Genomic DNA, 69530 nt, shown 5'->3' with positions numbered 1-69530 from the left:
TCCTACGCAAGCATACCTGCGGAGGCTAGAAGCAGGGCAACTTCAGGGTTTGGCAGGCAGGCCCTGGGACACTAGAATCCAACCTTCCAAAGGGAATAGGCTGCTTTTGTCAGCAGAGCCACCTACACTTGTCAGCACCCAGCATAAGTACCTGCAGTATGGGAGCTACAAAGGGAAAGAAATGGGACACACTGGGTACCTGAGAAGCTCCCCTCGACACCTGCAAGCATCCTGATTCTCTGGGGGAACATACTCGTTTCCTCCCCGGGCGTGCCTGCAGTGAGTAGAAGCTGGGCCTTCCTAGGTTTTCACAAACAGCTTCAAGGCTACAAGAATGCAGATATCCAAAGGGGAAAAGACTGCTTTTCGAAGCAGGGCCACCTATCCTAGTTCACAGCAAACATGAGTCCCTGCAGTAGTGGAACTGCCGAGGGAGAGCATGGCGAAATCCTAGGAACTTCGCTTAGTATCTTTGACTGTGCAGGCGTCGAAGTGTGGCAAGATTCCTGACGGAGGGCTTGCCTGAGCGAGGCCTAGTTGTCAGTGCCTCTTCCGGGCGCCTAGCAGTGTAAAGTGAGCAATTGTGCTCTTTGCTCAGCTTGGATCTCACATCGACGTTCTGCTTAACATAGCGAGACGGCACGTGTGAGCTCCCGGAAGGAACGCTGAGCAGAGTGTTTGTCTCACTGCATGTAGGGCCCTTGTCCTCACTGAGTCCAAGTTGCCCAGCACATGAGACCAGCTCGGACTGTCTCCGTGATCTGGGGCAAGCTGCGGCAACCTAGGTTTCCAAGAAGAGAGAGAGCATTGTGCCGCCTGAGCTCTGCATGCCAAGACGTGTGTTGAAGGCCTACACGGCTGCTTGTTGCTCAGCAGGCAGAGAGGAGAAGGGGAGGGGCTCCGTTTCCTTTCAAGGGAAACGGTGCGGAGGCCAGAGTGCTTGGAGTCCTAAAAGCTATCCTCTCGTTCCACTGAAGCACAACAACGATGGAGACTTCATGGAAAGCGAGGCACGCAGAGCTTGCCCGGTGGAAACTTAGACACTACCCTGAGGCCCAGGGTGGCCTTGCGCTTTCCCAGGCTGAAAGGGGTCTGCGGGATTATCTCTCCTCCAGCGTGGCAGGAACCCGGTTTCTCGGGGAAAAGTGCTCGTTTCGTACGCAAGCGTACCTGCGGAGGCTAGAAACAGGGCAACTTCAGGGTTTGGCAGGCAGGCCCTGGGACACTAGAATCCAACCTTCCAAAGGGAAAAGGCTGCTTTTGTCAGCAGAGCCACCTACATTTGTCAGCACCCAGCATAAGTTACTCCAGTATGGGAGCTGCGAAGGGAGAGAAATGGGACACACTGGGCACCTGAGAAGCTCACCTCGACACTTCCAAGCAGCCTGTTTCTCTGGGGGAACATACTCGTTTCCTCCCCTGGTGTGCCTGCAGTGAGTAGAAGCTGGGCCTTCCTAGGGTTTCACAAACAGCTCCGAGTCTACAAGAATCTAGATATCCAAAGGGGAAAAGACTGCTTTTCGAAGCAGATCCACCTATCCTAGTTCACAGCAAACATGAGTCCCTGCGCTAGTGGAGCTGCTGAGGGAGAGCATGGCGAAACTCTGGGAACTTCCTTAAGTACCTTTACTGTGCAGGCCTCGTTGTGTGGCAAGATCCTGACGGAGGGCTGAACTGAGCAAGGCCTGGTTGGCAGTGCCTCTTCCGGGGGCCTAGCAGTGTAAAGTGCGGAATTGTGCTTTTTGCTCAGTTTGAATCTCCCATCGACGTCCTGCTTAATCTAGCGAGCCGGCAGGTGTGAGCTCCCGGAAGGAACGCTGAGCAGAGTGTTTGTCTCACTGCAGGTAGGGCCCTTGTCCTCACTGAGTCCAAGTTGCCCAGCACATGAGACCAGCTCGGACTGTCTCCGTGATCTGGGGCAAGCTGCGGCAACCTAAGTTTCCAAGAAGAGAGAGAGCAGTGTGTTGCCTGGGCTCTGCATGCCAAGACATGTTTTGAGGGCCTACATGGCTGCTTGTTGCTCAGGATGCAGAGAGGAGACTTGGAGGGCCTCGTTTTCTTTCAAGGGAAACGGTTCGGTGGCCAGAGTGCTTGGAGTCCTGAAAGCTATCCTCTCGTTCCACTGAAACACAACAACGGTGGAGACCTGATGAAAAGCGAGGCACGCAGAGCTTGCCCCGTGGAAACTTAGACACTACCCTGAGGCTCAGGGTGGCCTTGCGCTTTCCCAGGCTGAACGAGGTCTGCGGGATGATCTCTCCTCCAGCGTGGCAGGAACACGGTTTCTCGGGGGAAAGTGCTCGTTTCCTACGCAAGCATACCTGCGGAGGCTAGAAGCAGGGCAACTTCAGGGTTTGGCAGGCAGGCCCTGGGACACTAGAATCCAACCTTCCAAAGGGAATAGGCTGCTTTTGTCAGCAGAGCCACCTACACTTGTCAGCACCCAGCATAAGTACCTGCAGTATGGGAGCTACAAAGGGAAAGAAATGGGACACACTGGGTACCTGAGAAGCTCCCCTCGACACCTGCAAGCATCCTGATTCTCTGGGGGAACATACTCGTTTCCTCCCCGGGCGTGCCTGCAGTGAGTAGAAGCTGGGCCTTCCTAGGTTTTCACAAACAGCTTCAAGGCTACAAGAATGCAGATATCCAAAGGGGAAAAGACTGCTTTTCGAAGCAGGGCCACCTATCCTAGTTCACAGCAAACATGAGTCCCTGCAGTAGTGGAACTGCCGAGGGAGAGCATGGCGAAATCCTAGGAACTTCGCTTAGTATCTTTGACTGTGCAGGCGTCGAAGTGTGGCAAGATTCCTGACGGAGGGCTTGCCTGAGCGAGGCCTAGTTGTCAGTGCCTCTTCCGGGCGCCTAGCAGTGTAAAGTGAGCAATTGTGCTCTTTGCTCAGCTTGGATCTCACATCGACGTTCTGCTTAACATAGCGAGACGGCACGTGTGAGCTCCCGGAAGGAACGCTGAGCAGAGTGTTTGTCTCACTGCAGGTAGGGCCCTTGTCCTCACTGAGTCCAAGTTGCCCAGCACATGAGACCAGCTCGGACTGTCTCCGTGATCTGGGGCAAGCTGCGGCAACCTAGGTTTCCAAGAAGAGAGAGAGCATTGTGCCGCCTGAGCTCTGCATGCCAAGACGTGTGTTGAAGGCCTACACGGCTGCTTGTTGCTCAGCAGGCAGAGAGGAGAAGGGGAGGGGCTCCGTTTCCTTTCAAGGGAAACGGTGCGGAGGCCAGAGTGCTTGGAGTCCTAAAAGCTATCCTCTCGTTCCACTGAAGCACAACAACGATGGAGACTTCATGGAAAGCGAGGCACGCAGAGCTTGCCCGGTGGAAACTTAGACACTACCCTGAGGCCCAGGGTGGCCTTGCGCTTTCCCAGGCTGAAAGGGGTCTGCGGGATTATCTCTCCTCCAGCGTGGCAGGAACCCGGTTTCTCGGGGAAAAGTGCTCGTTTCGTACGCAAGCGTACCTGCGGAGGCTAGAAACAGGGCAACTTCAGGGTTTGGCAGGCAGGCCCTGGGACACTAGAATCCAACCTTCCAAAGGGAAAAGGCTGCTTTTGTCAGCAGAGCCACCTACATTTGTCAGCACCCAGCATAAGTTACTCCAGTATGGGAGCTGCGAAGGGAGAGAAATGGGACACACTGGGCACCTGAGAAGCTCACCTCGACACTTCCAAGCAGCCTGTTTCTCTGGGGGAACATACTCGTTTCCTCCCCTGGTGTGCCTGCAGTGAGTAGAAGCTGGGCCTTCCTAGGGTTTCACAAACAGCTCCGAGTCTACAAGAATCTAGATATCCAAAGGGGAAAAGACTGCTTTTCGAAGCAGATCCACCTATCCTAGTTCACAGCAAACATGAGTCCCTGCGGTAGTGGAGCTGCTGAGGGAGAGCATGGCGAAACCCTGGGAACTTCCTTAAGTACCTTTACTGTGCAGGCCTCGAAGTGTGGCAAGATCCTGACGGAGGGCTGACCTGAGCAAGGCCTGGTTGGCAGTGCCTCTTCCGGGGGCCTAGAGTGTAAAGTGCGGAATTGTGCTTTTTGCTCAGTTTGGATCTCCCATCGACGTCCTGCTTAACCTAGCGAGCCGGCAGGTGTGAGCTCCCAGAAGGAACGCTGAGCAGAGTGTTTGTCTCACTGCAGGTAGGGCCCTTGTCCTCACTGAGTCCAAGTTGCCCTGGATATGAGACCAGCTCGGACTGTCTTCGTGAGCTGGGGCAAGCTGCGGCAACCTAGGTTTCCAAGAAGAGAGAGAGCAGTGTGCCGCCTGGGCTCTGCATGCCAAGACGTGTTTTGAAGGGCCTACACGGCTGCTTGTTGCTCAGGAGGCACAGAGGAGACGTGGAAGCGTTCCGTTTTCTTTCAAGGCAAACGGTGCGGTGGCCAGAGTGCTTGGAGTCCTGAAAACTATCCTCTCGTTCCACAGGAGCACAACAACGGTGGAGACCTCATGGAAAGTGAGGCACGCAGAGCTTGCCCGGTGGAAACTTAGACACTACCCTGAGGCTCAGGTTGGCCTTGTGCTTTCCCAGGCTGAACGAGGTCTGCGGGATGATCTCTCCTCCAGCGTGGCAGGAACCCGGTTGCTCGGGGGAAAGTGCTCGTTTCCTACGCAAGCGTACCTGCGGAGGCTAGCAGCAGGGCAACTTCAGGGTTTGGCAGGCAGGCCCTGGGACACTAGAATCCAACCTTCCAAAGGGAAATGGCTGCTTTTGTCAGAAGAGCCACCTACATTGGTCAGCACGCAGCATAAGTTATTGCAGTATGGGAGCTGCGAAGGGAGAGAAATGGGACACACTGGGCACCTGAGAAGCTCTCCTCGACACTTGCAAGCAGCCTGTTTCTCTGGGAGAACATACTCGTTTCCTCCCCGGTTGTGCCTGCAGTGAGTAGAAGCTGGGCTTTCCTAGGGTTTCACAAACAGCTCCGAGTCTACAAGAATCTAGATATCCAAAGGGGAAAAGACTGCTTTTCGAAGCAGATCCACCTATCCTAGTTCACAGCAAACATGAGTCCCTACGCTAGTGGAGCTGCTGAGGGAGAGCATGGCTAAAACCTGGGAACTTCCTTAAGTACCTTTACTGTGCAGGCCTCGAAGTGTGGCAAGATCCCTGACGGAGGGCTGACCTGAGCAAGGCCTGGTTGGCAGTGCCTCTTCAGGGGCCTAGCAGTGTACAGTGAGGAATTGTGCTTTTTGCTCAGTTTGGATCTCCCATCGACGTCCTGCTTAACCTAGCGAGCCGGCAGGTGTGAGCTCCCGGAAGGAACACTGAGCAGAGTGTTTGTCTCACTGCAGGTAGGGCCCTTGTCCTCACAGAGTCCAAGTTGCCCAGCATATGAGACCAGCTCGGACTGTCTTCGTGAGCTGGGGCAAGCTGCGGCAACCTAGGTTTCCAAGAAGAGAGAGAGCAGTGTGTTGCCTGGGCTCTGCATGCCAAGACATGTTTTGAGGGCCTACACGGCTGCTTGTTGCTCAGGAGGCAGAGAGGAGACGTGGAGGGCCTCGTTTTCTTTCAAGGGAAACGGTGCGGTGGCCAGAGTGCTTGGAGTCCTGAAAGCTATCCTCTCGTTCCACTGAAACACAACAACGGTGGAGACCTGATGAAAAGCGAGGCACGCAGAGCTTGCCCGGTGGAAACTTAGACACTACCCTGAGGCTCAGGGTGGCCTTGCGCTTTCCCAGGCTGAACGAGGTCTGCGGGATGATCTCTCCTCCAGCGTGGCAGGAACCCGGTTGCTCGGGGGAAAGTGCTCGTTTCCTACGCAAGCATACCTGCGGAGGCTAGAAGCAGGGCAACTTCAGGGTTTGGCAGGCAGGCCCTGGGACACTAGAATCCAACCTTCCAAAGGGAATAGGCTGCTTTTGTCAGCAGAGCCACCTACACTTGTCAGCACCCAGCATAAGTACCTGCAGTATGGGAGCTACGAAGGGCGAGAAATGGGACACACTGGGTCCCTGAGAAGCTCCCCTCGACACCTGCAAGCAGCCTGTTTCTCTGGGGGAACATACTCGTTTCCTCCCCGGGCGTGCCTGCAGTGAGTAGAAGCTGGGCCTTCCTAGGTTTTCACAAACAGCTTCGAGGCTACAAGAATGCAGATATCCAAAGGGGAAAAGACTGCTTTTCGAAGCAGGGCCACCTATCCTAGTTCACAGCAAACATGAGTCCCTGCAGTATTGGAACTGCCGAGGGAGAGCATGGCGAAATCCTAGGAACTTCGCTAAGTATCTTTGACTGTGCAGCCGTCGAAGTGTGGCAAGATTCCTGACGGAGGGCTTGCCTGAGCGATGCCTAGTTGTCAGTGCCTCTTCAGGGCACCTAGCAGTGTAAAGTGAGCAATTGTGCTCTTTGCTCAGCTTGGATCTCACATCGACGTTCTGCTTAACATAGCGAGACGGCAGGTGTGAGCTCCCGGAAGGAACGCTGAGCAGAGTGTTTGTCTCACTGCAGGTAGGGCCCTTGTCCTCACTGAGTCCAAGTTGCCCTGGATATGAGACCAGCTCGGACTGTCTTCTTGAGCTGGGGCAAGCTGCGGCAACCTAGGTTTCCAAGAAGAGAGAGAGCAGTGTGCCGCCTGGGCTCTGCATGCCAAGACCTGTGTTGAAGGCCTACACGGCTGCTTGTTGCTCAGCAGGCAGAGAGGAGAAGTGGAGGGGCTCCGTTTCCTTTCAAGGGAATCGGTGCGGAGGCCAGAGTGCTTGGAGTCCTAAAAGCTATCCTCTCGTTCCACTGAAGCACAACAACGATGGAGACCTCATGGAAAGCGAGGCACGCAGAGCTTGCCCGGCGGAAACTTAGACCCTACCCTGAGGCTCAGGGTGGCCTTGCGCTTTCCGAGGCGGATCGAGGTCTGCCGGATTATCTCTCCTCCAGCGTGGCAGGAACCCGGTTGCTCGGGGGAAAGTGCTCGTTTCCTACGCAAGCGTACCTGCGGAGGCTAGAAGCAGGGCAACTTCAGGGTTTGGCAGGCAGGCCCTGGGACACTAGAATCCAACCTTCCAAAGGGAAAAGGCTGCTTTCGTCAGCAGAGCCACCTATCCTTGTCAGCAGCCAGCATAAGTTACTCCAGTATGGGAGCTGCGAAGGGAGAGAAATGGGACACATTGGCCCCTGAGAAGCTCTCCTCGACACTTGCAAGCAGCCTGTTTCTCTGGGGGAACATACTCGTTTCCTCCCGGGGTGTGCCTGCAGTGAGTAGAAGCTGGGCCTTCCTAGGGTTTCACAAACAGCTCCGAGTCTACAAGAATCTAGATATCCAAAGGGGAAAAGACTGCTTTTCGAAGCAGATCCACCTATCCTAGTTCACAGCAAACATGAGTCCCTGCGCTAGTGGAGCTGCTGAGGGAGAGCATGGCGAAACTCTGGGAACTTCCTTAAGTACCTTTACTGTGCAGGCCTCGAAGTGTGGCAAGATCCTGACGGAGGGCTGAACTGAGCAAGGCCTGGTTGGCAGTGCCTCTTCCGGGAGCCTAGCAGTGTAAAGTGAGCAATTGTGCTCTTTGCTCAGCTTGGATCTCACATCGACGTTCTGCTTAACCTAGCGAGACGGCAGGTGTGAGCTCCCGGAAGGAACGCTGAGCAGAGTGTTTGTCTCAGTGCAGGTAGGGCCCTTGTCCTCACTGAGTCCAAGTTGCCCAGCACATGAGACCAGCTCGGACTGTCTCCGTGATCTGGGGCAAGCTGCGGCAACCTAGGTTTCCAAGAAGAGAGAGAGCATTGTGCCGCCTGAGCTCTGCATGCCAAGACGTGTGTTGAAGGCCTACACGGCTGCTTGTTGCTCAGCAGGCAGAGAGGAGAAGGGGAGGGGCTCCGTTTCCTTTCAAGGGAAACGGTGCGGAGGCCAGAGTGCTTGGAGTCCTAAAAGCTATCCTCTCGTTCCACTGAAGCACAACAACGATGGAGACTTCATGGAAAGCGAGGCACGCAGAGCTTGCCCGGTGGAAACTTAGACACTACCCTGAGGCTCAGGGTGGCCTTGCGCTTTCCCAGGCTGAACGAGGTCTGCGGGATGATCTCTCCTCCAGCGTGGCAGGAACACGGTTTCTCGGGGGAAAGAGCTCGTTTCCTACGCAAGCATACCTGCGGAGGCTAGAAGCAGGGCAACTTCAGGGTTTGGCAGGCAGGCCCTGGGACACTAGAATCCAACCTTCCAAAGGGAATAGGCTGCTTTTGTCAGCAGAGCCACCTACACTTGTCAGCACCCAGCATAAGTTACTCCAGTATGGGAGCTGCGAAGGGAGAGAAATGGGACACACTGGGCACCTGAGAAGCTCACCTCGACATTTCCAAGCAGCCTGTTTCTATGGGGGAACATACTCGTTTCCTCCCCTGGTGTGCCTGCAGTGAGTAGAAGCTGGGCCTTCCTAGGGTTTCACAAACAGCTCCGAGTCTACAAGAATCTAGATATCCAAAGGGAAAAAGACTGCTTTTCGAAGCAGATCCACCTATCCTAGTTCACAGCAAACATGAGTCCCTGAGCTAGTGGAGCTGCTGAGGGAGAGCATGGCGAAACCCTGGGAACTTCCTTAAGTACCTTTACTGTGCAGGCCTCGAAGTGTGGCAAGATCCTGACGGAGGGCTGACCTGAGCAAGGCCTGGTTGGCAGTGCCTCTTCCGGGGGCCTAGAGTGTAAAGTGCGGAATTGTGCTTTTTGCTCAGTTTGGATCTCCCATCGACGTCCTGCTTAACCTAGCGAGCCGGCAGGTGTGAGCTCCCAGAAGGAACGCTGAGCAGAGTGTTTGTCTCACTGCAGGTAGGGCCCTTGTCCTCACTGAGTCCAAGTTGCCCTGGATATGAGACCAGCTCGGACTGCCTTCGTGAGCTGGGGCAAGCTGCGGCAACCTAGGTTTCCAAGAAGAGAGAGAGCAGTGTGCCGCCTGGGCTCTGCATGCCAAGACGTGTTTTGAAGGGCCTACACGGCTGCTTGTTGCTCAGGAGGCACAGAGGAGACGTGGAAGGGTTCCGTTTTCTTTCAAGGCAAACGGTGCGGTGGCCAGAGTGCTTGGAGTCCTGAAAGCTATCCTCTCGTTCCACTGGAGCACAACAACGGTGGAGACCTCATGGAAAGTGAGGCACGCAGAGCTTGCCCGGTGGAAACTTAGACACTACCCTGAGGCTCAGGTTGGCCTTGCGCTTTCCCAGGCTGAACGAGGTCTGCGGGATGATCTCTCCTCCAGCGTGGCAGGAACCCGGTTGCTCGGGGGAAAGTGCTCGTTTCCTACGCAAGCGTACCTGCGGAGGCTAGAAGCAGGGCAACTTCAGGATTTGGCAGGCAGGCCCTGGGACACTAGAATCCAACCTTCCAAAGGGAATAGGCTGCTTTTGTCAGCAGAGCCACCTACCCTTGTCAGCACGCAGCATAAGTTATTGCAGTATGGGAGCTACGAAGGGCGAGAAATGGGACACACTGGGTACCTGAGAAGCTCCCCTCGACACCTGCAAGCAGCCTGTTTCTCTGGGGGAACATACTCGTTTCCTCCCCGGGCGTGCCTGCAGTGAGTAGAAGCTGGGCCTTCCTAGGTTTTCACAAACAGCTTCGAGGCTACAAGAATGCAGATATCCAAAGGGGAAAAGACTGCTTTTCGAAGCAGGGCCACCTATCCTAGTTCACAGCAAACATGAGTCCCTGCAGTAGTGGAACTGCCCAGGGAGAGCATGGCGAAATCCTAGGAACTTCGCTAAGTATCTTTGACTGTGCAGCCGTCGAAGTGTGGCAAGATTCCTGACGGAAGGCTGAACTGAGCAAGGCCTGGTTGGCAGTGCCTCTTCAGGTGCCTAGCAGTGTAAAGTGCGGAATTGTGCTTTTTGCTCAGTTTGGATCTCCCATCGACGTCCTGCTTAGCCTAGCGAGCCGGCAGGTGTGAGCTCCCGGAAGGAACGCTGAGCAGAGTGTTTGTCTCACTGCAGGTAGGGCCCTTGTCCTCACTGAGTCCAAGTTGCCCTGGATATGAGACCAGCTCGGACTGTCTTCTTGAGCTGGGGCAAGCTGCGGCAACCTAGGTTTCCAAGAAGAGAGAGAGCAGTGTGCCGCCTGGGCTCTGCATGCCAAGACGTGTGTTGAAGGCCTACACGGCTGCTTGTTGCTCAGCAGGCAGAGAGGAGAAGTGGAGGGGCTCCGTTTCCTTTCAAGGGAAACGGTGCGGAGGCCAGAGTGCTTGGAGTCCTAAAAGCTATCCTCTCGTTCCACTGAAGCACAACAACGATGGAGACCTCATGGAAAGCGAGGCACGCAGAGGTTGCCCGGCGGAAACTTAGACACTACCCTGAGGCTCAGGGTGGCCTTGCGCTTTCCCAGGCTGAAAGGGGTCTGCGGGATGATCTCTCCTCCAGCGTGGCAGGAACCCGGTTGCTCGGGGGAAAGTGCTCGTTTCCTACGCAAGCGTACCTGCGGAGGCTAGAAGCAGGGCAACTTCAGGGTTTGGCAGGCAGGCCCTGGGACACTAGAATCCAACCTTCCAAAGGGAAAAGGCTGCTTTTGTCAGCAGAGCCACCTACCCTTGTCAGCAGCCAGCATAAGTTACTCCAGTATGGGAGCTGCGAAGGGAGAGAAATGGGACACACTGGGCACCTGAGAAGCTCTCCTCGACACTTGCAAGCAGCCTGTTTCTCTGGGGGAACATACTCGTTTCCTCCTCGGGTGTGCTTGCAGTGAGTAGAAGCTGGGCCTTCCTAGGGTTTCACAAACAGCTCCGAGTCTACAAGAATCTAGATATCCAAAGGGAAAAGACTGCTTCTCGAAGCAGATCCACCTATCCTAGTTCACAGCAAACATGAGTCCCTGCGGTAGTGGAGCTGCTGAGGGAGAGCATGGCGAAACCCTGGGAACTTCCTTAAGTACCTTTACTGTGCAGGCCTCGAAGTGTGGCAAGATCCTGACGGAAGGCTGAACTGAGCAAGGCCTGGTTGGCAGTGCCTCTTCAGGGGCCTAGCAGTGTAAAGTGCGGAATTGTGCTTTTTGCTCAGTTTGGATCTCCCATCGACGTCCTGCTTAACCTAGCGAGCCGGCAGGTGTGAGCTCCCGGAAGGAACGCTGAGCAGAGTGTTTGTCTCACTGCAGGTAGGGCCCTTGTCCTCACTGAGTCCAAGTTGCCCTGGATATGAGACCAGCTCGGACTATCTTCTTGAGCTGGGGCAAGCTGCGGCAACCTAGGTTTCCAAGAAGAGAGAGAGCAGTGTGCCGCCTGGGCTCTGCATGCCAAGACGTGTGTTGAAGGCCTACACGGCTGCTTGTTGCTCAGCAGGCAGAGAGGAGAAGTGGAGGGGCTCCGTTTCCTTTCAAGGGAAACGGTGCGGAGGCCAGAGTGCTTGGAGTCCTAAAAGCTATCCTCTCGTTCCACTGAAGCACAACAACGATGGAGACCTCATGGAAAGCGAGGCACGCAGAGCTTGCCCGGCGGAAACTTAGACACTACCCTGAGGCTCAGGGTGGCCTTGCGCTTTCCGAGGCGGATCGAGGTCTGCCGGATGATCTCTCCTCCAGCGTGGCAGGAACCCGGTTGCTCGGGGGAAAGTGCTCGTTTCCTACGCAAGCGTACCTGCGGAGGCTAGAAGCAGGGCAACTTCAGGGTTTGGCAGGCAGGCCCTGGGACACTAGAATCCAACCTTCCAAAGGAAAAAGGCTGCTTTTGTCAGCAGAGCCACCTACCCTTGTCAGCAGCCAGCATAAGTTACTCCAGTATGGGGGCTGCGAAGGGAGAGAAATGGGACACACTGGGCACCTGAGAAGATCTCCTCGACACTTGCAAGCAGCCTGTTCCTCTGGGGGAACATACTCGTTTCCTCCCCGGGTGTGCCTGCAGTGAGTAGAAGCTGGGCCTTCCTTGGGTTTCACAAACAGCTCCGAGTCTACAAGAATCTAGATATCCAAAGGGGAAAAGACTGCTTTTCGAAGCAGATCCACCTATCCTAGTTCACAGCAAACATGAGTCCCTGCGCTAGTGGAGCTGCTGAGGGAGAGCATGGCGAAACTCTGGGAACTTCCTTAAGTACCTTTACTGTGCAGGCCTCGTTGTGTGGCAAGATCCTGACGGAGGGCTGACCTGAGCAAGGCCTGGTTGGCAGTGCCTCTTCCGGGGGCCTAGCAGTGTAAAGTGCGGAATTGTGCTTTTTGCTCAGTTTGGATCTCCCATCGACGTCCTGCTTAACCTAGCGAGCCGGCAGGTGTGAGCTCCCGGAAGGAACGCTGAGCAGAGTGTTTGTCTCACTGCAGGTAGGGCCCTTGTCCTCACTGAGTCCAAGTTGCCCAGCACATGAGACCAGCTCGGACTGTCTTCGTGAGCTGGGGCAAGCTGCGGCAACCTAGGTTTCCAAGAAGAGAGAGATCAGTGTGTTGCCTGGGCTCTGCATGCCAAGACGTGTTTTGAAGGGCCTACACGGCTGCTTGTTGCTCGGGAGGCACAGAGGAGACGTGGAGGGGTTCCGTTTTCTTTCAAGGCAAACGGTGCGGTGGCCAGAGTGCTTGGAGTCCTGAAAGCTATCCTCTCGTTCCACTGAAGCACAACAGCCGTGGAGACCTCATGGAAAGTGAGGCACGCAGAGCTTACCCGGTGGAAACTTAGACACTACCCTGAGGCTCAGGGTGGCCTTGCGCTTTCCCAGGCTGAAAGGGGTCTGCGGGATTATCTCTCCTCTAGCGTGTCAGGAACCCGGTTTCTCGGGGGAAAGTGCTCGTTTCCTACGCAAGCGTACCTGCGGAGGCTAGAAACAGGGCAACTTCAGGGTTTGGCAGGCAGGCCCTGGGACACTAGAATCCAACCTTCCAAAGGGAATAGGCTGCTTTTGTCAGCAGAGCCACCTACCCTTGTCAGCACCCAGCATAAGTACCTGCAGTATGGGAGCTACGAAGGGAGAAAAATGGGACACACTGGGTACCTGAGAAGCTCCCCTCGACACCTGCAAGCAGCCTGTTTCTCTGGGGGAACATACTCGTTTCCTCCCCGGGTGTGCCTGCAGTGAGTAGAAGCTGGGCCTTCCTAGGGTTTCAGAAACAGCTCGGAGGCTACAAGAATGCAGATATCCAAAGGGGAAAAGACTGCTTTTCGAAGCAGGGCCACCTATCCTAGTTCACAGCAAACATGAGTCCCTGCAGTAGTGGAACTGCCGAGGGAGAGCATGGCGAAATCCTAGGAACTTCGCTAAGTATCTTTGACTGTGCAGGCGTCGAAGTGTGGCAAGATTCCTGACGGAGGGCTTGCCTGAGCGATGCCTAGTTGTCAGTGCCTCTTCAGGGCACCTAGCAGTGTAAAGTGAGCAATTGTGCTCTTTGCTCAGCTTGGATCTCACATCGACGTTCTGCTTAACATACCGAGATGGCAGGTGTGAGCTCCCGGAAGGAACGCTGAGCAGAGTGTTTGTCTCAGTGCAGGTAGGGCCCTTGTCCTCACTGAGTCCAAGTTGCCCAGCACATGAGACCAGCTCGGACTGTCTCCGTGATCTGGGGCAAGCTGCGGCAACCTAGGTTTCCAAGAAGAGAGAGAGCAGTGTGCCGCCTGGGCTCTGCATGCCAAGACGTGTTTTGAAGGGCCTACACGGCTGCTTGTTGCTCAGGAGGCAGAGAGGAGACGTGGAGGTCCTCGTTTTCTTTCAAGGGAAACGGTGCGGTGGCCAGAGTGCTTGGAGTCCTGAAAGCTATCCTCTCGTTCCACTGAAACACAACAACGGTGGAGACCTGATGAAAAGCGAGGAACGCAGAGCTTGCCCGGTGGAACTTAGACACTACCCTGAGGCTCAGGGTGGCCTTGCGCTTTCCCAGGCTGAACGAGGTCTGCGGGATGATCTCTCCTCCAGCGTGGCAGGAACCCGGTTACTCGGGGGAAAGTGCTCGTTTCCTACGCAAGCGTACCTGCGGAGGCTAGAAGCAGGGCAACTTCAGGATTTGGCAGGCAGGCCCTGGGACACTAGAATCCAACCTTCCAAAGGGAATAAGCTGCTTTTGTCTGCAGAGCCACCTACCCTTGTCAGCACCCAGCATAAGTACCTGCAGTATGGGAGCTACGAAGGGAGAGAAATGGGACACACTGGGTACCTGAGAAGCTCCCCTCGACACCTGCAAGCAGCCTGTTTCTCTGGGGGAACATACTCGTTTCCTCCCCGGGCGTGCCTGCAGTGAGTAGAAGCTGGGCCTTCCTAGATTTTCACAAACAGCTTCGAGGCTACAAGAATGCAGATATCCAAAGGGGAAAAGACTGCTTTTCGAAGCAGGGCCACCTATCCTAGTTCACAGCAAACATGAGTCCCTGCAGTAGTGGAACTGCCGAGGGAGAGCATGGCAAAATCCTAGGAACTTCGCTAAGTATCTTTGACTGTGCAGGCGTCGAAGTTTGGCAAGATTCCTGACGGAGGGCTTGCCTGAGCGAGGCCTAGTTGTCAGTGCCTCTTCCGGGCGCCTAGCAGTGTAAAGTGAGCAATTGTGCTCTTTGCTCAGCTTGGATCTCACATCGACGTTCTGCTTAACATAGCGAGACGGCAGGTGTGAGCTCCCGGAAGGAACGCTGAGCAGAGTGTTTGTCTCAGTGCAGGTAGGGCCCTTGTCCTCACTGAGTCCAAGTTGCCCAGCACATGAGACCAGCTCGGACTGTCTCCGTGATCTGAGGCAAGCTGCGGCAACCTACGTTTCCAAGAAGATAGAGAGCAGTGTGCCGCCTGGGCTCTGCATGCCAAGACGTGTTTTGAAGGGCCTACAAGGGTGCTTGTTGCTCAGGAGGCACAGAGGAGACGTGGAGGGGTTCCGTTTTCCTTCAAGGCAAACGGTGAGGTGGCCAGAGTGCTTGGAGTCCTGAAAGCTATCCTCTCGTTCCACTGGAACACAACAACGGTGGAGACCTCATGGAAAGTGAGGCACGCAGAGCTTACCCGGTGGAAACTTAGACACTACCCTGAGGCTCAGGGTGGCCTTGCGCTTTCCGAGGCGGATGGAGGTCTACCGGATTATCTCTCCTCCAGCGTGGCAGGGACCCGTTTCTCGGGGGAAAGTGCTCGTTTCCTACGCAAGCGTACCTGCGGAGGCTAGAAGCAGGGCAACTTCAGGGTTTGGCAGGCAGGCCCTGGGACACTAGAATCCAACCTTCCAAAGGGAAAAGGCTGCTTTTGTCAGCAGAGCCACCTACATTTGCCAGCACCCAGCATAAGTTATTGCAGTATGGGAGCTGCGAAGGTAGAGAAATGGGACACACTGGGCACCTGAGAAGCTCTCCTCGACACTTGCAAACAGCCTGTTTCTCTGGGGGAACATACTCGTTTCCTCCCCGGGTGTGCCTGCAGTGAGTAGAAGCTGGGCCTTCCTTGGGTTTCACAAACAGCTCCGAGTCTACAAGAATCTAGATATCCAAAGGGGAAAAGACTGCTTTTCGAAGCAGATCCACCTATCCTAGTTCACAGCAAACATGAGTCCCTGCGCTAGTGGAGCTGCCGAGGGAGAGCATGGCGAAATGCTAGGAATTTCGCTAAGTATCTTTGACTGTGCAGGCGTCGAAGTGTGGCAAGATCCCTAACGGAGGGCTGACCTTAGCAAGGCCTGGTTGGCAGTGCCGCTTCCGGGGCCTAGCTGTGTAAAGTGAGGAAGTGTGCTTTTTGCTCAGTTTGGATCTCCCATCGACGTTCTGCTTGACCTAGCGAGCCGGCAGGTGTGAGATTCCGGAAGGAACGCTGAGCAGAGTGTTTGTCTCAGTGCAGGTAGGGCCCTTGTCCTCACTGAGTACAAGTTGCCCAGCATATGAGACGAGCTCTGACTGTCTTCGTGAGCTGGGGCAAGCTGCGGCAACCTTGGTTTCCAAGAAGAGAGAGAGCAGTGTGCCGCCTGGGCTCTGCATGCCAAGACGTGTTTTGAAGGGCCTACACGGCTGCTTGTGGCTCAGGAAGCAGAGAGGAGACGTGGAGGACCTCGTTTACTTTCAAGGGAAACGGTGCGGTGGCCACAGTGCTTGGAGTCCTGAAAGCTATCCTCTCGTTCCACTGAAGCACAACAACGGTGGAGACCTCATGGAAAGTGAGGCACGCAGAGCTTACCCGGTGGAAACTTAGACACTACCCTGAGGCTCAGGGTGGCCTTGCGCTTTCCCAGGCTGAACGGGGTCTGCGGGATGATCTCTCCTCCAGCGTGGCAGGAACCCGGTTTCTCGGGGGAAAGTGCTCGTTTCCTACGCAAGCGTACCTGCGGAGGCTAGAAGCAGGGCAACTTCAGGGTTTGGCAGGCAGGCCCTGGGACACTAGAATTCAACCTTCCAAAAGGAAAAGGCTGCTTTTGTCAGCCGAGCCACCTACCCTTGTCAGCAGCCAGCATAAGTACCTGCAGTATGGGAGCTACGAAAGGAGAGAAATGGGACACACTGGGTACCTGAGAAGCTCCCCTCGACACCTGCAAGCAGCCTTTTTCTCTGGGGGAACATACTCGTTTCTCCCCGGGCGTGCCTGCAGTGAGTAGAAGCTGGGCCTTCCTAGGTTTTCACAAACAGCTCCGAGGCTACAAGAATCCAGATATCCAAAGGGGAAAAGACTGCATCTCGAAGCAGATCCACCTATCCTAGTTCACAGCAAACATGAGTGCCTGCGCTAGTGGAGCTGTCGAGGGAGAGCATGGCGAAATCCTAGGAACTTCCTTAAGTACCTTTGACTGTGCAGGCGTCGAAGTGTGGCAAGATCCCTGACGGAGGGCTGAGCTGAGCAAGGCCTGGTTGGCAGTGCCGCTTCCGGGGGCCTAGCAGTGTAAAGTGAGGAATTGTGCTTTTTGCTCAGTTTGGATCTCCCATCGACGTCCTGCTTAACCTAGCGAGCCGGCAGGTGTGAGCTCCCGGAAGGAACGCTGAGCAGAGTGTTTGTCTCACTGCAGGTAGGGCCCTTGTCCTCACTGAGTCCAAGTTGCCCAGCATATGAGACCAGCTCCGACTGTCTTCGTGAGCTGGGGCAAGCTGCGGCAACCTAGGTTTCCAAGAAGAGAGAGAGCAGTGTGCCGCCTGGGCTCTGCATGCCAAGACGTGTTTTGAAGGGCCTACACGGCTGGTTGTGCTCAGGAGGCAGAGAGGAGACGTGGAGGGCCTCGTTCACTTTTAAGGGAAACGGTGCGGTGGCCAGAGTGCTTGGAGTCCTGAAAGCTATCCTCTCGTTCCACTGAAGGACAACAACGGTGGAGATCTCATGGAAAGTGAGGCACGCAGAGCTTACCCGGTGGAAATTTAGACACTACCCTGAGGCTCAGGGTGGCCTTGCGCTTTCCCAGGCTGAACGGGGTCTGCGGGATTATCTCTCCTCCAGCGTGGCACGAACCCGGTTTCTCGGGGGAAAGTGCTCGTTTCCTACGCAAGCGTACCTGCGGAGGCTAGAAGCAGGGCAACTTCAGGATTTGGCAGGCATGCCCTGGGACACTAGAATCCAACCTTCCAAAGGGAAAAGGCTGCTTTTGTCAGCCGAGCCACCTACCCTTGTCAGCAGCCAGCATATGTTACTGCAGTTTGGGAGCTGCCAAGGGAGAGAAATGGGACACACTGGGCACCTGAGAAGCTCTCCTCGACACTTTCAAGCAGCCTGTTTCTCTCGGAGAACATACTCGTTTCCTCCCCGGGCGTGCCTGCAGTGAGTAGAAGCTGGGCCTTCCTAGGGTTTCACAAACAGCTCCGAGTCTAAAAGAATCTAGATATCCAAAGGGGATAAGACTGCTTTTCGAAGCAGATCCACCTATCCTAGTTCACAGCAAACATGAGTCCCTGCGCTAGTGGAGCTGCTGAGGGAGACCATGGCGAAACCCTGGGAACTTCCTTAAGTACCTTTACTGTGCAGGCCTCGAAGTGTGGCAAGATCCCTGACGGAGGGCTGACCTGAGCAAGGCCTGGTTGGCAGTGCCTCTTCCGGGGGCCTAGCAGTGTAAAGTGCGGAATTGTGCTATTTGCTCAGTTGGGATCTCCCAACGACGTCCTGCTTAACCTAGCGAGCCGGCAGGTGTGAGCTCCCGGAAGGAACGCTGAGCAGAGTGTTTGTCTCACTGCAGGTAGGGCCCTTGTCCTCACTGAGTCCAAGTTGCCCAGCATATGAGACCAGCTCGGACTATCTTCGTTAGCTGGGGCAAGCTGCGGCAACCTAGGTGTCCAAGAAGAGAGAGAGCAGTGTGCCGCCTGGGCTCTGCATGCCAAGACGTGTTTTGAAGGGCCTACACGGCTGCTTGTTGCTCAGGAGGCAGAGAGGAGACGTGGAGGACCTCGTTTACTTTCAAGGGAAACGGTGCGGTGGCCAGAGTGCTTGGAGTCCTGAAAGCTATCCTCTCGTTCCACTGAAACACAACAACGGTGGAGACCTGATGAAAAGCGAGGCACGCAGAGCTTACCCGGTGGAAACTTAGACACTACCCTGAGGCTCAGGGTGGCCTTGCACTTTCCCAGGCTGAACGGGGACTGCGGGATTATCTCTCCTCCAGCGTGGCAGGAACCCGGTTGCTCGGGGGAAAGTGCTCGTTTCCTACGCAAGCGTACCTGCGGAGGCTAGAAGCAGGGCAACGTCAGGGTTTGGCAGCTAGGCCCTGGGACACTAGAATCCAACCTTCCAAAGGGAATAGGCTGCTTTTGTCAGCAGAGCCACCTACCCTTGTCAGCACCCAGCATAAGTACCTGCAGTATGGGAGCTACGAAGGGAGAGAAATGGGACACACTGGGTACCTGAGAAGCTCCCCTCGACACCTGCAAGCAGCCTTTTTCTCTGGGGGAACATACTCGTTTCTCCCCGGGCGTGCCTGCAGTGAGTAGAAGCTGGGCCTTCCTAGGTTTTCACAAACAGCTCCGAGGCTACAAGAATCCAGATATCCAAAGGGGAAAAGACTGCATCTCGAAGCAGATCCACCTATCCTAGTTCACAGCAAACATGAGTGCCTGCGCTAGTGGAGCTGTCGAGGGAGAGCATGGCGAAATCCTAGGAACTTCCTTAAGTACCTTTGACTGTGCAGGCGTCGAAGTGTGGCAAGATCCCTGACGGAGGGCTGAGCTGAGCAAGGCCTGGTTGGCAGTGCCGCTTCCGGGGGCCTAGCAGTGTAAAGTGAGGAATTGTGCTTTTTGCTCAGTTTGGATCTCACATCGACGTTCTGCTAAACCTAGCGAGCCGGCATTTGTGAGCTCCCGGAAGGAACGCTGAGCAGAGTGTTTGTCTCAGTGCAGGTAGGGCCCTTGTCCTCACGGAGCCCAAAATGCCCGGCATATGAGACCGGCTCGGACTGTCTTCGTGAGCTGGGGCAAGCTGCGGCAACCTAGGTTTCCAAGAAGAGAGAGAGCAGTGTGCCGCCTGGGCTCTGTATGCCAAGACGTGTTTTGAAGGTCCTACACGGCTGCTTGTTGCTCAGGAGGCAGAGAGGAGACGTGGAGGGGCTCCGTTTTCTTTCAAGGGAAACGGTGCGGTGGCCAGAGTGCTTGGAGTCCTGAAAGCTATCCTCGCGTTCCAGTGAAGCACAACAACGGTGGAGACCTCATGGAAACCAAGGCCCGGAGAGCTTGCCCCTTGGAAACTTAGACACTACCCTGAGGCTCAGGGTGGCCTTGCGCTTTCCTTGGCAGATGGAGGTCTACCGGATTATCTCTCCTCCAGCGTGGCAGGGACCCGTTTCTCGGGGGAAAGTGCTCGTTTCCTACGCAAGCGTACCTGCGGTGGCTAGAAGCAGGGCAACTTCAGGGTTTGGCAGGCAGGCCCTGGGACACTAGAATCCAACCTTCCAAAGGGAAAAGGCTGCTTTTGTCATCCGAGCCACCTACCCTTGTCAGCAGCCAGCATAAGTTACTGCAGTATGGGAGCTGCCAAGGGAGAGAAATGGTACACACTGGGCACCTGAGAAGCTCTCCTCGACACTTGCAAGCAGCCTGTTTCTCTGGGAGAACATACTCGTTTCCTCCCCGGGTGTACCTGCAGTGAGTAGAGGCTGGGCCTTCCTAGGGTTTCACAAACAGCTCCGAGTCTACAAGAATCTAGATATCCAAAGGGGAAAAGACTGCTTTTCGAAGCAGATCCACCTATCCTAGTTCACAGCAAACATGAGTGCCTGCGCTAGTGGAGCTGCTGAGGGAGAGCATGGCGAAACCCTGGGAACTTCCTTAAGTACCTTTACTGTGCAGGCGTCGAAGTGTGGCAAGATCCCTGACGGAGGGCTGACCTGAGCAAGGCCTGGTTGGCAGTGCCTCTTCCGGGGGCCTTGCAGTGTAAAGTGAGGAATTGTGCTTTTTGCCCAGTTTGGATCTCCCATCGACGTCCTGCTTAACCTAGCGAGCCGGCAGGTGTGAGCTCCCGGAAGGAACGCTGAGCAGAGTGTTTGTCTCACTGCAGGTAGGGCCCTTGTCCTCACTGAGTACAAGTTGCCCAGCATATGAGACGAGCTCTGACTGTCTTCGTGAGCTGGGGCAAGCTGCGGCAACCTAGGTTTCCAAGAAGAGAGAGAGCAGTGTGCCGCCTGGGCTCTGCATGCCAAGACGTGTTTTGAAGGGCCTACACGGCTGCTTGTTGCTCAGGAGGCAGAGAGGAGACGTGGAGGGGCTCCGTTTTCTTTCAAGGCAAACGGTGCGGTGGCCAGAGTGGTTGGAGTCCTGAAAGCTATCCTCTCGTTCCACTGAAGGACAACAACGGTGGAGAACTCATGGAAAGTGAGGCACGCAGAGCTTACCCGGTGGAAACTTAGACACTACCCTGAGGCTCAGGGTGGCCTTGCGCTTTCCCAGGCTGAACGGGGTCTGCGGGATTATCTCTCCTCCAGCGTGGCAGGAACCCGTTTTCTCGGGGGAAAGTGCTCGTTTCCTACGCAAGCGTACCTGCGGAGGCTAGAAGCAGGGCAACTTCAGGGTTTGGCAGGCAGGCCCTGGGACACTAGAATCCAACCTTCCAAAAGGAAAAGGCTGCTTTTGTTAGCCGAGCCACCTACCCTTGTCAGCAGCCAGCATAAGTTACTGCAGTATGGGAGCTGCCAAGGGAGAGAAATGGGACACACTGGTCACCTGAGAAGCTCTCCTCGACACTTGCAAGCAGCCTGTTTCTCTGGGGGAACATACTCGTTTCCTCCCCGGTTGTGCCTGCAGTGAGTAGAAGCTGGGCCTTCCTAGGGTTTCACAAACAGCTCCGAGTCTACAAGAATCTAGATATCCAAAGGGGAAAAGACTGCTTTTCGAAGCAGATCCACCTATCCTAGTTCACAGCAAACATGAGTCCGTGCGCTAGTGGAGCTGCTGAGGGAGAGCATGGCGAAACCCTGGGAACTTCCTTAAGTACCTTTACTGTGCAGGCCTCGAAGTGTGGCAAGATCCCTGACGGAGGGCTGACCTGAGCAAGGCCTGGTTGGCAGTGCCTCTTCCGGGGCCTAGGAGTGTAAAGTGAGGAATTGTGCTTTTTGCTCAGTTTGGATCTCCCATCGACGTCCTGCTTAACCTAGCGAGCCGGCAGGTGTGAGCTCCCGGAAGGAACGCTGAGCAGAGTGTTTGTCTCACTGCAGGTAGGGCCCTTGTCCTCACTGAGTCCAAGTTGCCCAGCATATGAGACCAGCTCGGACTGTCTTCGTGAGATGGGGCAAGCTGCGGCAACCTAGGTTTCCAAGAAGAGAGAGAGCAGTGTGCCGCCTGGGCTCTGCATGCCAAGACGTGTTTTGAAGGGCCTACACGGCTGCTTGTTGCTCAGGAGGCAGAGAGGAGACGTGGAGGGCCTCGTTTTCTTTCAAGGGAAACGGTGCGGTGTCCAGAGTGCTTGGAGTCCTGAAAGCTATCCTCTCGTTCCACTGAAGCACAACAACGGTGGAGACCTCATGGAAAGTGAGGCACGCAGAGCTTACCCGGTGGAAACTTAGACACTACCCTGAGGCTCAGGGTGGCCTTGCGCTTTCCCAGGCTGAACTGGGTCTGCGGGATTATCTCTCCTCCAGCGTGTCAGGAACCCGGTTTCTCGGGGGAAAGTGCTCGTTTCCTACGCAAGCGTACCTGCGGAGGCTAGAAGCAGGGCAACTTCAGGGTTTGGCAGGCAGGCCCTGGGACACTAGAATCCAACCTTCCAAAGGGAATAGGCTGCTTTTGTCAGCAGAGCCACCTACCCTTGTCAGCACCCAGCATAAGTACCTGCAGTATGGGAGCTACGAAGGGAGAGAAATGGGACACACTTGGTACCTGAGAAGCTCCCCTCGACACCTGCAAGCAGCCTTTTTCTCTGGGGGAACATACTCGTTTCCTCCCCGGTTGTGCCTGCAGTGAGTAGAAGCTGGGCCTTCCTAGGGTTTCACAAACAGCTCCGAGTCTACAAGAATCTAGATATCCAAAGGGGAAAAGACTGCTTTTCGAAGCAGATCCACCTATCCTAGTTCACAGCAAACATGAGTCCCTGCGCTAGTGGAGCTGCTGAGGGAGAGCATGGCGAAACCCTGGGAACTTCCTTAAGTACCTTTACTGTGCAGGCCTCGAAGTGTGGCAAGATCCCTGACGGAGGGCTGATCTGAGCAAGGCCTGGTTGGCAGTGCCTCTTCCGGGGCCTAGGAGTGTAAAGTAAGGAATTGTGCTTTTTGCTCAGTTTGGATCTCCCATCGACGTCCTGCTTAACCTAGCGGGCCGCCAGGTGTGAGCTCCCGGAAGGAACGCTGAGCAGAGTGTTTGTCTCACTGCAGGTAGGGCCCTTGTCCTCACTGAGTCCAAGTTGCCCAGCATATGAAACCAGCTCGGACTGTCTTCGTGAGCTGGGGCAAGCTGCGGCAACCTAGGTTTCCAAGAAGAGAGAGAGCAGAGTGCCGCCTGGGCTCTGCATGCCAAGACGTGTTTTGAAAGGCCTACACGGCTTCTTGTTGCTAAGGAGGCAGAGAGGAGACGTGGAGGGCCTCGTTTTCTTTCAAGGGAAACGGTGCGGTGGCCAGAGTGCTTGGAGTCCTGAAAGCTATCCTCCCGTTCCACTGAAGCACAACAACGGTGGAGACCTCATGGAAAGTGAGGCACGCAGAGCTTACCCGGTGGAAACTTAGACACTACCCTGAGGCTCAGGGTGGCCTTGCGCTTTCCCAGTCTGAACGGGGTCTGCGGGATTATCTCTCCTCCAGCGTGGCAGGAACCCGGTAACTCGGGGGAAGAAGCAGGGCAACGTCAGGGTTTGGCAGGCAGGCCCTGGGACACTAGAATCCAACCTTCCAAAGGGAATAGGCTGCTTTTGTCAGCAGAGCCACCTACCCTTGTCAGCACCCAGCATAAGTACCTGCAGTATGGGAGCTACGAAGGGAGAGATATGGGACACACTGGGTACCTGAGAAGCTCCCCTCGACACCTGCAAGCGGCCTTTTTCTCTGGGGGAACATACTCGTTTCCTCCCCGGGCGTGCCTGCAGTGAATAGAAGCTGGGCCTTCCTAGGGTTTCACAAACAGCTCCAAGTCTAAAAGAATCTAGATATCCAAAGGGGATAAGACTGCTTTTCGCAGCAGATCCACCTATCCTAGTTCACAGCAAACATGAGTCCCTGCGCTAGTGGAGCTGCTGAGGGAGAGCATGGCGAAACCCTGGGAAATTCCTTAAGTACCTTTACTGTGCAGGCCTCGAAGTGTGGCAAGATCCCTGACGGAGGGCTGACCTGAGCAAGGCCTGGTTGGCAGTGCCTCTTCCGGGGGCCTAGCAGTGTAAAGTGCGGAATTGTGCTATTTGCTCAGTTGGGATCTCCCATCGACGTCCTGCTTAACCTAGCGAGCCGGCAGGTGTGAGCTCCCGGAAGGAACGCTGAGCAGAGTGTTTGTCTCATTGCAGGTAGGGCCCTTGTCCTCACTGAGTCCAAGTTGCCCAGCATATGAGACCAGCTCGGACTATCTTCGTTAGCTGGGGCAAGCTGCGGCAACCTAGGTTTCCAAGAAGAGAGAGAGCAGTGTGCCGCCTGGGCTCTGCATGCCAAGACGTGTTTTGAAGGGCCTACACGGCTGCTTGTTGCTCAGGAGGCAGAGAGGAGACGTGGAGGGCCTCGTTTTCTTTCAAGGGAAACGGTGCGGTGGCCAGAGTGCTTGGAGTCCTGAAAGCTATCCTCCCGTTCCACTGAAGCACAACAACGGTGGAGACCTCATGGAAAGTGAGGCACGCAGAGCTTACCCGGTGGAAACTTAGACACTACCCTGAGGCTCAGGGTGGCCTTGCGCTTTCCCAGTCTGAACGGGGTCTGCGGGATTATCTCTCCTCCAGCGTGGCAGGAACCCGGTTACTCGGGGGAAGAAGCAGGGCAACGTCAGGGTTTGGCAGGCAGGCCCTGGGACACTAGAATCCAACCTTCCAAAGGGAATAGGCTGCTTTTGTCAGCAGAGCCACCTACCCTTGTCAGCACCCAGCATAAGTACCTGCAGTATGGGAGCTGCCAAGGGAGAGAAATGGGACACACTGGGTACCTGAGAAGCTCCCCTCGACACCTGCAAGCAGCCTTTTTCTCTGGGGGAACATACTCGTTTCCTCCCCGGTTGTGCCTGCAGTGAGTAGAAGCTGGGCCTTCCTAGGGTTTCACAAACAGCTCCGAGTCTACAAGAATCTAGATATCCAAAGGGGAAAAGACTGCTTTTTGAAGCAGATCCACCTATCCTAGTTCACAGCAAACATGAGTCCCTGCGCTAGTGGAGCTGCTGAGGGAGAGCATGGCGAAACACTGGGAACTTCCTTAAGTACCTTTACTGTGCAGGCCTCGAAGTGTGGCAAGATCCCTGACGGAGGGCTGATCTGAGCAAGGCCTGGTTGGCAGTGACTCTTCCGGGGCCTAGGAGTGTAAAGTAAGGAATTGTGCTTTTTGCTCAGTTTGGATCTCCCATCGACGTCCTGCTTAACCTAGCGGGCCGCCAGGTGTGAGCTCCCGGAAGGAACGCTGAGCAGAGTGTTTGTCTCACTGCAGGTAGGGCCCTTGTCCTCACTGAGTCCAAGTTGCCCAGCATATGAAACCAGCTCGGACTGTCTTCGTGAGCTGGGGCAAGCTGCGGCAACCTAGGTTTCCAAGAAGAGAGAGAGCAGAGTGCCGCCTGGGCTCTGCATGCCAAGACGTGTTTTGAAAGGCCTACACGGCTTCTTGTTGCGAAGGAGGCAGAGAGGAGACGTGGAGGGCCTCGTTTTCTTTCAAGGGAAACGGTGCGGTGGCCAGAGTGCTTGGAGTCCTGAAAGCTATCCTCCCGTTCCACTGAAGCACAACAACGGTGGAGACCTCATGGAAAGTGAGGCACGCAGAGCTTACCCGGTGGAAACTTAGACACTACCCTGAGGCTCAGGGTGGCCTTGCGCTTTCCCAGTCTGAACGGGGTCTGCGGGATTATCTCTCCTCCAGCGTGGCAGGAACCCGGTTACTCGGGGGAAGAAGCAGGGCAACGTCAGGGTTTGGCAGGCAGGCCCTGGGACACTAGAATCCAACCTTCCAAAGGGAATAGGCTGCTTTTGTCAGCAGAGCCACCTACCCTTGTCAGCACCCAGCATAAGTACCTGCAGTATGGGAGCTACGAAGGGAGAGATATGGGACACACTGGGTACCTGAGAAGCTCCCCTCGACACCTGCAAGCGGCCTTTTTCTCTGGGGGAACATACTCGTTTCCTCCCCGGGCGTGCCTGCAGTGAATAGAAGCTGGGCCTTCCTAGGGTTTCACAAACAGCTCCAAGTCTAAAAGAATCTAGATATCCAAAGGGGATAAGACTGCTTTTCGCAGCAGATCCACCTATCCTAGTTCACAGCAAACAGGAGTCCCTGCGCTAGTGGAGCTGCTGAGGGAGAGCATGGCGAAACCCTGGGAAATTCCTTAAGTACCTTTACTGTGCAGGCCTCGAAGTGTGGCAAGATCCCTGACGGAGGGCTGACCTGAGCAAGGCCTGGTTGGCAGTGCCTCTTCCGGGGGCCTAGCAGTGTAAAGTGCGGAATTGTGCTATTTGCTCAGTTGGGATCTCCCATCGACGTCCTGCTTAACCTAGCGAGCCGGCAGGTGTGAGCTCCCGGAAGGAACGCTGAGCAGAGTGTTTGTCTCATTGCAGGTAGGGCCCTTGTCCTCACTGAGTCCAAGTTGCCCAGCATATGAGACCAGCTCGGACTATCTTCGTTAGCTGGGGCAAGCTGCGGCAACCTAGGTTTCCAAGAAGAGAGAGAGCAGTGTGCCGCCTGGGCTCTGCATGCCAAGACGTGTTTTGAAGGGCCTACACGGCTGCTTGTTGCTCAGGAGGCAGAGAGGAGACGTGGAGGGCCTCGTTTTCTTTCAAGGGAAACGGTGCGGTGGCCAGAGTGCTTGGAGTCCTGAAAGCTATCCTCCCGTTCCACTGAAGCACAACAACGGTGGAGACCTCATGGAAAGTGAGGCACGCAGAGCTTACCCGGTGGAAACTTAGACACTACCCTGAGGCTCAGGGTGGCCTTGCGCTTTCCCAGTCTGAACGGGGTCTGCGGGATTATCTCTCCTCCAGCGTGGCAGGAACCCGGTTACTCGGGGGAAGAAGCAGGGCAACGTCAGGGTTTGGCAGGCAGGCCCTGGGACACTAGAATCCAACCTTCCAAAGGGAATAGGCTGCTTTTGTCAGCAGAGCCACCTACCCTTGTCAGCACCCAGCATAAGTACCTGCAGTATGGGAGCTGCCAAGGGAGAGAAATGGGACACACTGGGTACCTGAGAAGCTCCCCTCGACACCTGCAAGCAGCCTTTTTCTCTGGGGGAACATACTCGTTTCTCCCCGGGCGTGCCTGCAGTGAGTAGAAGCTGGGCCTTCCTAGGTTTTCACAAACAGCTCCGAGGCTACAAGAATCCAGATATCCAAAGGGGAAAAGACTGCATCTCGAAGCAGATCTACCTATCCTAGTTCACAGCAAACATGAGTGCCTGCGCTAGTGGAGCTGTCGAGGGAGAGCATGGCGAAATCCTAGGAACTTCCTTAAGTACCTTTGACTGTGCAGGCGTCGAAGTGTGGCAAGATCCCTGACGGAGGGCTGAGCTGAGCAAGGCCTGTTTGGCAGTGCCGCTTCCGGGGGCCTAGCAGTGTAAAGTGAGGAATTGTGCTTTTTGCTCAGTTTGGATCTCACATCGACGTTCTGCTAAACCTAGCGAGCCGGCATGTGTGAGCTCCCGGAAGGAACGCTGAGCAGAGTGTTTGTCTCAGTGCAGGTAGGGCCCTTGTCCTCACGGAGCCCAAAATCCCCAGCATATGAGACCGGCTCGGACTGTCTTCGTGAGCTCGGGCAAGCTGCGGCAACCTAGGTTTCCAAGAAGAGAGAGAGCAGTGTGCCGCCTGGGCTCTGTATGCCAAGACGTGTTTTGAAGGTCCTACACGGCTGCTTGTTGCTCAGGAGGCAGAGAGGAGACGTGGAGGGGCTCCGTTTTCTTTCAAGGGAAACGGTGCGCTGGCCAGAGTGCTTGGAGTCCTGAAAGCTATCCTCGCGTTCCACTGAAGCACAACAACGGTGGAGACCTCATGGAAACCAAGGCACGGAGAGCTTGCCCCTTGGAAACTTAGACACTACCCTGAGGCTCAGGGGGGCCTTGCGCTTTCCGAGGCGGATGGAGGTCTACCGGATTATCTCTCCTCCAGCGTGGCAGGGACCCGTTTCTCGGGGGAAAGTGCTCGTTTCCTACGCAAGCGTACCTGCGGTGGCTAGAAGCAGGGCAACTTCAGGGTTTGGCAGGCAGGCCCTGGGACACTAGAATCCAACCTTCCAAAGGGAAAAGGCTGTTTTGTCAGCCGAGCCACCTACCCTTGTCAGCAGCCAGCATAAGTTACTGCAGTATGGGAGCTGCCAAGGGAGAGAAATGGGACACACTGGGCACCTGAGAAGCTCTCCTCGACACTTGCAAGCAGCCTGTTTCTCTGGGAGAACATACTCGTTTCCTCCCCGGGTGTACCTGCAATGAGTAGAGGCTGGGCCTTCCTAGGGTTTCACAAACAGCTCCGAGTCTACAAGAATCTAGATATCCAAAGGGGAAAAGACTGCTTTTCGAAGCAGATCCACCTATCCTAGTTCACAGCAAACATGAGTCCCTGCGCTAGTGGAGCTGCTGAGGGAGAGCATGGCGAAAACCTGGGAACTTCCTTAAGAACCTTTACTGTGCAGGCGTCGAAGTGTGGCAAGATCCCTGACGGAGGGCTGACCTGAGCAAGGCCTGGTTGGCAGTGCCTCTTCCGGGGGCCTTGCAGTGTAAAGTGAGGAATTGTGCTTTTTGCCCTGTTTGGATCTCCCATCGACGTCCTGCTTAACCTAGCGAGCCGGCAGGTGTGAGCTCCCGGAAGGAACGCTGAGCAGAGTGTTTGTCTCACTGCAGTTAGGGCCCTTGTCCTCACTGAGTCCAAGTTGCCCAGCATATGAGACCAGCTCGGACTGTCTTCGTGAGCTGGGGCAAGCTGCGGCAACCTAGGTTTCCAAGAAGAGAGAGAGCAGTGTGCCGCCTGGGCTCTGCATGCCAAGACGTGTTTTGAAGGGCCTACACGGCTGCTTGTTGCTCAGGAGGCAGAGAGGAGACGTGGAGGGCTTCGTTTTCTTTCAAGGGAAACGGTGCGGTGGCCAGAGTGCTTGGAGCCCTGAAAGCTATCCCCTCGTTCCACTGAAGCACAACAACGATGGAGACCTCATGGAAAGCGAGGCACGCAGAGCTTGGCCGGTAGAAACTCAGACACTACCCTGAGGCTCAGGGTGGCCTTGCGCTTTCCGAGGCGGATCGAGGTCTGCCGGATTATCTCTACTCCAGCGTGGCAGGGAACCGGTTTCTAGGGGGAAAGTGCTCGTTTCCTACGCAAGCGTACCTGCGGAGGCTAGAAGCAGGGCAACTTCAGGGTTTGGCAGGCAGGCCCTGGGACACTAGAATCCAACCTTCCAAAGGGAAAAGGCTGCTTTTGTCAGCAGAGCCACCTACATTTGCCAGCACCCAGCATAAGTTATTGCAGTATGGGAGCTGCGAAGGTAGAGAAATGGGACACACTGGGCACCTGAGAAGCTCTCCTCGACACTTGCAAACAGCCTGTTTCTCTGGGGGAACATACTCGTTTCCTCCCCGTGTGTGCCTGCAGTGAGTAGAAGCTGGGCCTTCCTAGGGTTTCACAAACAGCTCCGAGTCTACAAGAATCTAGATATCCAAAGGGGAAAAGACTGCTTTTCGAAGCAGATCCACCTATCCTAGTTCACAGCAAACATGAGTCCCTGCGCTAGTGGAGCTGCCGAGGGAGAGCATGGCGAAATGCTAGGAATTTCGCTAAGTATCTTTGACTGTGCAGGCGTCGAAGTGTGGCAAGATCCCTAACGGAGGGCTGACCTTAGCAAGGCCTGGTTGGCAGTGCCGCTTCCGGGGGCCTAGCTGTGTAAAGTGAGGAAGTGTGCTTTTTGCTCAGTTTGGATCTCCCATCGACGTTCTGCTTGACCTAGCGAGCCGGCAGGTGTGAGATTCCGGAAAGAACGCTGAGCAGAGTGTTTGTCTCAGTGCAGGAAGGGCCCTTGTCCTCACTGAGTACAAGTTGCCCAGCATATGAGACGAGCTCTGACTGTCTTCGTGAGCTGGGGCAAGCTGCGGCAACCTTGGTTTCCAAGAAGAGAGAGAGCAGTGTGCCGCCTGGGCTCTGCATGCCAAGACGTGTTTTGAAGGGCCTACACGGCTGCTTGTTGCTCAGGAGGCAGAGAGGAGACGTGGAGGACCTCGTTTACTTTCAAGGGAAACGGTGCGGTGGCCAGAGTGCTTGGAGTCCTGAAAGCTATCCTCTCGTTCCACTGAAGCACAACAACGGTGGAGACCTCATGGAAAGTGAGGCACGCAGAGCTTACCCGGTGGAAACTTAGACACTACCCTGAGGCTCAGGGTGGCCTTGCGCTTTCCCAGGCTGAACGGGGTCTGCGGGATGATCTCTCCTCCAGCGTGGCAGGAACCCGGTTTCTCGGGGGAAAGTGCTCGTTTCCTACGCAAGCGTACCTGCGGAGGCTAGAAGCAGGGCAACTTCAGGGTTTGGCAGGCAGGCCCTGGGACACTAGAATCCAACCTTCCAAAAGGAAAAGGCTGCTTTTGTCAGCCGAGCCACCTACCCTTGTCAGCAGCCAGCATAAGTTACTGCAGTATGGTAGCTGCCAAGGGAGAGAAATGGGACACACTGGGCACCTGAGAAGCTCTCCTCGACACTTGCAAGCAGCCTGTTTCTCTGGGGGAACATACTCGTTTCCTCCCCGGTTGTGCCTGCAGTGAGTAGAAGCTGGGCCTTCCTAGGGTTTCACAAACAGCTCCGAGTCTACAAGAATCTAGATATCCAAAGGGGAAAAGACTGCTTTTCGAAGCAGATCCACCTATCCTAGTTCACAGCAAACATGAGTCCCTGCGCTAGTGGAGCTGCCGAGGGAGAGCATGGCGAAATCCTAGGAACTTCGCTAAGTATCTTTGACTGTGCAGGCGTCGAAGTGTGGCAAGATCCCTAACGGAGGGCTGACCTGAGCAAGGCCTGGTTGGCAGTGCCGCTTCCGGGGGCCTAGCAGTGTAAAGTGCGGAATTGTGCTATTTGCTCAGTTTGGATCTCCCATCGACGTCCTGCTTAACCTAGCGAGCCGGCAGGTGTGAGCTCCCGGAAGGAACGCTGAGCAGAGTGTTTGTCTCACTGCAGGTAGGGCCCTTGTCCTCACTGAGTCCAAGTTGCCCAGCATATGAGACCAGCTCGGACTATCTTCGTGAGCTGGGGCAAGCTGCGGCAACCTAGGTTTCCAAGAAGAGAGAGAGCAGTGTGCCGCCTGGGCTCTGCATGCCAAGACGTGTTTTGAAGGGCCTACACGGCTGCTTGTTGCTCAGGAGGCAGAGAGGAGACGTGGAGGACCTCGTTTACTTTCAAGGAAACGGTGCGGTGGCCAGAGTGCTTGGAGTCCTGAAAGCTATCCTCTCGTTCCACTGAAACACAACAACGGTGGAGACCTGATGAAAAGCGAGGCACGCAGAGCTTACCCGGTGGAAACTTAGACACTACCCTGAGGCTCAGGGTGGCCTTGCACTTTCCCAGGCTGAACGGGGACTGCGGGATTATCTCTCCTCCAGCGTGGCAGGAACCCGGTTTCCCGGGGGAAAGTGCTCGTTTCCTACGCAAGCGTACCTGCGGAGGCTAGAAGCAGGGCAACTTCAGGGTTTGGCAGGCAGGCCCTGGGACACTAGAATCCAACCTTCCAAAGGGAATAGGCTGCTTTTGTCAGCCGAGCCACCTACCCTTGTCAGCAGCCAGCATAAGTTACTGCAGTATGGGAGCTGCCAAGGGAGAGAAATGGGACACACTGGGCACCTGAGAAGCTCTCCTCGACACTTGCAAGCAGCCTGTTTCTCTGGGGGAACATACTCGTTTCCTCCCCGGTTGTGCCTGCAGTGAGTAGAAGCTGGGACTTCCTAGGGTTTCACAAACAGCTCCGAGTCGACAAGAATCTAGATATCCAAAGGGGAAAAGACTGCTTTTCGAAGCAGATCCACCTATCCTAGTTCACAGCAAACATGAGTCCCTGCGCTAGTGGAGCTGCCGAGGGAGAGCATGGCGAAATCCTAGGAACTTCGCTAAGTATCTTTGACTGTGCAGGCGTCGAAGTGTGGCAAGATCCCTAATGGAGGGCTGACGTGAGCAAGGCCTGGTTGGCAGTGCCGCTTCCGGGGGCCTAGCAGTGTAAAGTGAGGAATTGTGCTTTTTGCTCAGTTTGGATCTCCCATCGACGTCCTGCTTAACCTAGCGAGCCGGCAGGTGTGAGCTCCCAGAAGGAACGCTGAGCAGAGTGTTTGTCTCACTGCAGGTAGAGCCCTTGTCCTCACTGAGTCCAAGTTGCCCAGCATATGAGACCAGCTCGGACTGTCTTCGTGAGCTGGGGCAAGCTGCGGCAACCTAGGTTTCCAAGAAGAGAGAGAGCAGTGTGCCGCCTGGGCTCTGCATGCCAAGACGTGTTTTGAAGGGCCTACACGGCTGCTTGTTGCTCAGGAGGCAGAGAGGAGACGTGGAGGGCCTCGTTTACTTTCAAGGGAAACGGTGCGGTGGCCAGAGTGCTTGGAGTCCTGAAAGCTATCCTCTCGTTCCACTGAAACACAACAACGGTGGAGACCTCATGGAAACCAAGGCACGGAGAGCTTGCCCGGTGGAAACTTAGACACTACCCTGAGGCTCAGGGTGGCCTTGCGCTTTCCCAGGCTGAACGAGGTCTGAGGGATTATCTCTCCTCCAGCGTGGCAGGAACCCGGTTTCTCGGGGGAAAGTGCTCGTTTCCTACGCAAGCGTACCTGCGGAGGCTAGAACCAGGGCAACTTCAGGGTTTGGCAGGCAGGACCTGGGACACTAGAATCCAACCTTCCAAAGGGAATAGGCTGCTTTTGTCAGCAGAGCCACCTACCCTTGTCAGCAGCCAGCATAAGTTACTGCAGTATTGGAGCTGCCAAGGGAGAGAAATGGGACACACTGGGCACCTGAGAAGCTCTCCTCCACACTTGCAAGCAGCCTGTTTCTCTGGGAGAACATACTCGTTTCCTCCCCGGGTGTGCCTGCAGTGAGTAGAAGCTGGGCCTTCCTAGGGTTTCACAAACAGCTCCGAGTCTACAAGAATCTAGATATCCAAAGGGAAAAGACTGCTGTTCGAAGCAGATCCACCTATCCTAGTTCACAGCAAACATGAGTGCCTGCGCTAGTGGAGCTGCTGAGGGAGAGCATGGCGAAACCCTGGGAACTTCCTTAAGTACCTTTACTGTGCAGGCCTCGAAGTGTGGCAAGATCCCTGACGGAGGGCTGACCTGAGCAAGGCCTGGTTGGCAGTGCCTCTTCCGGGGCCTAGGAGTGTAAAGTAAGGAATTGTGTTTTTGCTCAGTTTGGATCTCCCATCGACGTCCTGCTTAACCTAGCGAGCCGGCAGGTGTGAGCTCCCGGAAGGAACGCTGAGCAGAGTGTTTGTCTCACTGCAGGTAGGGCCCTTGTCCTCACTGAGTCCAAGTTGCCCAGCATATGAGACCAGCTCGGACTATCTTCGTGAGCTGGGGCAAGCTGCGGCAACCTAGGTTTCCAAGAAGAGAGAGAGCAGTGTGCCGCCTGGGCTCTGCATGCCAAGACGTGTTTTGAAGGGCCTACACGGCTGCTTGTTGCTCAGGAGGCAGAGAGGAGACGTGGAGGACCTCGTTTACTTTCAAGGAAACGGTGCGGTGGCCAGAGTGCTTGGAGTCCTGAAAGCTATCCTCTCGTTCCACTGAAACACAACAACGGTGGAGACCTGATGAAAAGCGAGGCACGCAGAGCTTACCCGGTGGAAACTTAGACACTACCCTGAGGCTCAGGGTGGCCTTGCACTTTCCCAGGCTGAACGGGGACTGCGGGATTATCTCTCCTCCAGCGTGGCAGGAACCCGGTTTCCCGGGGGAAAGTGCTCGTTTCCTACGCAAGCGTACCTGCGGAGGCTAGAAGCAGGGCAACTTCAGGGTTTGGCAGGCAGGCCCTGGGACACTAGAATCCAACCTTCCAAAGGGAATAGGCTGCTTTTGTCAGCCGAGCCACCTACCCTTGTCAGCAGCCAGCATAAGTTACTGCAGTATGGGAGCTGCCAAGGGAGAGAAATGGGACACACTGGGCACCTGAGAAGCTCTCCTCGACACTTGCAAGCAGCCTGTTTCTCTGGGGGAACATACTCGTTTCCTCCCCGGTTGTGCCTGCAGTGAGTAGAAGCTGGGACTTCCTAGGGTTTCACAAACAGCTCCGAGTCGACAAGAATCTAGATATCCAAAGGGGAAAAGACTGCTTTTCGAAGCAGATCCACCTATCCTAGTTCACAGCAAACATGAGTCCCTGCGCTAGTGGAGCTGCCGAGGGAGAGCATGGCGAAATCCTAGGAACTTCGCTAAGTATCTTTGACTGTGCAGGCGTCGAAGTGTGGCAAGATCCCTAATGGAGGGCTGACGTGAGCAAGGCCTGGTTGGCAGTGCCGCTTCCGGGGGCCTAGCAGTGTAAAGTGAGGAATTGTGCTTTTTGCTCAGTTTGGATCTCCCATCGACGTCCTGCTTAACCTAGCGAGCCGGCAGGTGTGAGCTCCCAGAAGGAACGCTGAGCAGAGTGTTTGTCTCACTGCAGGTAGAGCCCTTGTCCTCACTGAGTCCAAGTTGCCCAGCATATGAGACCAGCTCGGACTGTCTTCGTGAGCTGGGGCAAGCTGCGGCAACCTAGGTTTCCAAGAAGAGAGAGAGCAGTGTGCCGCCTGGGCTCTGCATGCCAAGACGTGTTTTGAAGGGCCTACACGGCTGCTTGTTGCTCAGGAGGCAGAGAGGAGACGTGGAGGGCCTCGTTTACTTTCAAGGGAAACGGTGCGGTGGCCAGAGTGCTTGGAGTCCTGAAAGCTATCCTCTCGTTCCACTGAAACACAACAACGGTGGAGACCTCATGGAAACCAAGGCACGGAGAGCTTGCCCGGTGGAAACTTAGACACTACCCTGAGGCTCAGGGTGGCCTTGCGCTTTCCCAGGCTGAACGAGGTCTGAGGGATTATCTCTCCTCCAGCGTGGCAGGAACCCGGTTTCTCGGGGGAAAGTGCTCGTTTCCTACGCAAGCGTACCTGCGAAGGCTAGAACCAGGGCAACTTCAGGGTTTGGCAGGCAGGCCCTGGGACACTAGAATCCAACCTTCCAAAGGGAATAGGCTGCTTTTGTCAGCAGAGCCACCTACCCTTGTCAGCAGCCAGCATAAGTTACTGCAGTATTGGAGCTGCCAAGGGAGAGAAATGGGACACACTGGGCACCTGAGAAGCTCTCCTCGACACTTGCAAGCAGCCTGTTTCTCTGGGAGAACATACTCGTTTCCTCCCCGGGTGTGCCTGCAGTGAGTAGAAGCTGGGCCTTCCTAGGGTTTCACAAACAGCTCCGAGTCTACAAGAATCTAGATATCCAAAGGGAAAAGACTGCTGTTCGAAGCAGATCCACCTATCCTAGTTCACAGCAAACATGAGTGCCTGCGCTAGTGGAGCTGCTGAGGGAGAGCATGGCGAAACCCTGGGAACTTCCTTAAGTACCTTTACTGTGCAGGCCTCGAAGTGTGGCAAGATCCCTGACGGAGGGCTGACCTGAGCAAGGCCTGGTTGGCAGTGTCTCTTCCGGGGCCTAGGAGTGTAAAGTAAGGAATTGTGTTTTTGCTCAGTTTGGATCTCCCATCGACGTCCTGCTTAACCTAGCGAGCCGGCAGGTGTGAGCTCCCGGAAGGAACGCTGAGCAGAGTGTTTGTCTCACTGCAGGTAGGGCCCTTGTCCTCATGGAGCCCAAAATGCCTAGCACATGAGACTGGCTCGGACTGTCTTCGTGAGCTGGGGCAAGCTGCGGCAACCTAGGTTTCCGATAAGAGAGAGAGCAGTGTGCCGCCTTGGCTCTGTATGCCAAGACGTGTTTTGAAGGGCCTACATGGCTGCTTGTTGCTCAGGAGGCAGAGAGGAGACGTGGAGGGGCTCCGTTTCCTTTCAAGGGAAACGGTGCGCTGGCCAGAGTGCTTGGAGTCCTGAAAGCTATCCTCGCGTTCCACTGAAGCACAACAACGGTGAAGACCTCATGGAAAGCAAGGCACGGAGAGCTTGCCCCAGGAAACTTAGACACTACCCTGAGGCTCAGGGTGGCCTTGCGCTTTCCGAGGCGGATCGAGGTCTGCCGGATTATCTCTCCTCCAGCGTGGCAGGGACCCGGTTCTCGGGGGAAAGTGCTCGTTTCCTACGCAAGCGTACCTGCGGAGGTTAGAAGCAGGGCAACTTCAGGGTTTGGCAGGCAGGCCCTGAGACTCTAGAATCCAACCTTCCAATGGGAAAAGGCTTCTTTTGTCAACAGAGCCACCTACCCTTGTCAGCAGCCAGCATAAGTTACTGCAGTATGGGAGCTGCCAAGGGAGAGAAATGGGACACACTGGGCACCTGAGAAGCTCTCCTCGACACTTGCAAGCAGCCTGTTTCTCTGGGAGAACATACTCGTTTCCTCCCCGGGTGTGCCTGCAGTGAGTAGAAGCTGGGCCTTCCTAGGGTTTCACAAACAGCTCCGAGTCTACAAGAATCTAGATATCCAAAGGGAAAAGACTGCTTTTCGAAGCAGATCCACCTATCCTAGTTCACAGCAAACATGAGTGCCTGCGCTAGTGGAGCTGCTGAGGGAGAGCATGGCGAAACCCTGGGAACTTCCTTTAGTACCTTTACTGTGCAGGCCTTGAAGTGTGGCAAGATCCCTGACGGAGGGCTGACCTGAGCAAGGCCTGGTTGGCAGTGCCTCTTCCGTGGGCCTAGCAGTGTAAAGTGAGGAATTGTGCTTTTTGCTCAGTTTGGATCTCCCATCGACGTCCTGCTTAACCTAGCGAGCCGGCAGGTGTGAGCTCCCGGAAGGAACGCTGAGCAGAGTGTTTTTCTCACTGCAGGTAGGGCCCTTATCCTCACTGAGTCCAACTTGCCCAGCATATGAGACCAGCTCGGACTGTCTTCGTGAGCTGGGGCAAGCTGCGGCAACCTAGGTTTCCAAGAAGAGAGAGAGCAGGGTGCCGCCTGGGCTCTCCATGCCAAGACGTGTTTTGAAGGGCCTACACGGCTGCTTGTTGCTCAGGAGGCAGAGAGGAGACGTGGAGGGCCTCGTTTTCTTTCAAGGGAAACGGTACGGTGGCCAGAGTGCTTGGAGCCCTGAAAGCTATCCCCTCGTTCCACTGAAGCACAACAACGATGGAGACCTCATGGAAAGCGAGGCACGCAGAGCTTGCCCGTTGGAAACTCAGACACTACCTTGAGGCTCAGGGTGGCCTTGCGCTTTCCGAGGCGGATCGAGGTCTGCCGGATTATCTCTCCTCCAGCGTGGCAGAGAACCGGTTTCTAGGGGGAAAGTGCTCGTTTCCTACGCAAGCGTACCTGCGTAGGCTAGAAGCAGGGCAACTTCAGGGTTTGGCAGGCAGGCCCTGGGACACTAGAATCCAACCTTCCAAAGGGAAAAGGCTGCTTTTGTCAGCAGAGCCACCTACATTTGTCAGCACCCAGCATAAGTTATTGCAGTATGGGAGCTGCGAAGGGAGAGAAATGGGACACACTGGGATCCTGAGAGGCTCCCCTCGACACCTGCAAGCAGCCTGTTTCTCTGGGGGAACATACTCGTTTCCACCCCGGGCTTGCCTGCAGTGAGTAGAAGCTGGGCCTTCCTAGGTTTTCACAAACAGCTCTGAGGCTACAAGAATCCAGATATCCAAAGGGGAAAAGACTGCTTTTCGAAGCAGGGCAACCTATCCTATTTCACAGCAAACATGAGTCCCTGCGCTAGTGGAGCTGCTGACGGAGAGCATGGCGAAACCCTGGGAACTTCCTTAAGTACCTTTACTGTGCAGGCCTCGAAGTGTGGCAAGATCCTGACGGAAGGCTGAACTGAGCAAGGCCTGGTTGGCAGTGCCTCTTCAGGGGCCTAGCAGTGTAAAGTGAGGAATTGTGCTTTTTGCTCAGTTTGGATCTCACATCGACGTTCTGCTTAACCTAGCGAGACGGCAGGTGTGAGCTCCGGGAAGGAAGGCTGAGCAGAGTGTTTGTCTCAGTGCAGGTAGGGCCCTTGTCCTCACTGAGTCCAAGTTGCCTAGCATATGAGACCAGCTCGGACTGTCTTCGTGAGCTGGGGCAAGCTGCGGCAACCTAGGTTTCCAAGAAGAGAGAGAGCAGTGTGCCGCCTGGGCTCTGCATGACAAGACGTGTTTTGAAGGGCCTACACGGCTGCTTGTTGCTCAGGAGGCAGAGAGGAGACGTGGAGGGGCTCCGTTTTCTTTCAAGGGAAACGGTGCGGTGGCCAGAGTGCTTGGAGTCCTGAAAGCTATCCTCTCGTTCCACTGAAGCACAACAACGGTGGAGACCTCATGGAAAGTGAGGCACGCAGAGCTTACCCGGTGGAAACTTAGACACTACCCTGAGGCTCAGGGTGGCCTTGCACTTTCCCAGGCTAAACGGGGACTGCGGGATTATCTCTCCTCCAGCGTGGCAGGAACCCGGTTTCTCGGGGGAAAGTGCTCGTTTCCTACGCAAGCGTACCTGCGGAGGCTAGAAGCAGGGCAACTTCAGGGTTTGGCAGGCAGGCCCTGGGACACTAGAATCCAACCTTCCAAAGGGAATAGGCTGCTTTTGTCAGCAGAGCCACCTACCCTTCTCAGCACCCAGCATAAGTACCTGCAGTATGGGAGCTGCGAAGGGAGAGAAATGGGACACACTGGGTACCTGAGAAGCTGCCCTCGACACCTGCAAGCAGCCTTTTTCTCTGGGGGAACATACTCGTTTCTCCCCGGGCGTGCCTGCAGTGAGTAGAAGCTGGGCCTTCCTAGGTTTTCACAAACAGCTCCGAGGCTACAAGAATCCAGATATCCAAAGGGGAAAAGACTGCTTCTCGAAGCAGATCCACCTATCCTAGTTCACAGCAAACATGAGTGCCTGCGCTAGTGGAGCTGTCGAGGGAGGGCATGGCGAAATCCTAGGAACTTCGCTAAGTATCTTTGACTGTGCAGGCGTCGAAGTGTGGCAAGATCCCTGACGGAGGGCTGAGCTGAGCAAGGCTTGGTTGGCAGTGCCGCTTCCGGGGGCCTAGCAGCGTAAAGTGAGGAATTGTTCTTTTTGCTCAGTTTGGATCTCCCATCGACGTCCTGCTTAACCTAGCGAGCCGGCAGGTGTGAGCTCCCGGAAGGAACGCTGAGCAGAGTGTTTGTCTCACTGCAGATAGGGCCCTTGTCCTCACTGAGTACAAGTTGCCCAGCATATGAGACCAGCTCGGACTGTCTTCGTGAGCTGGGGCAAGCTGCGGCAACCTAGGTTTCCAAGAAGAGAGAGAGCAGTGTGCGGCCTGGGCTCTGCATGCCAAGACGTGTTTTGAAGGGCCTACACGGCTGCTTGTTGCTCAGGAGGCACAGAGGAGACGTGGAGGGCCTCGTTTACTTTCAAGGAAACGGTGCGGTGGCCAGAGTGCTTGGAGTCCTGAAAGCTATCCTCTCGTTCCACTGAAACACAACAACGGTGGAGACCTGATGAAAAGCGAGGCACGCAGTGCTTGCCCGGTGGAAACTTAGACACTACCCTGAGGCTCAGGGTGGCCTTGCGCTTTCCCAGGCTGAACGAGGTCTGCGGGATTATCTCTCCTCCAGCGTGGCAGGAACCCGGTTGCTTGGGGGAAAGTGCTCGTTTCCTACGCAAGCGTACCTGCGAAGGCTAGAAGCAGGGCAACTTCAGGGTTTGGCAGGCAGGCCCTGGGACACTAGAATCCAACCTTCCAAAGGGAATAGGCTGCTTTTGTCAGCAGAGCCACCTACCCTTGTCAGCACCCAGCATAAGTACCTGCAGTATGGGAGCTACGAAGGGAGAGAAATGGGACACACTGGGTACCTGAGAAGCTCCCCTCGACACCTGCAAGCAGCCTGTTTTTCTGGGGGAACATACTCGTTTCCACCCCGGGCTTGCCTGCAGTGAGTAGAAGCTGGGCCTTCGTAGGTTTTCACAAACAGCTCCGAGGCTACAAGAATCCAGTTATCCAAAGGGGAAAAGACTGCTTTTCGAAGCAGGGCAACCTATCGTATTTCACAGCAAACATTAGTCCCTGCGCTAGTGGAGCTGCTGACGGAGAGCATGGCGAAACCCTGGGAACTTCCTTAAGTACCTTTACTGTGCAGGCGTCGAAGTGTGGCAAGATCCCTAACGGAGGGCTGAACTTAGCAAGGCCTGGTTGGCAGTGCCGCTTCCGGGGGCCTAGCTGTGTAAAGTGAGGAATTGTGCTTTTTGCTCAGTTTGGATCTCCCATCGACGTTCTGCTTAACCTAGCGAGCCGGCAGGTGTGAGATCCCGGAAGGAACGCTGAGCAGTGTTTGTCTCAGTGCAGGTAGGGCCCTTGTCCTCACTGACTACAAGTTGCCCAGCATATGAGACGAGCTCTGACTGTCTTCGTGAGCTGGGGCAAGCTGCGGCAACCTAGGTTTCCAAGAAGAGAGAGAGCAGTGTGCCGACTGGGCTCTGAATGCCAAGACGTGTTTTGAAGGGCCTACACGGCTGGTTGTGCTCAGGAGGCAGAGAGGAGACGTGGAGGGCCTCGTTTACTTTCAAGGGAAACGGTGCGCTGGCCAGAGTGCTTGGAGTCCTGAAAGCTATCCTCGTGTTCCACTGAAGCACAACAACGGTGGAGACCTCATGGAAACCAAGGCACGGAGACCTTGCCCCTTGGAAACTTAGACACTACCCTGAGGCTCAGGGTGGCCTTGCGCTTTCCCAGTCTGAACGGGGTCTGCGGGATTATCTCTCCTCCAGCGTGGCAGGGACCCGTTTCTCGGGGGAAAGTGCTCGTTTCCTACGCAAGCGTACCTGCGGAGGCTAGAAGCAGGGCAACTTCAGGGTTTGGCAGGCAGGCCCTGGGACACTAGAATCCAACCTTCCAAAGGGAAAAGGCTGCTTTTGTCAGCCGAGCCACCTACCCTTGTCAGCAGCCAGCATAAGTTACTGCAGTATGGGAGCTGCCAAGGGAGAGAAATGGGACACACTGGGCACCTGAGAAGCTCTCCTCGACACTTGCAAGCAGCCTGTTTCTCTGGGAGAACATACTCGTTTCCTCCCTGGGTGTACCTGCAGTGAGTAGAGGCTGGGCCTTCCTAGGGTTTCACAAAGAGCTCCGAGTCTACAAGAATCTAGATATCCAAATGGGAAAAGTCTGCTTTTCGAAGCAGATCCACCTATCCTAGTTCACAGCAAACATGACTCCCTGCGCAAGGGGAGCTGCTGTGGGAGAGCATGGCGAAACCCTGGGAACTTCCTTAAGTACCTTTACTGTGCAGGCGTCGAAGTGTGGCAAGATACGTGACGGAGGGCTGACCTGAGCAAGTCCTGGTTGGCAGTGCCTCTTCAGGGGCCTAGCAGTGTAAAGTGAGGAATTGTTCTTTTTGCTCAGTTTGGATCTCCCATCGACGTCCTGCTTAACCTAGCGAGCCGGCAGGTGTGAGCTCCCGGAAGGAACGCTGAGCAGAGTGTTTGTCTCACTGCAGATAGGGCCCTTGTCCTCACTGAGTACAAGTTGCCCAGCATATGAGACCAGCTCGGACTGTCTTCGTGAGCTGGGGCAAGGTGCGGCAACCTAGGTTTCCAAGAAGAGAGAGAGCAGTGTGCGGCCTGGGCTCTGCATGACAAGACGTGTTTTGAAGGGCCTACACGGCTGCTTGTTGCTCAGGAGGCAGAGAGGAGACGTGGAGGGCCTCGTTTACTTTCAAGGAAACGGTGCGGTGGCCAGAGTGCTTGGAGTCCTGAAAGCTATCCTCTCGTTCCACTGAAACACAACAACGGTGGAGACCTGATGAAAAGCGAGGCACGCAGAGCTTGCCCGGTGGAAACTTAGACACTACCCTGAGGCTCAGGGTGGCCTTGCGCTTTCCCAGGCTGAACGAGGTCTGCGGGATTATCTCTCCTCCAGCGTGGCAGGAACCCGGTTGCTTGGGGGAAAGTGCTCGTTTCCTACGCAAGCGTACCTGCGGAGGCTAGAAGCAGGGCAACTTCAGGGTTTGGCAGGCAGGCCCTGGGACACTTGAATCCAACCTTCCAAAGGGAATAGGCTGCTTTTGTCAGCAGAGCCACCTACCCTTGTCAGCACCCAGCATAAGTACCTGCAGTATGGGAGCTACGAAGGGAGAGAAATGGGACACACTGGGTACCTGAGAAGCTCCCCTCGACACCTGCAAGCAGCCTGTTTCTCTGGGGGAACATACTCGTTTCCACCCCGGGCTTGCCTGCAGTGAGTAGAAGCTGGGCCTTCCTAGGTTTTCACAAACAGCTCCGAGGCTACAAGAATCCAGATATCCAAAGGGGAAAAGACTGCTTTTCGAAGCAGGGCAACCTATCCTATTTCACAGCAAACATGAGTCCCTGCGCTAGTGGAGCTGCTGACGGAGAGCATGGCGAAACCCTGGGAACTTCCTTAAGTACCTTTACTGTGCAGGCGTCGAAGTGTGGCAAGATACGTGACGGAGGGCTGACCTGAGCAAGTCCTGGTTGGCAGTGCCTCTTCAGGGGCCTAGCAGTGTAAAGTGAGGAATTGTTCTTTTTGCTCAGTTTGGATCTCCCATCGACGTCCTGCTTAACCTAGCGAGCCGGCAGGTGTGAGCTCCCGGAAGGAACGCTGAGCAGAGTGTTTGTCTCACTGCAGATAGGGCCCTTGTCCTCACTGAGTACAAGTTGCCCAGCATATGAGACCAGCTCGGACTGTCTTCGTGAGCTGGGGCAAGCTGCGGCAACCTAGGTTTCCAAGAAGAGAGAGAGCAGTGTGCGGCCTGGGCTCTGCATGACAAGACGTGTTTTGAAGGGCCTACACGGCTGCTTGTTGCTCAGGAGGCAGAGAGGAGACGTGGAGGGCCTCGTTTACTTTCAAGGAAACGGTGCGGTGGCCAGAGTGCTTGGAGTCCTGAAAGCTATCCTCTCGTTCCACTGAAACACAACAACGGTGGAGACCTGATGAAAAGCGAGGCACGCAGAGCTTGCCCGGTGGAAACTTAGACACTACCCTGAGGCTCAGGGTGGCCTTGCGCTTTCCCAGGCTGAACGAGGTCTGCGGGATTATCTCTCCTCCAGCGTGGCAGGAACCCGGTTGCTTGGGGGAAAGTGCTCGTTTCCTACGCAAGCGTACCTGCGGAGGCTAGAAGCAGGGCAACTTCAGGGTTTGGCAGGCAGGCCCTGGGACACTTGAATCCAACCTTCCAAAGGGAATAGGCTGCTTTTGTCAGCAGAGCCACCTACCCTTGTCAGCACCCAGCATAAGTACCTGCAGTATGGGAGCTACGAAGGGAGAGAAATGGGACACACTGGGTACCTGAGAAGCTCCCCTCGACACCTGCAAGCAGCCTGTTTCTCTGGGGGAACATACTCGTTTCCAACCCGGGCTTGCCTGCAGTGAGTAGAAGCTGGGCCTTCCTAGGTTTTCACAAACAGCTCCGAGGCTACAAGAATCCAGATATCCAAAGGGGAAAAGACTGCTTTTCGAAGCAGGGCAACCTATCCTATTTCACAGCAAACATGAGTCCCTGCGCTAGTGGAGCTGCTGACGGAGAGCATGGCGAAACCCTGGGAACTTCCTTAAGTACCTTTACTGTGCAGGCGTCGAAGTGTGGCAAGATCCCTAACGGAGGGCTGAACTTAGCAAGGCCTGGTTGGCAGTGCCGCTTCCGGGGGCCTAGCTGTGTAAAGTGAGGAATTGTGCTTTTTGCTCAGTTTGGATCTCCCATCGACGTTCTGCTTAACCTAGCGAGCCGGCAGGTGTGAGATCCCGGAAGGAACGCTGAGCAGTGTTTGTCTCAGTGCAGGTAGGGCCCTTGTCCTCACTGAGTACAAGTTGCCCAGCATATGAGACGAGCTCTGACTGTCTTCGTGAGCTGGGGCAAGCTGCTGCAACCTAGGTTTCCAAGAAGAGAGAGAGCAGTGTGCCGACTGGGCTCTGAATGCCAAGACGTGTTTTGAAGGGCCTACACGGCTGGTTGTGCTCAGGAGGCAGAGAGGAGACGTGGAGGGCCTCGTTTACTTTCAAGGGAAACGGTGCGCTGGCCAGAGTGCTTGGAGTCCTGAAAGCTATCCTCGCGTTCCACTGAAGCACAACAACGGTGGAGACCTCATGGAAACCAAGGCACGGAGACCTTGCCCCTTGGAAACTTAGACACTACCCTGAGGCTCAGGGTGGCCTTGCGCTTTCCGAGGCGGATCGAGGTCTACCAGATTATCTCTCCTCCAGCGTGGCAGGGACCCGTTCCTCGGGGGAAAGTGCTCGTTTCCTACGCAAGCGTACCTGCGGAGGCTAGAAGCAGGGAAACTTCAGGGTTTGGCAGGCAGGCCCTGGGACACTAGAATCCAACCTTCCAAAGGGAAAAGGCTGCTTTTGTCAGCCGAGCCACCTACCCTTGTCAGCAGCCAGCATAAGTTACTGCAGTATGGGAGCTGCCAAGGGAGAGAAATGGGACACACTGGGCACCTGAGAAGCTCTCCTAGACACTTGCAAGCAGCATGTTTCTCTGGGGGAACATACTCGTTTCCTCCCCGGGCGTGCCTGCAGTGAGTAGAAGCTGGGCCTTCCTAGGGTTTCACAAACAGCTCCGAGTCTACAAGAATCTAGATATCCATAGGGGAAAAGACTGCTTTTCGAAGCAGATCCACCTATCCTAGTTCACAGCAAACATGAGTCCCTGCGCTAGTGGAGCTGCCGAGGGAGAGCATGGCGAAATGCTAGGAATTTCGCTAAGTATCTTTGACTGTGCAGGAGTCGAAGTGTGGCAAGATCCCTGACGGAGGGCTGACCTTAGCAAGGCCTGGTTGGCAGTGCCGCTTCCGGGGGCCTAGCTGTGTAAAGTGAGGAATTGTGCTTTTTGCTCAGTTTGGATCTCCCATCGACGTTCTGCTTAACCTAGCGAGCCGGCAGGTGTGAGCTCCCGGAAGGAACGCTGAGCAGAGTGTTTGTCTCAGTGCAGGTAGGGCCCTTGTCCTCACTGAGTCCAAGTTGCCCAGCATATGAGACTAGCTCGGACTGTCTTCGTGAGCTGGGGCAAGCTGCGGCAACCTAGGTTTCCAAGAAGAGAGAGAGCAGTGTGCCGCCTGGGCTCTGCATGCCAAGACGTGTTTTGAAGGGCCTACACGGCTGCTTGTTGCTCAGGAGGCAGAGAGGAGACGTGGAGGGGCTCCGTTTTCTTTCAAGGGAAAAGGTGCGGTGGCCAGAGTGCTTGGAGTCCTGAAAGCTATCCTCCCGTTCCACTGAAGCACAACAACGTTGGAGACCTCATGGAAAGTGAGGCACGCAGAGCTTACCCGCTGGACACTTAGACACTACCCTGAGGCTCAGGGTGGCCTTGCGCTTTCCCAGTCTGAACGGGGTCTGCGGGATTATCTCTCCTCCAGCGTGGCAGGGACCCGTTCCTCGGGGGAAAGTGCTCGTTTCCTACGCAAGCGTACCTGCGGAGGCTAGAAGCAGGGCAACTTCAGGGTTTGGCAGGCAGGCCCTGGGACACTAGAATCCAACCTTCCAAAGGGAAAAGGCTGCTTTTGTCAGCCGAGCCACCTACCCTTGTCAGCAGCCAGCATAAGTTACTGCAGTATGGGAGCTGCCAAGGGAGAGAAATGGGACACACTGGGCACCTGAGAAGCTCTCCTCGACACTTGCAAGCAGCCTGTTTCTCTCGGAGAACATACTCGTTTCCTCCCCGGGTGTGCCTGCAGTGAGTAGAAGCTGGGCCTTCCTAGGGTTTCACAAAGAGCTCCGAGTCTACAAGAATCTAGATATCCAAAGGGGAAAAGACTGCTTTTCGAAGCAGATCCACCTATCCTAGTTCACAGCAAACATGAGTCCCTGCGCTAGTGGAGCTGCTGAGGGAGAGCATGGCGAAACCCTGGGAACTTCCTTAAGTACCTTTACTGTGCAGGCGTCGAAGTGTGGCAAGATCCCTGACGGAGGGCTGACCTGAGCAAGTCCTGGTTGGCAGTGCCTCTTCAGGGGCCTAGCAGTGTAAAGTGAGGAATTGTTCTTTTTGCTCAGTTTGGATCTCCCATCGACGTCCTGCTTAACGTAGCGAGCCGGCAGGTGTGAGCTCCCGGAAGGAACGCTGAGCAGAGTGTTTGTCTCACTGCAGATAGGGCCCTTGTCCTCACTGAGTACAAGTTGCCCAGCATATGAGACCAGCTCGGACTGTCTTCGTGAGCTGGGGCAAGCTGCGGCAACCTAGGTTTACAAGAAGAGAGAGAGCAGTGTGCGGCCTGGGCTCTGCATGACAAGACGTGTTTTGAAGGGCCTACACGGCTGCTTGTTGCTCAGGAGGCAGAGAGGAGACGTGGAGGGCCTCGTTTACTTTCAAGGAAACGGTGCGGTGGCCAGAGTGCTTGGAGTCCTGAAAGCTATCCCCTCGTACCACTGAAACACAACAACGGTGGAGACCTGATGAAAAGCGAGGCACGCAGAGCTTGCCCGGTGGAAACTTAGACACTACCCTGAGGCTCAGGGTGGCCTTGCGCTTTCCCAGGCTGAACGAGGTCTGCGGGATTATCTCTCCTCCAGCGTGGCAGGAACCCGGTTGCTCGGGGGAAAGTGCTCGTTTCCTACGCAAGCGTACCTGCGGAGGCTAGAAGCAGGGCAACTTCAGGGTTTGGCAGGCAGGGCCTGGGACACTAGAATCCAACCTTCCAAAGGGAATAGGCTGCTTTTGTCAGCAGAGCCACCTACCCTTGTCAGCACCCAGCATAAGTACCTGCAGTATGCGAGCTACGAAGGGAGAGAAATGGGACACACTGGGTACCTGAGAAGCTCCCCTCGACACCTGCTAGCACCCTGTTTCTCTGGGGGAACATACTCGTTTCCACCCCGGGCTTGCCTAAAGTGAGTAGAAGCTGGGCCTTCCTAGGTTTTCACAAACAGCTTCGAGGCTACAAGAATCCAGATATCCAAAGGTGAAAAGACTGCTTCTCGAAGCAGATCCACCTATCCTAGTTCACAGCAAACATGAGTGCCTGCGCTAGTGGAGCTGTCGAGGGAGGGCATGGCGAAATCCTAGGAACTTCGCTAAGTATCTTTGACTGTGCAGGCGTCGAAGTGTGGCAAGATCCCTGACGGAGGGCTGAGCTGAGCAAGGCCTGGTTGGCAGTGCCTCTTCCGGGGGCCTAGCAGTGTAAAGTGAGGAATTGTGCTTTTTGCTCAGTTTGGATCTCCCATCGACGTCCTGCTTAACCTAGCGAGCCGGCAGGTGTGAGCTCCCGGAAGGAACGCTGAGCAGAGTGTTTGTCTCAGTGCAGGTAGGGCCCTTGTCCTCACGGAGCCCAAAATGCCCAGCACATGAGACCGGCTCGGACTGTCTTCGTGAGCTGGGGCAAGCTGCGGCAACCTAGGTTTCCAAGAAGAGAGAGAGCAGTGTGCCGCCTTGGCTCTGTATGCCAAGACGTGTTTTGAAGGGCCTACACGGCTGCTTGTTGCTCAGGAGGCAGAGAGGAGACGTGGAGGGGGTCCGTTTTCTTTCAAGGGAAACGGTGCGCTGGCCAGAGTGCTTGGAGTCCTGAAAGCTATCCTCGCGTTCCACTGAAGCACAACAACGGTGGAGACCTCATGGAAAGCAAGGCACGGAGAGCTTGCCCCAGGAAACTTAGACACTACCCTGAGGCTCAGGGTGGCCTTGCGCTTTCCGAGGCGGATCGAGGTCTGCCGGATTATCTCTCCTCCAGCGTGGCAGGGACCCGTTTCTCGGGGGAAAGTGCTCGTTTCCTACGCAAGCGTACCTGCGGAGGCTAGAAGCAGGGCAACTTCAGGGTTTGGCAGGCAGGCCCTGGGACTCTAGAATCCAACCTTCCAATGGGAAAAGGCTGCTTTTGTCAGCAGAGCCACCTACCCTTGTCAGCAGCCAGCATAAGTTACTCCAGTATGGGAGCTGCGAAGGGAGAGAAATGGGACACACTGGGCACCTGAGAAGCTCTCCTCGACACTTGCAAGCAGCCTGTTTCTCTGGGAGAACATACTCGTTTCCTCCCCGGGTGTGCCTGCAGTGAGTAGAAGCTGGGCCTTCCTAGGGTTTCACAAACAGCTCCGAGTCTACAAGAATCTAGATATCCAAAGGGAAAAGACTGCTTTTCGAAGCAGATCCACCTATCCTAGTTCACAGCAAACATGAGTGCCTGCGCTAGTGGAGCTGCTGAGGGAGAGCATGGCGAAACCCTGGGAACTTCCTTAAGTACCTTTACTGTGCAGGCCTCGAAGTGTGGCAAGATCCCTGACGGAGGGCTGACCTGAGCAAGGCCTGGTTGGTAGGGCCTCTTCCGGGGGCCTAGCAGTGTAAAGTGAGGAATTGTGCTTTTTGCTCAGTTTGGATCTCCCATCGACGTCCTGCTTAACCTAGCGAGCCGGCAGGTGTGAGCTCCCGGAAGGAACGCTGAGCAGAGTGTTTGTCTCAGTGCAGGTAGGGCCCTTGTCCTCACTGAGTCCAAGTTGCCCAGCATATGAGACCAGCTCGGACTGTCTTCGTGAGCTGGGGCAAGCTGCGGCAACCTAGGTTTCCAAGAATAGAGAGAGCAGTGTGCCGCCTGGGCTCTGCATGCCAAGACGTGTTTTGAAGGGCCTACACGGCTGCTTGTTGCTCAGGAGGCAGAGAGGAGACGTGGAGGGGCTCCGTTTTCTTTCAAGGGAAACGGTGCGGTGGCCAGAGTGCTTGGAGTCCTGAAACCTATCCTCCCGTTCCACTGAAGCACAACAACGTTGGAGACCTCATGGAAAGTGAGGCACGCAGAGCTTACCAGCTGGACACTTAGACACTACCCTGAGGCTCAGGGTGGCGTTGCGCTTTCCCAGTCTGAACGGGGTCTGCGGGATTATCTCTCCTCCAGCGTGGCAGGGACCCGTTTCTCGGGGGAAAGTGCTCGTTTCCTACGCAAGCGTACCTGCGGAGGCTAGAAGCAGGGCAACTTCAGGGTTTGGCAGGCAGGCCCTGGGACACTAGAATCCAACCTTCCAAAGGGAAAAGGCTGCTTTTGTCAGCCGAGCCACCTACCCTTGTCAGCAGCCATCATAAGTTACTGCAGTATGGGAGCTGCCAAGGGAGAGAAATGGGACACACTGGGCACCTGAGAAGCTCTCCTCGACACTTGCAAGCAGCCTGTTTCTCTGGGAGAACATACTCGTTTCCTCCCTGGGTGTACCGGCAGTGAGTAGAGGCTGGGCCTTCCTAGGGTTTCACAAAGAGCTCCGAGTCTACAAGAATCTAGATATCCAAAGGGGAAAAGACTGCTTTTCGAAGCAGATCCACCTATCCTAGTTCACAGCAAACATGAGTCCCTGCGCAAGGGGAGCTGCTGTGGGAGAGCATGGCGAAACCCTGGGAACTTCCTTAAGTACCTTTACTGTGCAGGCGTCGAAGTGTGGCAAGATCCCTGACGGAGGGCTGACCTGAGCAAGGCCTGGTTGGCAGTGCCTCTTCCGGGGGCCTTGCATTGTAAAGTGAGGAATTGTGCTTTTTGCTCAGTTTGGATCTCCCATCGACGTCCTGCTTAACCTAGCGAGCCGGCAGGTGTGAACTCCCGGAAGGAACGCTGAGCAGAGTGTTTGTCTCACTGCAGGTAGGGCCCTTGTCCTCACTGAGTACAAGTTGCCCAGCATATGAGACGAGCTCTGACTGTCTTCGTGAGCTGGGGCAAGCTGCGGCAACCTAGGTTTCCAAGAAGAGAGAGAGCAGTGTGCCGCCTGGGCTCTGTATGCCAAGACGTGTTTTGAAGATCCTACACGGCTGCTTGTTGCTCAGGAGGCAGAGAGGAGACGTGGATGGGCTCCGTTTTCTTTCAAGGGAAACGGTGCGCTGGCCAGAGTGCTTGGAGTCCTGAAAGCTATCCTCGCGTTCCACTGAAGCACAACAACGGTGGAGACCTCATGGAAACCAAGGCACGGAGAGCTTGCCCCTTGGAAACTTAGACACTACCCTGAGGCTCAGGGTGGCCTTGCGCTTTTCGAGGCGGATCGAGGTCTACCGGATTATCTCTCCTCCAGCGTGGCAGGGACCCGTTTCTCGGGGGAAAGTGCTCGTTTCCTACGCAAGCGTACCTGCGGAGGCTAGAAGCAGGGCAACTTCAGGGTTTGGCAGGCAGGCCCTGGGACACTAGAATCCAACATTCCAAAGGGAAAAGGCTGCTTTTGTCAGCCGAGCCACCTACCCTTGTCAGCAGCCAGCATAAGTTACTGCAGTATGGGAGCTGCCAAGGGAGAGAAATGGGACACACTGGGCACCTGAGAAGCTCTCCTAGACACTTGCAAGCAGCATGTTTCTCTGGGGGAACATACTCGTTTCCTCCCCGGGCGTGCCTGCAGTGAGTAGAAGCTGGGCCTTCCTAGGGTTTCACAAACAGCTCCGAGTCTACAAGAATCTAGATATCCAAAGGGGAAACGACTGCTTTTCGAAGCAGATCCACCTATCCTAGTTCACAGCAAACATGAGTCCCTGCGCTAGTGGAGCTGCCGAGGGAGAGCATGGCGAAATGCTAGGAATTTCGCTAAGTATCTTTGACTGTGCAGGAGTCGAAGTGTGGCAAGATCCCTGACGGAGGGCTGACCTTAGCAAGGCCTGGTTGGCAGTGCCGCTTCCGGGGGCCTAGCTGTGTAAAGTGAGGAATTGTGCTTTTTGCTCAGTTTGGATCTCCCATCGACGTTCTGCTTAACCTAGCGAGCCGGCAGGTGTGAGCTCCCGGAAGGAACGCTGAGCAGAGTGTTTGTCTCAGTGCAGGTAGGGCCCTTGTCCTCACTGAGTACAAGTTGCCCAGCATATGAGACGAGCTCTGACTGTCTTCGTGAGCTGGGGCAAGCTGCGGCAACCTAGGTTTCCAAGAAGAGAGAGAGCAGTGTGCCGCCTGGGCTCTGCATGCCAAGACGTGTTTTGAAGGGCCTACACGGCTGCTTGTTGCTCAGGAGGCAGAGAGGAGACGTGGAGGGGCTCCGTTTTCTTTCAAGGGAAACGGTGCGGTGGCCAGAGTGCTTGGAGTCCTGAAAGCTATCCTCTCGTTCCACTGAAGCACAACAACGGTGGAGACCTGATGAAAAGCTATGCACGCAGAGCTTGCCCGGTGGAAACTTAGACACTACCCTGAGGCTCAGGGTGGCCTTGCACTTTCCCAGGCTGAACGAGGTCTGCGGGATTATCTCTCCTCTAGCGTGGCAGGAACCCGGTTGCTCGGGGGAAAGTGCTCGTTTCCTACGCAAGCATACCTGCGGAGGCTAGAAGCAGGGCAACTTCAGGGTTTGGCAGGCAGGCCCTGGGTCACTAGAATCCAACCTTCCGAAGGGAATAGGCTGCTTTTGTCAGCAGAGCCACCTACCCTTGTCAGCACCCAGCATAAATAACTGCAGTATGGGAGCTACGAAGGGAGAGAAATGGGACACACTGGGTACCTGAGAAGCTCCCCTCGGCACCTGCAAGCAGCCTGTTTCTCTGGGGGAAAATACTCGTTTCCACCCCGGGCTTGCCTGCAGTGAGTAGAAGCTGGGCCTTCCTGGGTTTTCACAAACAGCTTCGAGGCTACAAGAATCCAGATATCCAAAGGGGAAAAGACTGCTTTTCGAAGCAGGGCAACCTATCCTATTTCACAGCAAACATGAGTCCCTGCAGTAGTGGAACTGCCGAGGGAGAGCATGGCGAAACCCTGGGAACTTCGCTAAGTACCTTTCACTGTGCAGGCGTCGAAGTGTGGCAAGATTCCTGACGGAGGGCTGACCTGAGCAAGGCCTGGTTGGCAGTGCCGCTTCCGGGGGCCTAGCAGTGTAAAGTGAGGAATTGTGCTTTTTGCTCAGTTTGGATCTCACATCGACGTCCTGCTTAACCTAGCGAGCCGGCAGGTGTGAGCTCCCGGAAGGAACGCTGAGCAGAGTGTTTGTCTCAGTGCAGGTAGGGCCCTTGTCCTCACTGAGTCCAAGTTGCCTGGCATATGAGACCAGCTCGGACTGTCTTCGTGAGCTGGGGCAAGCTGCGGCAACCTAGGTTTCCAAGAAGAGAGAGAGCAGTGTGCCGCCTGGGCTCTGCATGCCAAGACGTGTTTTGAAGGGCCTACACGGCTGCTTGTTGCTCAGGAGGCAGCGAGGAGACGTGGAGGGGCTACGTTTTCTTTCAAGGGAAACGGTGCGGTGGCCAGAGTGCTTGGAGTCCTGAAAGCTATCCTCTCGTTCCACTGAAGCACAACAACGGTGGAGACCTCATGGAAAGTGAGGCACGCAGAGCTTACCCGGTGGAAACTTAGACACTACCCTGAGGCTCAGGGTGGCCTTGCGCTTTCCCAGGCTGAACGAGGTCTGCGGGATTATCTCTCCTCCAGCGTGGCAGGAACCCGTTTGCTCGGGGGAAAGTGCACGTTTCCTACGCAAGCGTACCTGCGGAGGCTAGAAGCAGGGCAACTTCAGGGTTTGGCAGGCAGGCCCTGGGTCACTAGAATCCAACCTTCCGAAGGGAATACCCTGCTTTTGTCAGCAGAGCCACCTACCCTTGTCAGCACCCAGCATAAGTACCTGCAGTATGGGAGCTACGAAGGGAGAGAAATGGGACACAAAGGGTACCTGAGAAGCTCCCCTCGACACCTGCAATCAGCCTGTTTCTCTGGGGGAACATACTCGTTTCCACCCCGGGCGTGCCTGCAGTGAGTAGAAGCTGGGCCTTCCTAGGTTTTCACAAACAGCTTCTAGGCTACAAGAATCCAGATATCCAAAGGGGAAAAGACTGCTTTTCGAAGCAGGGCAACCTATCCTATTTCACAGCAAACATGAGTCCCTGCAGTAGTGGAACTGCTGAGGGAGAGCATGGCGAAACCCTGGGAACTTAGCTAAATACCTTTCACTGTGCAGGCGTCGAAGTGTGGCAAGATTCCTGACGGAGGGCTGACCTGAGCAAGGCCTGGTTGGCAGTGCCGCTTCCGGGGGCCTAGCAGTGTAAAGTGAGGAATTGTGCTTTTTGCTCAGTTTGGATCTCTCATCGACGTTCTGCTTAACCTAGAGAGACGGCAGGTGTGAGCTCCGGGAAGGAACGCTGAGCAGAGTGTTTGTCTCAGTGCAGGTAGGGCCCTTGTCCTCACTGAGTCCAAGTTGCCTAGCATATGAGACCAGCTCGGACTGTCTTCGTGAGCTGGGGTAAGCTGCGGCAACCTAGGTTTCCAAGAAGAGAGAGAGCAGTGTGTCGCCTGGGCTCTGTATGCCAAGACGTGTTTTGAAGGTCCTACACGGCTGCTTGTTGCTCAGGAGGCAGAGAGGAGACGAGGAGGGCCTCGTTTTCTTTCAAGGGAAAAGGTGCGGTGGCGAGAGGGCTTGGAGCCCTGAAAGCTATCCTCGCGTTCCACTGAAGCACAACAACGATGGAGACCTCATGGAAACCAAGGCACGGAGAGCTTGCCCCTTGGAAACTTAGACACTACCCTGAGGCTCAGGGTGGCCTTGCGCTTTTCGAGTCGGATCGAGGTCTACCGGATTATCTCTCCTCCAGCGTGGCAGGGACCCGTTTCTCGGGGGAAAGTGCTCGTTTCCTACGCAAGCGTACCTGCGGAGGCTAGAAGCAGGGCAACTTCAGGGTTTGGCAGGCAGGCCCTGGGACACTAGAATCCAACATTCCAAAGGGAAAAGGCTGCTTTTGTCAGCCGAGCCACCGACCCTTGTCAGCAGCCAGCATAAGTTACTGCAGTATGGGAGCTGCCAAGGGAGAGAAATGGGACACACTGGGCACCTGAGAAGCTCTCCTCGACACTTGCAAGCAGCATGTTTCTCTGGGGGAACATACTCGTTTCCTTGCCGGGCGTGCCTGCAGTGAGTAGAAGCTGGGCCTTCCTAGGGTTTCACAAACAGCTCCGAGTCTACAAGAATCTAGATATCCAAAGGGGAAAAGTCTGCTTTTCGAAGCAGATCCGCCTATCCTAGTTCACAGCAAACATGAGTCCCTGCGCTAGTGGAGCTGCCGAGGGAGAGCATGGCGAAATGCTAGGAATTTCGCTAAGTATCTTTGACTGTGCAGGCGTCGAAGTGTGGCAAGATCCCTGACGGAGGGCTGACCTTAGCAAGGCCTGGTTGGCAGTGCCGCTTCCGGGGTCCTAGCTGTGTAAAGTGAGGAATTGTGCTTTTTGCTCAGTTTGGATCTCCCATCGACGTTCTGCTTAACCTAGCGAGCCGGCAGGTGTGAGCTCCCGGAAGGAACGCTGAGCAGAGTGTTTGTCTCAGTGCAGGTAGGGCCCTTGTCCCCACTGAGTACAAGTTGCCCAGCATATGAGACGAGCTCTGACTGTCTTCGTGAGCTGGGGCAAGCTGCGGCAACCTAGGTTTCCAAGAAGAGAGAGAGCAGTGTGCCGCCTGGGCTCTGCATGCCAAGACGTGTTTTGAAGGGCCTACACGGCTGCTTGTTACTCAGGAGGCAGAGAGGAGACGTGGAGGGGCTCCGTTTTCTTTCAAGGGAAACGGTGCGGTGGCCAGAGTGCTTGGAGTCCTGAAAGCTATCCTCGCGTTCCACTGAAGCACAACAACGGTGGAGACCTCATGGAAACCAAGGCACGGAGAGCTTGCCCCTTGGAAACTCAGACACTACCCTGAGGCTCAGGGTGGCCTTGCGCTTTTCGCGGCGGATCGAGGTCTACCGGATTATCTCTCCTCCAGCGTGGCAGGGACCCGTTTCTCGGGGGAAAGTGCTCGTTTCCTACGCAAGCGTACCTGCGGAGGCTAGAAGCAGGGCAACTTCAGGGTTTGGCAGGCAGGCCCTGGGACACTAGAATCCAACATTCCAAAGGGAAAAGGCTGCTTTTGTCAGCCGAGCCACCTACCCTTGTCAGCAGCCAGCATAAGTTACTGCAGTATGGGAGCTGCCAAGGGAGAGAAATGGGACACACTGTGCACCTGAGAAGCTCTCCTCGACACTTGCAAGCAGCATGTTTCTCTGGGGGAACATACTCGTTTCCTCCCCGGGCGTGCCTGCAGTGAGTAGAAGCTGGGCCTTCCTAGGGTTTCACAAACAGCTCCGAGTCTACAAGAATCTAGATATCCATAGGGGAAAAGACTGCTTTTCGAAGCAGATCCACCTATCCTAGTTCACAGCAAACATGAGTCCCTGCGCTAGTGGAGCTGCCGAGGGAGAGCAGGGCGAAATGCTAGGAATTTCGCTAAGTATCTTTGACTGTGCAGGAGTCGAAGTGTGGCAAGATCCCTGACGGAGGGCTGACCTTAGCAAGGCCTGGTTGGCAGTGCCGCTTCCGGGGGCCTAGCTGTGTAAAGTGAGGAATTGTGCTTTTTGCTCAGTTTGGATCTCCCATCGACGTTCTGCTTAACCTAGCGAGCCGGCAGGTGTGAGCTCCCGGAAGGAACGCTGAGCAGAGTGTTTGTCTCAGTGCAGGTAGGGCCCTTGTCCTCACTGAGTACAAGTTGCCCAGCATATGAGACGAGCTCTGACTGTCTTCGTGAGCTGGGGCAAGCTGCGGCAACCTAGGTTTCCAAGAAGAGAGAGAGCAGTGTGCCGCCTGGGCTCTGTATGCCAAGACGTGTTTTGAAGGTCCTACACGGCTGCTTGTTGCTCAGGAGGCAGAGAGGAGACGTGGATGGGCTCCGTTTTCTTTCAAGGGAAACGGTGCGCTGGCCAGAGTGCTTGGAGTCCTGAAAGCTATCCTCGCGTTCCACTGAAGCACAACAACGGTGGAGACCTCATGGAAACCAAGGCACGGAGAGCTTGCCCCTTGGAAACTTAGACACTACCCTGAGGCTCAGGGTGGCCTTGCGCTTTTCGAGGCGGATCGAGGTCTACCGGATTATCTCTCCTCCAGCGTGGCAGGGACCCGTTTCTCGGGGGAAAGTGCTCGTTTCCTACGCAAGCGTACCTGCGGAGGCTAGAAGCAGGGCAACTTCAGGGTTTGGCAGGCAGGCCCTGGGACACTAGAATCCAACCTTCCAAAGGGAAAAGGCTGCTTTTGTCAGCCGAGCCACCTACCCTTGTCAGCAGCCAGCATAAGTTACTGCAGTATGGGAGCTGCCAAGGGAGAGAAATGGGACACACTGGGCACCTGAGAATCTTTCCTAGACACTTGCAAGCAGCATGTTTCTCTGGGGGAACATACTCGTTTCCTCCCCGGGCGTGCCTGCAGTGAGTAGAAGCTGGGCCTTCCTAGGGTTTCACAAACAGCTCCGAGTCTACAAGAATCTAGATATCCATAGGGGAAAAGACTGCTTTTCGAAGCAGATCCACCTATCCTAGTTCACAGCAAACATGAGTCCCTGCGCTAGTGGAGCTGCCGAGGGAGAGCATGGCGAAATGCTAGGAATTTCGCTAAGTATCTTTGACTGTGCAGGAGTCGAAGTGTGGCAAGATCCCTGACGGAGGGCTGACCTTAGCAAGGCCTGGTTGGCAGTGCCGCTTCCGGGGGCCTAGCTGTGTAAAGTGAGGAATTGTGCTTTGTGCTCAGTTTGGATCTCCCATCGACGTTCTGCTTAACCTAGCGAGCCGGCAGGTGTGAGCTCCCGGAAGGAACGCTGAGGAGAGTGTTTGTCTCAGTGCAGGTAGGGCCCTTGTCCTCACTGAGTACAAGTTGCCCAGCATATGAGACGAGCTCTGACTGTCTTCGTGAGCTGGGGCAAGCTGCGGCAACCTAGGTTTCCAAGAAGAGAGAGAGCAGTGTGCCGCCTGGGCTCTGCATGCCAAGACGTGTTTTGAAGGGCCTACACGGCTGCTTGTTGCTCAGGAGGCAGAGAGGAGACGTGGAGGGGCTCCGTTTTCTTTCAAGGGAAACGGTGCGGTGGCCAGAGTGCTTGGAGTCCTGAAAGCTATCCTCTCGTTCCACTGAAGCACAACAACAGTGGAGACCTCATGGAAAGTGAGGCACGCAGAGCTTACCCGGTGGAAACTTAGACGCTACCCTGAGGCTCAGGGTGGCCTTGCGCTTTCCCAGGCTGAACGGGGTCTGCGGGATGATCTCTCCTCCAGCGTGGCAGGAACCCGGTTGCTCGGGGGAAAGTGCTCGTTTCCTACGCAAGCGTACCTGCGGAGGCTAGAAGCAGGGCAACTTCAGGGTTTGGCAGGCAGGCCCTGGGACACTAGAATCCAACCTTCCAAAGGGAATAGGCTGCTTTTGTCAGCAGAGCCACCTACCCTTGTCAGCACCCAGCATAATTTCCTGCAGTATGGGAGCTACGAAGGGAGAGAAATGGGACACACTGGGTACCTGAGAAGCTCCCCTCGACACCTGCAAGCAGCCTTTTTCTCTGGGGGAACATACTCGTTTCCTCCCAGGGCTTGCCTGCAGTGAGTAGAAGCTGAGCCTTCCTAGGGTTTCACAAACAGCTCCGAGGCTACAAGAATCCAGATATCCAAAGGGGAAAAGACTGCTTCTCGAAGCAGATCCACCTATCCTAGTTCACAGCAAACATGGGTGCCTGCGCTAGTGGCGCTGTCGAGGGAGGGCATGGCGAAATCCTAGGAACTTCGCTAAATATCTTTGACTGTGCAGGCGTCGAAGTGTGGCAAGATCCCTGACGGAGGGCTGAGCTGAGCAAGGCCTGGTTGGCAGTGCCGCTTCCGGGGGCCTAGCAGTGTAAAGTGAGGAATTGTGCTTTTTGCTCAGTTTGGATCTCCCATCGACGTCCTGCTTAACCTAGCGAGCCGGCAGGTGTGAGCTCCGGGAAGGAACGCTGAGCAGAGTGTTTGTCTCAGTGAAGGTAGTGCCCTTGTCCTCACTGAGTCCAAGTTGCCCAGCATATGAGACCAGCTCGGGCTGTCTTTGTGAGCTGGGGCAAGCTGCGGCAACCTAGGTTTCCAAGAAGAGAGAGAGCAGTGTGCCGCCTGGGCTCTGCATGCCAAGACGTGTTTTGAAGGGCCTACACGGCTGCTTGTTGCTCAGGAGGCAGAGAGGAGACGTGGAGGTCCTCGTTTACTTTCAAGGGAAACGGTGCAGTGGCCAGAGTGCTTGGAGTCCTGAAAGCTATCCTCTTGTTCCACTGAAACACAACAACGGTGGAGACCTGATGAAAAGCGAGGCACGCAGAGCTTGCCCGGTGGAAACTTAGACACTACCCTGAGGCTCAGGGTGGCCTTGCGCTTTCCCAGGCTGAACGAGGTCTGCGGGATTATCTCTCCTCTAGCGTGGCAGGAACCCGGTTGCTCGGGGGAAAGTGCTCGTTTCCTACGCAAGCGTACCTGCGGAGGCTAGAAGCAGGGCAACTTCAGGGTTTGGCAGGCAGGCCCTGGGACACTAGAATCCAACCTTCCAAAGGGAATAGGCTGCTTTTGTCAGCAGAGCCACCTACCCTTGTCAGCACCCAGCATAAGTACCTGCAGTATGGGAGCTACGAAGGGAGAGAAATGGGACACACTGGGTACCTGAGAAGCTCCCCTCGGCACCTGCAAGCAGCCTGTTTCTCTGGGGGAACATACTCGTTTCCTCCCCGGGTGTGCCTGCAGTGAGTAGAAGCTGGGCCTTCCTAGGGTTTCACAAACAGCTCCGAGTCTACAAGAATTTAGATATCCAAAGGGGAAAGGACTGCTTTTCGATGCAGATCCACCTATCCTAGTTCACAGCAAACATGAGTCCCTGCGCTAGTGGAGCTGCTGAGGGAGAGCATGGCGAAACCCTGGGAACTTCCTTAAGTACCTTTACTGTGCAGGCCTCGAAGCGTGGCAAGTTCCCTGACGGAGGGCTGACCTGAGCAAGGCCTGGTTGGCAGTGCCTCTTCCGGGGCCGAGCAGTGTAAAGTGGAGAATTGTGCTTTTTGCTCAGTTTGGATCTCATATCGACGTCCTGCTTAACCTAGCGAGCCGGCAGGTGTGAGCTCCCGGAAGGAACGCTGAGCAGAGTGTTTGTCTCACTGCAGGTAGGGCCCTTGTCCTCACAGTGTCCAAGTTGCCCTGGATATGAGACCAGCTCGGAGTGTCTTCGTGAGCTGGGGCAAGCTGCGTCAACCTAGGTTTCCAAGAAGAGAGAGAGCAGTGTGCCGCCTGGGCTCTGCATGCCAAGACGTGTTTTGAAGGGCCTACAAGGCTGCTTGTTGCTCAGGAGGCAGAGAGGAGACGTGGAGGGCCTCGTTTACTTTCAAGGGAAACGGTGCGGTGGCCAGAGTGCTTGGAGTCCTGAAAGCTATCCTCTCGTTCCACTGAAACACAACAACGGTGGAGACCTGATGAAAAGCGAGGCACGCAGACCTTGCCCGGTGAAAACTTAGACACTACCCTGAGGCTCAGGGTGGCCTTGCGCTTTCCCAGGCTGAACGGGGTCTGCGGGATGATCTCTCCTCCAGCGTGGCAGGAACCCGGTTTCTCGGGGGAAAGTGCTCGTTTCCTACGCAAGCGTACCAGCGGAGGCTAGAAGCAGGGCAACTTCAGGGTTTGGCAGGCAGGCCCTGGGACACTAGAATCCAACCTTCCAAAGGGAATAGGCTGCTTTTGTCAGCAGAGCCACCTACCCTTGTCAGCACCCAGCATAATTTCCTGCAGTATGGGAGCTACGAAGGGAGAGAAATGGGACACACTGGTACCTAGAAGCTCCCCTCGACACCTGCAAGCAGCCTGTTTCTTGGGGGAACATACTCGTTTCCTCCCCGGGCTTGCCTGCAGTGAGTAGAAGCTGGGCCTTCCTAGGTTTTCACAAACAGCTTCGAGGTTACAAGAATCCAGATATCGAAAGGGGAAAAGAGTGCTTTTCGAAGCAGGGCCACCTATCCTATTTCACAGCAAAAATGAGTCCCTGCAGTAGTGGAACTGCCGAGGGAGAGCATTGCGAAATCCTAGGAACTTCGCTAAGTATCTTTGACTGTGCAGGCGTCGAAGTGTGGCAAGATTCCTGACGGAGGGCTTGCCTGAGCGAGGCCTAGTTGTCAGTGCCTCTTCTGGGCGCCTAGCAGTGTAAAGTGAGCAACTGTGCTCTTTGCTCAGCTTGGATCTCACATCGACGTTCTGCTTAACCTAGCGAGCCGGCAGGTGTGAGCTCCCGGAAGGAACGCTGAGCAGAGTGTTTGTCTCAGTGCAGGTAGGGCCCTTGTCCTCACGGAGCCCAACATGCCCAGCACATGAGACCGTCTCGGACTGTCTTCGTGAGCTGGGGCAATCTGCGGCAACCTAGGTTTCCAAGAAGAGAGAGAGCAGTGTGCCGCCTGGGCTCTGTATGCCAAGACGTGTTTTGAAGGGCCTACACGGCTGCTTGTTGCTCAGGAGGCAGAGAGGAGACGTGGAGGGGCTCCGTTTCCTTTGAAGGGAAAAGGTGCGCTGGACAGAGTCCTTGGAGTCCTGAAAGCTATCCTCTCGTTCCACTGAAGCACAACAACGGTGGAGACCTCATGGAAACCGAGGCACGGAGAGCTTGCCCCTTGGAAACTTAGACACTACCCTGAGGCTCAGGGTGGCCTTGCCCTTTCCGAAGCGGATCGAGGTCTACCGGATTATCTCTCCTCCAGCGTGGCAGGAACCCGGTTTCTCGGGGGAAAGTGCTCGTTTCCTACGCAAGCGTACCTGCGGAGGCTAGAACCAGGGCAACTTCAGGGTTTGGCAGGCAGGCCCTGGGACACTAGAATCCAACCTTCCAAAGGGAAAAGGCTGCTTTTGTCAACCGAGCCACCTACCCTTGTCAGCAGCCAGCATAAGTTACTGCAGTATGGGAGCTGCCAAGGGAGGGAAATGGGACACACTGGGCACCTGAGAAGCTCTCCTCGACACTTGCAAGCAGCCTGTTTCTCTGGGGGAACATACTCGTTTCCTCCCCGGGTGTGCCTGCAGTGAGTAGAAGCTGGGCCTTCCTAGGGTTTCACAAACAGCTCCGAGTCCTCAAGAATCTAGATATCCAAAGGGGAAAAGACTGCTTTTCGAAGCAGATCCACCTATCCTAGTTCACAGCAAACATGAGTCCCTGCTCTATTAGAGCTGCTGAGGGAGAGCATGGCGAAACCCTGGGAACTTTCTTAAGTACCTTTAATGTGCAGGCCTCGAAGTGTGGCAAGATCCCTAACGGGGGGCTGACTTGAGCAAGGCCTGGTTGGCAGTGCCTCTTCCGGGGCCGAGCAGTGTAAAGTGGGGAATTGTGTTTTTGCTCAGTTTGGAACTCATATCGACGTCCTGCTTAACCTAGCGAGCCGGCAGGTGTGAGCTCCCGGAAGGAACGCTGAGCAGAGTGTTTGTCTCACTGCAGATAGGGCCCTTGTCCTCACAGTGTCCAAGTTACCCTGGATATGAGACCAGCTCGGAATGTCTTCGTGAGCTGGGGCAAGCTGCGGCAACCTAGGTTTCCAAGAAGAGAGAGAGCAGTGTGCCGCCTGGGCTCTGCATGCCAAGACGTGTGTTGAAGGGCCTACACGGCTGCTTCTTGCTCAGCAGGCAGAGAGGAGACGTGGAGGGTCTCCGTTTCCTTTGAAGGAAAACGGTGCGGAGGCCAGAGTGCTTGGAGTCCTAAAAGCTATCCTTTCGTTCCACTGAAGCATAACAACGATGGAGACCTCATGGAAAGCGAGGCACGCAGAGCTTGCCTGGTGGAAACTTAGACACTACCCTGAGGCTCAGGGTGGCCTTGCGCTTTCCGAGGCGGATCGAGATCTGCCGGATTATCTCTCCTCCAGCGTGGCAGGGACCCGGTTTCTCGGGGGAAAGTGCTCGTTTCCTACGCAAGCGTACCTGCGGAGGCTAGAAGCAGGGCAACTTCAGGGTTTGGCAGGCAGGCCCTGGGACACTAGAATCCAAACTTCCAAAGGGAATAGGCTGCTGTTGTCAGCAGAGCCACCTACCCTTGTCAGCACCCAGCATAAGTACCTGCAGTATGGGACCTACGAAGGGAGAGAAATCGGACACACTGGGTACCTGAGAAGCTCCCCTCGACACCTGCAAGCAGCCTGTTTCTCTGGGGGAACATACTCGTTTCCTCCCCGGGCGTGCCTGCAGTGAGTAGAAGCTGGGCCTTCCTAAGTTTTCAAAAACAGCTCCGAGGCTACAAGAATCCAGATATCCAAAGGGGAAAAGACTGCTTTTCGAAGCAGGGCCACCTATCCTAGTTCACAGCAAACATGAGTCCCTGCGCTAGTGGAGCTGTCGAGGGAGGGCATGGCGAAATCCTAGGAACTTCGCTAAGTATCTTTGACTGTGCAGGCGTCGAAGTGTGGCAAGATCCCTGACGGAGGGCTGACCTGAGCAAGGCCTGGTTGGCAGTGCCGCTTCCGGGGGCCTAGCAGTGTAAAGTGAGTAATTGTGCTCTTTGCTCAGCTTGGATCTCACATCGACGTTCTGCTTAACCTACCGAGCCGTCAGGTGTGAGCTCCCGGAAGGAACGCTGAGCAGAGTGTTTGTCTTAGTGCAGGTAGGGCCCTTGTCCTCACTGAGTTCAAGTTGCCTAGCATATGAGACCAGCTCGGACTGTCTCCGTGAGCTGGGGCAAGCTGCGGCAACCTAGGTTTCCAAGAAGAGAGAGAGCAGTGTGCCGCCTGGGCTCGGCATGCCAAGACGTGTTTTGAAGGGCCTACACGGCTGCTTGTTGCTCAGGAGGCAGAGAGGAGACGTGGAGGGCCTCGTTTTCTTTCAAGGGAAACGGTGCGGTGGCCAGAGTGCTTGGAGCCCTGAAAGCTATCCCCTCGTTCCACTGAAGCACAACAACGATGGAGACCTCATGGAAAGGGAGGCACGCAGAGCTTGCCCGGTGGAAATTCAGACACTACCCTGAGGCTCAGGGTGGCCTTGCGCTTTCCGAGGCGGTTCGAGGTCTGCCGGATTATCTCTCCTCCAGCGTGGCAGGGACCCGGTTTCTCGGGGGAAAGTGCTCGTTTCCGACGCAAGCGTACCTGCGGAGGCTAGAAGCAGGGCAACTTCAGGGTTTGGCAGGCAGGCCCTGGGACACTAGAATCCAACCTTCCAAAGGGAAAAGGCTGCTTTTGTCAGCAGAGCCACCTACATTTGACAGCACCCAGCATAAGTTATTGCAGTATGGGAGCTGCCAAGGGAGAGAAATGGGACACACTGGGCACCTGAGAAGCTCTCCTCGACACTTGCAAGCAGCCTGTTTCTCTGGGGGAACATACTCGTTTCCTCCCCGGGCGTGCCTGCAGTGAGTAGAAGCTGGGCCTTCCTAAGTTTTCAAAAACAGCTCCGAGGCTACAAGAATCCAGATATCCAAAGGGGAAAAGACTGCTTTTCGAAGCAGATCCACCTATCCTAGTTCACAGCAAACATGAGTCCCTGCGCTAGTGGAGCTGCCGAGGGAGAGCATGGGGAAACCCTGGGAACTTCCTTAAGTACCTTTACTGTGCAGGCCTCGAAGTGTGGCAAGATCCCTGACGGACGGCTGACCTGAGCAAGGCCTGGTTGGCAGTGCCTCTTCCAGGGGCCTAGCAGTGTAAAGTGAGGAATTGTGCTTTTTGCTCAGTTTGGATCTAGCATCGACGTCCTGCTTAACCTAGCGAGCCGGCAGGTGTGAGCTCCCGGAAGGAACGCTGAGCAGAGTGTTTGTGTCAGTGCAGGTAGGGCCCTTGTCCTCACTGAGTCCAAGTTGCCCAGCATATGAGACCAGCTCGGACTGTCTTCGTGAGCTGGGGCAAGCTGCGGCAACCTAGGTTTCCAAGAAGAGAGAGAGCAGTGTGCCGCCTGGGCTCTGCATGCCAAGACGTGTTTTGAAGGGCCTACACGGCTGCTTGTTGCTCAGGAGGCAGAGAGGAGACGTGGAGGGGCTCCATTTTCTTTCAAGGCAAACGGTGCGGTGGCCAGAGTGCTTGGAGTCCTGAAAGCTATCCTCTCGTTCCACTGAAGCACAACAACGGTGGAGACCTCATGGAAAGTGAGGCACGCAGAGCTTACCAGGTGAAAACTTAGACACTACCCTGAGGCTCAGGGTGGCCTTGCGCTTTCCCAGGGTGAACGGGGTCTGCGGGATGATCTCTCCTCCAGCGTGGCAGGAACCCGGTTGCTCGGGGGAAAGTGCTCGTTTCCTACGCAAGCGTACCTGCGGAGGCTAGAAGCAGGGCACCTTCAGGGTTTGGCAGGCAGGCCCTGGGACAGTAGAATCCAACCTTCTAAAGGGAAAAGGCTGCTTTTGTCAGCAGAGCCACCAACCCTTGTCAGCACCCAGAATAAGTTACTGCAGTTTGGGAGCTACGAAGGGAGAGAAATGGGACACACTGGGTACCTGAGAAGCTCCCCTCGACACCTGCAAGCAGCCTGTTTCTCTGGGGGAACATACTCGTTTCCTCCCCGGGCGTGCCTGCAGTGAGTAGAAGCTGGGCCTTCCTAGGTTTTCACAAACAGCTCCGAGGCTACAAGAATCTAGATATCCAAAGGGGAAAAGACTGCTTTTCGAAGCAGATCCACCTATCCTAGTTCAAAGCAAACATGAGTCCCTGCAGTAGTGGAACTGCCGAGGGAGAGCATGGCGAAATCCTAGGAACTTCGCTAAGTATCTTTGACTGTGGAGGCGTCGAAGTGTGGCAAGATTCCTGACGGAAGGCTTGCCTGAGCGAGACCTAGTTGTCAGTGCCTCTTCCGGGCGCCTTGCAGTGTAAAGTGAGCAATTGTGCTCTTTGCTCAGCTTGGATCTCACACCGACGTTCTGCTTAACATAGCGAGACGGCGGGTGTGAGCTCCCGGAAAGAACGCTGAGCAGAGTGTTTGTCTCACTGCAGGTAGGGCCCTTGTCCTCACTGAGCCCAAATTGCCCAGCACATGAGACGGGCTCGGACGGTCTCCGTGATCTGGGGCAAGCTGCGGCAACCTAGGTTTCCAAGAAGAGAGAGAGCAGTGTGCCGCCTGGGCTCTGCATGCCAAGACGTGTTTTGAAGGGCCTACACGGCTGCTTGTTGCTCAGCAGGCAGAGAGGAGACGTGGAGGGGCTCCGTTTCCTTTCAAGGGAAACAGTGCGGAGGCCAGAGTGCTTGGGGTCCTGAAAGCTATCCTCTCGTTCCACTGAAGCACAACAACGGTGGAGACCTCATGGAAAGTGAGGCACGCAGAGCTTACCAGGTGAAAACTTAGACACTACCCTGAGGCTCAGGGTGGCCTTGCGCTTTCCCAGGCTGAACGAGGTCTGCGGGATGATCTCTCCTCCAGCGTGGCAGCAACCCGGTTGCTCGGGGGAAAGTGCTCGTTTCCTACGCAAGCGTACCTGCGGAGGCAAGAAGCAGGGCAACTTCAGGGTTTGGCAGGCAGGCCCTGTGACACTAGAATCCTACCTTCCAAAGGGAAAAGGCTGCTTTTGTCAGCAGAGCCACCTACACTTGTCAGCAGCCAGCATAAGTACCTGCAGTATGGGAGCTACGAAGGGAGAGAAATGGGACACACTGGGTACCTGAGAAGCTCCCCTCGACACCTGCAAGCAGCGTGTTTCTCTTGGGGAACATACTCGTTTCCTCCCCGGGTGTGCCTGCAGTGTGTAGAAGCTGGGCCTTCCAAGGGTTTCACAAACAGCTCCGAGTCTCCAAGAATCTAGATATCCAAAGGGGAAAAGACTGCTTTTCGAAGCAGTTCCACCTATCCTAGTTCACAGCAAACATGAGTCCCTGCGCTAGTGGAGCTGCCGAGGGAGAGCATGGCGAAACCCTGGGAACTTCGCTAAGTACCATTCACTGTGCAGGCGTCGAAGTGTGGCAAGATTCCTGACGGAGGGCTGACCTGAGCAAGGCCTGGTTGGCAGTGCCTCTTCCGGGGGCCTAGCAGTGTAAAGTGAGGAATTGTGCTTTTTGCTCAGTTTGGATCTCCCATCGACGTTCTGCTTAACCTAGCAAGCCGGCAGGTGTGAGCTCCCGGAAGGAACGCTGAGCAGAGTGTTTGTCTCACTGCAGGTAGGGCCCTTGTCCTCACTGAGGCCAAAATGCCCAGCACGTGAGACCGGCTCGGACTGTCTTCTTGAGCTGCGGCAAGCTGCGGCAACCTAGGTTTCCAAGAAGAAAGAGAGCAGTGTGCCGCCTGGTCTCTGCATGCCAAGACGTGTTTTTAAGGGCCTACACGGCTGCTTATTGCTCAAGAGGCTGAGAGGAGACATGGAGGGCCTCGTTTTCTTTCAAGGTAAACGGTGCGGCGGCCAGAGTGCTTGGGGTCCTGAAAACTATCCTCTCGTTCCACTGAAACACAACAACGGTGGAGACCTCATGGAAAGCGAGGCACGGAGAGCTTGCCTGGTGGAAACTTAGACACTACCCTGAGGATCAGGGTGGCCTTGCGCTTTCCGAGGCGGATCGAGGTCTGCCGGATTATCTCTCCTCCAGCGTGGCAGGGACCCGGTTTCTCGGGGGAAAGTGCTCGTTTCCTACGCAAGCGTAACTGCCGAGGCTAGAAGCAGGGCAACTTCAGGGTTTGGCAGGCAGGTCCTGGGACACTAGAATCTAACCTTCCAAAGGAAAAGGCTGCTTTTCTCAGCAGAGCCACCTACCCTTGTCAGCAGCCAGCATAAGTTACTGCAGTATGGGAGCTGCGAAGGGAGAGAAATGGGACACACTGGGCACCTGAGAAGCTCTCCTCGACACTTGCAAGCACCCTGTTTCTCTGGGGGAACATACTCGTTTCCTCCCCGGGTGTGCCTGCAGTGAGTAGAAGCTGGGCCTTCCTAGGGTTTCACAAACAGCTCCGAGTCTCCAAGAATCTAGATATCCAAAGGGGAAAAGACTGCTTTTCGAAGCAGATCCACCTATCCTAGTTCACAGCAAACATGAGTCCCTGCGCTAGTGGAGCTGCCGAGGGAGAGCATGGGGAAACCCTGGGAACTTCCTTAAGTACCTTTACTGTGCAGGCCTCGAAGTGTGGCAAGATCCCTGACGGAGGGCTGACCTGAGCAAGGCCTGGTTGGCAGTGCCTCTTCCAGGGGCCTAGCAGTGTAAAGTGAGGAATTGTGCTTTTTGCTCAGTTTGGATCTCCCATCGACGTCCTGCTTAACCTAGCGAGCCGGCAGGTGTGAGCTCCCGGAAGGAACGCTGAGCAGAGTGTTTGGTCAGTGCAGGTAGGGCCCTTGTCCTCACTGAGTCCAAGTTGCCCAGCATATGAGACCAGCTCGGACTGTCTTCGTGAGCTGGGGCAAGCTGCGGCAACCTAGGTTTCCAAGAAGAGAGAGAGCAGTGTGCCGCCTGGGCTCTGCATGCCAAGACGTGTTTTGAAGGGCCTACACGGCTGCTTGTTGCTCAGGAGGCAGAGAGGAGACGTGGAGGGGCTCCATTTTCTTTCAAGGCAAACGGTGCGGTGGCCAGAGTGCTTGGAGTCCTGAAAGCTATCCTCTCGTTCCACTGAAGCACAACAACGGTGGAGACCTCATGGAAAGTGAGGCACGCAGAGCTTACCAGGTGAAAACTTAGACACTACCCTGAGGCTCAGGGTGGCCTTGCGCTTTCCCAGGGTGAACGGGGTCTGCGGGATGATCTCTCCTCCAGCGTGGCAGGAACCCGGTTGCTCGGGGGAAAGTGCTCGTTTCCTACGCAAGCGTACCTGCGGAGGCTAGAAGCAGGGCACCTTCAGGGTTTGGCAGGCAGGCCCTGGGACAGTAGAATCCAACCTTCTAAAGGGAAAAGGCTGCTTTTGTCAGCAGAGCCACCAACCCTTGTCAGCACCCAGAATAAGTTACTGCAGTATGGGAGCTACGAAGGGAGAGAAATGGGACACACTGGGTACCTGAGAAGCTCCCCTCGACACCTGCAAGCAGCCTGTTTCTCTGGGGGAACATACTCGTTTCCTCCCCGGGCGTGCCTGCAGTGAGTAGAAGCTGGGCCTTCCTAGGTTTTCACAAACAGCTCCGAGGCTACAAGAATCCAGATATCCAAAGGGGAAAAGACTGCTTTTCGAAGCAGATCCACCTATCCTAGTTCAAAGCAAACATGAGTCCCTGCAGTAGTGGAACTGCCGAGGGAGAGCATGGCGAAATCCTAGGAACTTCGCTAAGTATCTTTGACTGTGGAGGCGTCGAAGTGTGGCAAGATTCCTGACGGAAGGCTTGCCTGAGCGAGACCTAGTTGTCAGTGCCTCTTCCGGGCGCCTTGCAGTGTAAAGTGAGCAATTGTGCTCTTTGCTCAGCTTGGATCTCACACCGACGTTCTGCTTAACATAGCGAGACGGCGGGTGTGAGCTCCCGGAAAGAACGCTGAGCAGAGTGTTTGTCTCACTGCAGGTAGGGCCCTTGTCCTCACTGAGCCCAAATTGCCCAGCACATGAGACGGGCTCGGACGTTCTCCGTGATCTGGGGCAAGCTGCGGCAACCTAGGTTTCCAAGAAGAGAGAGAGCAGTGTGCCGCCTGGGCTCTGCATGCCAAGACGTGTGTTGAAGGGCCTACACGGCTGCTTGTTGCTCAGCAGGCAGAGAGGAGACGTGGAGGGGCTCCGTTTCCTTTCAAGGGAAACAGTGCGGAGGCCAGAGTGCTTGGGGTCCTGAAAGCTATCCTCTCGTTCCACTGAAGCACAACAACGGTGGAGACCTCATGGAAAGTGAGGCACGCAGAGCTTACCAGGTGAAAACTTAGACACTACCCTGAGGCTCAGGGTGGCCTTGCGCTTTCCCAGGCTGAACGAGGTCTGCGGGATGATCTCTCCTCCAGCGTGGCAGCAACCCGGTTGCTCGGGGGAAAGTGCTCGTTTCCTACGCAAGCGTACCTGCGGAGGCTAGAAGCAGGGCAACTTCAGGGTTTGGCAGGCAGGCCCTGTGACACTAGAATCCTACCTTCCAAAGGGAAAAGGCTGCTTTTGTCAGCAGAGCCACCTACACTTGTCAGCAGCCAGCATAAGTACCTGCAGTATGGGAGCTACGAAGGGAGAGAAATGGGACACACTGGGTACCTGAGAAGCTCCCCTCGACACCTGCAAGCAGCGTGTTTCTCTTGGGGAACATACTCGTTTCCTCCCCGGGTGTGCCTGCAGTGAGTAGAAGCTGGGCCTTCCTAGGGTTTCACAAACAGCTCCGAGTCTCCAAGAATCTAGATATTCAAAGGGGAAAAGACTGCTTTTCGAAGCAGTTCCACCTATCCTAGTTCACAGCAAACATGAGTCCCTGCGCTAGTGGAGCTCCCGAGGGAGAGCATGGCGAAACCCTGGGAACTTCGCTAAGTACCATTCACTGTGCAGGCGTCGAAGTGTGGCAAGATTCCTGACGGAGGGCTGACCTGAGCAAGGCCTGGTTGGCAGTGCCTCTTCCGGGGGCCTAGCAGTGTAAAGTGAGGAATTGTGCTTTTTGCTCAGTTTGGATCTCCCATCGACGTTCTGCTTAACCTAGCGAGCCGGCAGGTGTGAGTTCCCGGAAGGAACGCTGAGCAGAGTGTTTGTCTCAGTGCAGGTAGGGCCCTTGTCCTCACTGAGGCCAAAATGCCCAGCACGTGAGACCGGCTCGGACTGTCTTCTTGAGCTGCGGCAAGCTGCGGCAACCTAGGTTTCCAAGAAGAAAGAGAGCAGTGTGCCGCCTGGTCTCTGCATGCCAAGACGTGTTTTTAAGGGCCTACACGGCTGCTTATTGCTCAAGAGGCTGAGAGGAGACATGGAGGGCCTCGTTTTCTTTCAAGGTAAACGGTGCGGCGGCCAGAGTGCTTGGGGTCCTGAAAACTATCCTCTCGTTCCACTGAAACACAACAACGGTGGAGACCTCATGGAAAGCGAGGCACGGAGAGCTTGCCTGGTGGAAACTTAGACACTACCCTGAGGCTCAGGGTGGCCTTGTGCTTTCCCAGGCTGAACGAGGTCTGCGGGATTATCTCTCCTCCAGCATGGCAAGAACCCGGTTGCTCGGGGGAAATTGCTCGTTTCCTAAGGAAGCGTACCTGCGGAGGCTAGAAGCAGGGCAACTTCAGGGTTTGGCAGGCAGGCCCTGGGACACTAGAATCCAAACTTCCAAAGAGAAAAGGCTGCTTTTGTCAGCAGAGCCACCTACACTTGTCAGCACACAGCATAAGTACCTGCAGTATGGGAGCTACGAAGGGAGAGAAATGGGACACACTGGGTACCTGAGAAGCTCCCCTCGACACCTGCAAGCAGCCTGTTTCTCTGGGGGAACATACTCGTTTCCTCCACGGGCGTGCCTGCAGTGAGTAGAAATTGGGCCTTCCTAGGTTTTCACAAACAGCTCCTAGGCTACAAGAATCCAGATATCCAAAGGGAAAAGACTGCTTTTCGAAGCAGGGTCACCTATCATAGTTCATAGCAAACATGAGTCCCTGCAGTAGTGGAACAGCCGAGGGAGAGCATGGCGAAACCCTAGGAACTTCGCTAAGTACCTTTGACTGTGCAGGCGTCGAAGTGTGGCCAGATCCCTGACGGAGGGCTGACA

Source organism: Eschrichtius robustus, chromosome 13 (assembly GCF_028021215.1).
Source record: "Eschrichtius robustus isolate mEscRob2 chromosome 13, mEscRob2.pri, whole genome shotgun sequence".
In the NCBI taxonomy this organism is placed as follows: Eukaryota; Metazoa; Chordata; class Mammalia; order Artiodactyla; family Eschrichtiidae; genus Eschrichtius; species Eschrichtius robustus.
Note: the sequence above shows the minus strand (reverse complement) of the source record.